Raw genomic sequence first — 72089 nt, 5'->3', positions numbered from 1 at the left:
ACCTCCTGCCTTCTATTCTGCTCAATTCACTACATCATAGTTGCGGTGCCCTGCGGCGCCCCCTAGGCTTGGCACCCAGTGTGGAGGAACCGGTTACATTGCACTAAATCCACCTCTGCTTTGGGGGAGGTTTGGATTCTTTCATCAAGGTGGGACATGTTTCAGGTGGGGTTAGTTATATTCATCACCAAGCAGATGTAATAGAAAAGAAAGAAGTTCGTTTAAACTAACTTGCATTCAACTCCTAACGCTGTCTCCATACTGAGTCACTTCCTAGTAGCTGCTTCCCTTAATTCTGTCTGTAAAAACTTCTGTCCCTGACTGCAGTCCTAACTCTCTTATTTGCAGTGCACAACTTGGTCTGATAAGGTGAGAAGCGGAGCAGCAGGGAGAAAAGAAAAAGGAAGCAAGAGGAAAAGGTCTCATTCCAGTCCATGTATACTATCTGATGAGTACAAGAAGTTAGGGTCTTCTTGGTAGTAATGCCACAATTGTAGAACTCCCTTCTGATGCAGATTTAGCAGGCTCCCTCTGTTTCCATATTTCATTACATGATAATTATTTCCCTAAAAATCAGGCTCCACTGGTCACACCAGGATCCTGATAAAGTAACAATGCACTAAGGGTAGAAGAATCCATTGCTTTCAGTTTCTCGAAAGTTTTAGGTTCCATTTGCCATATTACCAAATCAGTATGTGATTTGCGGCCACACAGAGAAATAAAGAGGCAAGACACAAAGGGTTGGGTGAACTGGGCCACATTGATTTATTCAAATAGCTATATCCCAAACAGATCAGAATAGGGGGTGCTCCAAATGAATTACTTCCTGATCAGCACCAACCACCAGCACTAACGCAGTATGATATTTACAAACACACCCACCAATTATCTGTACTTTAATTTCACAAATACATATGTAGAGGGAAGGAGGAGAACCCCCTCCCCTCCTCCAAGCCCTGTGTCCTGTGTACAAATGGGCTTGGGGCAGATGTCAACCAATTCTCTCACTTTCTGCTGGACTTTGCAGACATGAGAATGAGGTAAGAGTCCTCCTCCCAGCTTTCAGATGCCTTTTAAATTTCAGTGCATAGTTTAACCACTCACTTCACACTGTGCTTGGGGGGCAGAGAATGGGGTCCTGATTGCTCTGCAGATCTCACTGCAAAGTGAGAGAAAGGGATGGAGAAATATGCAAATCTCAGTTTCTCATTTTTCCAATTTTAAGTTCAGTTCTCTATGTTTCCACATCGTTTTGCAGTTTCGATTTTTTTTTATTCCTCATGAAAATTTATCAACATTTTAGTGTGTATTTGTTTTAATACACACATTTTACATGCATTTTTGTGTGCTGTTGTTGTCATGAATATATGCACACTTTACTCTAATGCATGCATTTTTGTACATATATTGCAAAATGCAGAGAAGCATGAATTGTGAAGAATGGCTGTGTTTCAGTTTGCACGTCGCATCAGAAAGTGTGAATTAGAAGGCTTTGCCTTTCAATGGAAACTGAATCAAATTTCTTTGCCGTCTCTAGTGAAAGAATAACCTGAGATTGACAAAGTGTTCACTCACTTTCAAAGAAGGAAGGAAGCCAGGCATTTGAAAGGAGCAATTATATGACTGGTGACCATCTTCAGGAGCAAAGGACTTTCATGTGTTTTACTCTGGGGCATCGTGAAAACAACTTTCTCGGAGGGATGCAGTTTCAAAAAAGCATTTTGTCTCACATTTTGTCAGGGAGACGAGAGGTCAAGTGCGACCACAAATAAGGCCGGTTTGAATATGTGGATCCCTGAGGTTAACCCAAAGTCTTGATAGAAATCACAGGTTTACTTTTGATGAGGCAATTAAGAGAGAGAGAGAGGTGCTACCCTGTAACATTCTGGTACAAGGTTTCTAGTACTGAGGACAGTAAGGGTAAATGAGCAAGCAAGAAACTACTTCCTCATAATAAATTTGTCCTTCTCACAGACAAAACTACGCACAATATATGTTCACCTTCTTCATCTTCATCATAATTGCAATTAATCTCACACTTCCTTTACAGACACATAACTCACTGCAATCTGAATTGGGGCATGTCAGCACTTAATATTTTCCATGAACATCGCATCTGGAGATGTTCAGAAGTTAACCACATAACTGAGGGCAACCCTTAATCATTCTGCAACTGCTTGAAGGAAGTGGTAATACATCATAACATCTTTTTTCTTCTTTTTTGCCTCTATAGCACTCTTTCATACACATTGCAGCAATGTCACTGTTTAATAGCTAGTTGTAATTCTTTGAGCCTGTGATAGGGAAAGGGAGGAGATGATTTCCATCAGCCATCTGAAGCAGAACCTCCAAGTGGAGCTGGCCCTGTCATGGCTTGCTGCAAATAATTCTCGGGGCTGCAGTTTGTTAAGGGTGCTGAGATTTGTTGGGAGGTCTCTATTCGCCTCACAGAGCTACAATTCTCAAGAGTTCCCTGTGAAGAGGCATTGACTGTTAAACCATGCTGGAAACTAGCTCTGGGAGGGGAAAAGGGGCCCTCTATCAACTCTGAGCAAACACCCTACATGAACCACTGCTCCCAGAATTATTTGGGGAAACCATGAATGTTTAAAGTGGTATCATAGTGCTTTAAATGTGTAGCACGAAGTGGGTAGCGCTGTGGTCTAAACCACTGAGCCTTTTGGACTTGCCGATCATAAGGTTGGCAGTTCAAATCTGTGCGATGGGGTGAGCTCCCGTTGCCCTGTCCCAGCTCCTGCCAAGTCATGATGTCATTAAGAGGAAATTTGTGATTTCCTTTCCAACATAGTATGCTAGTGAGTATGTGGTCAATCTACAGTACCGTATATCATAGCTTACTGAAAGAAGAGGTCTCAATTTACTGGCTGAGAGGCGTTGTAGGTGCTTTCAAGCCACCTTTCTGCTTCTAAATATTTTCCCATGGCAAATATCTGCAATCATAGCATGACATTATGGTCTGCAGCACTGTCTAATTACGGCAATAGGTATGGCCAATCATAAGCTGATGCTGCAAAATCTACTTTCAGGACCAATCCAAATGTATCGACTGACAACCAGAGGCCAATGGAATTGTTTCACTATGAAGGTTGTTTTATACGTAGACCAGAGGGACCTGGGTGGCTCTGTGGTCTAAACCACTGAGCCTCTTGGGCTAGCTGATCAGAAGTTTGGCAGTTTGAATCCACATGACGGGGTGAGCTCCCGTTGGTCTGTCCCACCTCCTGCTAATCTAGCAGTTTGAAAGCACACCAGTGCAAGTAGATAAATAGGTACCATTGCAGTGGGAATGTAAACAGAGTTTCTGTGTGCTCTGGCACTCATCACAGTGTTCTGTGCACCAGAAGTGGTTATATCATGCCGGCCCCATGACTTGGAAAACTGTCTGCAGACAAATGCCTGCTCCCTTGGCCTGAAAGCGGAGATGAGCATCGCACCCCATAGTCAAATTTGACTGGATTTAACCATCAGTTCTCCATCTCATATTTAGAGTGTCTGAATTGATTCATCTTATGTGGGTGTTTGTGGGTTTGGTTTTTTTTACTTTTACTTTTAAAACTTTTTTCTTAAGTTCCTTAATGCCATCTTCATTTATATACTGTATGCTTATTTTCATTGAAACAGAGGAAGCTGCCCTACACTGTATCAGTCCACTCATTCATCTAGTGCAGCAGCAGTTCCCCAGGGTTCAAAACCTACCTGCAGATGATGGGGATTGAACCTTGGACCTATTGCATGCCAAGTAGGTACCCTTCCAAAGAGCCCTAAAAAATTAGTTGTCTCTTTCCATGCTCCTTCCTCTATCTCCTTCTGATCCTTGATATCTGCTCTGGAACACAATCCTTGTCTATTATAGACCAGGCATCTTCCTCTGGCCTATTGGCATGGATAGTCAGCATCCTAGATCCTGGTACCCAATCTTCTTGTGGTGTTCATCGACCTGTGCGCCTAATTAAGCTCAGCACAGGACTCAGATTGACCTGGAAGGGTTTTGCCCAAAAAGTACACCCACATGGCCTATACTTGATGTCACATGTGACATCAGCTGTGGAGCAGGTATGAAGACAGCTATGAAGGAACAATTGGAAGCCGAAGGTGACTTTCCAATTATTCCTTTGCAAACAGGGCTTTTTGTCAGCACCAATCAGATGACCAGTCTAGGAAGGAAGCCTAACAACAACAACAACAACAACAACAACAACAACAACAACAACAACAACAATTTATTTATTTATACATACATACATACATACATACATACATACATACACACATACATACACACATACCAACATACCTACCTACATACATACCCTGCCCATCTGGCTGGGTTTCCACAGCCACTCTGGGCGGCTCCCAGCAGAATATTAAAAACACAATAAAACAACAAACATTAGAAACTTCCCTAAACAGGGCTGCCTTCAGATGTCTTCTAAAAGTCAGATAGTTGTTTATTTCCTTAACATCTGATGGGAGGGCGTTCCACAGGGCCACCACCAAGAAAGCCCTCTGCCTAGTTCCCTGTAACCTCACTTCTCGCAGTGAGGGAACTGCCAGAAGGCCTCGGAGCTGGACCTCAGTGTCCGGGCTGAACGATAGGGGTGGAGACGCTCCTTCAGGTATGCTGCTCGGTGCAGTATTCTGCTGGGTGAAGAACTTCAAAGACGCTTGATGTAACCACCGAACAGCTGATTCCAATACCGGTAGATTGTATGTAGGATCTAACCATGGGCGTAGGCAGGGGGGGCAGGAGGGGGCAGCTGCCCCCCCCTAGAAGCAAAAAATTATTGTATTTTACAGACCATAACCAGCACTTTCCCCCTCCAAAAACTGAAGTGGAAAGGGCTTTGCTTTAGCGAGAGCAGCTCTCCACTTGCTGGGGGGGGGGGAACACAGCTGTAACAAAAACACATCAAATAAATAAAGCAAAGTGGCTACCGGTACTTAAGCAGTTAAGACAATGGAGCAGAAAATCCCTAATCCCTTCAGGCAAGGTTTGATAGCTGACCAATTCACCCTATTGTTCTTCAGTGGTAGTTGTTAATGAGCATTCAGGGATCGCATTAAGAGTTCTATTGGCGATTTAATGAGGGTGCATTGACTAAGGTGGCTCTGCAAGGCTAAAAGGAAATGAATAAGAAAAGGGGGGGGGCTGTAGCTTTTGATAGACACAGTGATGTTTATAAAAAGCAGAGGTGTTCCAGTCTGCCCCTCCTCCTGCATCTGTATACTGTAAATCAGGGGTGGCCACCTCCCAAGAGACTCTGATCTACTCACAGAGTTAAAAACTGGGAGTGATCTACCCCCTTTTGGGGGGTTCAGGTCAAAGCTGTTGAGTTTTTTTAAGGAAGGGAAGCCCTGTTTTTTTGAGTTTAGGTCAAACTTGTTGAGCTTCTTTTAGGAGGAAGGGAGGCCCATTTTTGTTTAGGGCTTCAGGTCATAGTTCAGCTTTTTTTAGGGAGGAGGAAAATTTTGGGTGAGCTTTTTTTAGGGGTGCCAGTGATCTAGCAGTGATCTACCACAGACATCCAGTGATCTACTGGTAGATCACAATCTACCTGTTGGACGTGCCTGCTGTAAATCAAGCAGAGAGAAAGCTGCTTGCAAGGCTCCTGTACAGGCGTACCAGTATCTTCCTCTTGCTGCAGAGTTCCAGCATCACAGCGTCACCCAGAGGCACCCACAAATGTGAGTTATCCCTCTCTCTATTTCTTCCTTCCTTCCCTCCCTCTTCCGTCCTTAATAAAATACGGGGGGGGGGGCAGATAAGCCCCACATAGAAAGCCCATCAACATGGGGGGGTGACTCTTTAAAATACAGTATTTACCAGTAATTGGGGGGGGGGCGGCACCTAGGCCTCTAGGAGTTGGCTGCTATGCCTAGGACAATTCAAGAAAGCAGATTGATGCATATGCTATGGTAATATATCAATAGAATCATGGAATTGTAGTCGGAAGGGACCACAAGGGTCATCTAGTCCAACCCCCTGCAATGCAGGATCTTTTTCCCAAGGTGGAGCTTGAACCCACGACATGGTTGAAATATTATGCTGATATGCAGCAACACCTCGGAGCTGTTGTGACTGCGGCCGTGCCTTCCCTCGCCCTCGTCCGCCCTGCCACCCCCTCTCACCTGCCCGACCCTCCCGTCCTCTTACTGCAGAGTTCCAGCATCACAGCATCACCCAGAGGCACCCACAAATATGAGTTATCCCTCTCTCTATTTCTTCCTTCCTTCCCTCTTCCATCCTTAATAAAATACGGGGGGGGGGCAGAAAAGCCCCACATAGAAAGCCCATCAACATGGGGGGGGGTGACTCTTTAAAATACAGTACAGTCGTACCTCGGGTTGCGAACACCTCGGGTTACGAACAACCCGGGTTACGAACTTCACAAACCCGGAAGTATTTTCACCGTGCGCGCGTGCGCAGAAGCGCCACACGCCTTTGCGCATGCGCAAAGCACAAAAATAGCGGAAATAGCGCTTTGCGCATGCGCAAAGCGGCGGTTCGGGCCCTTTTCGGGTTACGAACTTTTCGGGTTACGAACTGCGACCCGGAACGGATCGCGTTCGTAACCCGAGGTACCACTGTATTTACCAGTAATTGGGGGGGGGGAGATGCACCTAGGCCTCTAGGAGTTGGCTGCTATGCCTAGGAGTAGGACAATTCAAGAAAGCAGAATGATGCATATGCTATGGCTATATATCAATAGAATCATAGAATTGTAGTCGGAAGGGACCACAAGGGTCATCTAGTCCAACCCCCTGCAATGCAGGAATTTTTTCCTAAGGTGGGGCTTGAACCCACAACATGGTTGAAATATTATGCTGATATGCAGCAACGCCTTGGAGCCGTCGTGTCTGCGGCCGTGCCTTGCCTCGCCCTCGCCCGCCCTGTCACCCCCTCTCGCCTGCCCGACCCTCCCGTCCTCTCCAGCCAAGCAGGGTAGCCGCCGATGCTGCCAGCCCCAGAAGCACAAGGTGGCCGCTGCCGCCGCCACGATGTCATCAGGCCAGCTGCCCCTGTAGCCCCGCCCACATTCCCACTTCGGGGCCCCGCCCCTGAACGACCATGGCTTGCCCCCCCCCTAGTTTTGATCCTGGCTACGCCCCTGGATCTAACAGGTATTGAAGGACTTGCCCTGGAATGGATTCTGTGTCTCCTGACCAATGTGCTGATGAGGCATGGAGGATATGCCTCCACCTTTACTGAGAGTTTTGTGCAATCATAAAACATCTATACGAAGCTTCTGGGTGTGTCATGAATATACTAATGCCACCTGACCCAACACTACTATTTTCTTTCAGCTCACCCAGCAGCTGTTGCAAAGGGAACATGCTGGGAAGCAACTTGCAAAAATGGGCGCACTTTCAATTATCCTGATTTTGACATTACTTTGTTTAAATGCATGGAAATTAACGTTCCGCAGCAACGTAGTTTCATGTGACCCTTGCGGCTCATATATATTTTTTAAAAGTTCCCAGCAAAATAATATCTTTGGATGCCGAAAGAATTCAGGGCAAATTAATTGTTTTGCCGCTTTTCACTGCCCTAGAATAAACAGTAGGTGAAATATTTCAAGGACGGTTTGTCATGGGAGTATTTATGTAGGTGTGCAGTTGGCTCTTGCATTGTTCCTTTCCTTTCACTCTGAAAGCATGACTGGCTTTTGCCGAAACCGTCTGTTTCCAGTCTTCACTTCTTTAATCACGGCAAATTCTAAAAATAACAACAAAAAGGTCCCATTGAGTGATTTGTCTAAAACAAACCTCAACAATTATTTATTGAAATTGGCTTGATTACAGCAGAGGCAATAGATGTGTGCCAATATGCCCATTACAAGTTTTCCCTCTCTCAGATCTCTCCTAGGCTAAGAACGGAGTTCACTAAATAAGACTTCTTTGAAAATTAGCTATTATTTGGGGAAACAGAATGGCTCATATATTTAGCCTTTGTGGTGGGATTGATGGTTTGCATCCGGCTCAGGTTGGTAACAACTGCAGGGACACTCTAGAACAGGGGTGTCCAACCGCTTGACCGCGATCGACAGGCCGATCCCCGGATGATCATGGTTGATCACGGGTTCCTTATTGCTCGCATTGTTTACAATCATGTCTCTGCCCCCTCCCGCATTGGTCTTTCCCTGCGTTGCATTTTGTGTGTGTTCCTTTGTTGTCTGCTGTAGCGCTGCGCTCATCTGTTAGCACAGCTGCTGATGAGCGATTAAAATTAATTCTGCACACTTACTGTATAAAAAAGTCAACAACTTTGGGAAGCCCCCCCCCCAAAAAAAAGTTCAACAAGTTTGACCTGCCCCCCCAATAGCTCAACAACTTTGACCTGCACCCCCCCCAATGGGTAGATCACTGCCAGTATTTTTCCCCAGGAGTGGATCACAGTCTCCTGGGAGTTGGCTGTCCCTGTACTAGATGATTACATTGCGTAGGGAATGTGTAGTCATTTCACAGTTGTTGTGTGGTATCACTTCCAGTAGTTCCGGTTCTCTCTCTCTCTCTCTCTCCCCCCCCCCCACACACACCATTTTGGTAGGCGGAAGAGTGTCCATGGAAGCTTCAGTTGTCCTCCTAGGCCAGGCATCCCCAAACTGTGGCCCTCCAGATGTTTTGGCCTACAACTCCCATGATCCCTAGCTAACAGGACCAGTGGTCGGGGAAGATGGGAATTATAGTCCAAAACATCTGGAGGGCCGACATTTGGGATGCCTGTCCTAGGCACTTGAGACTCCCAATCCTGAATGCATCCCCTGACTCGGAATAAAGTTTCCCCCAATGGCTGAAGGTTGCGCTATGCCTTTGTCCCCATGATGGCAGCTTTCCCCAACCATCCCAAGCTGAAGTGGCTCCAATAATCAGGGATCTAGAAGATGATGGTGGATCATGTCTTGTAACACCCACTGCATAGAGACAAGACGGTCAGAGGGGATAAGTTCTGTGTCGAGTATGTTGGTGTTGCGGTCCAAGGGATGAGACCATGAACTCTGAGGAGGTGCTGGAATGGGAGAGGGGTCCCCTTAGATGCAACATTGGGAAATCCCACATCCCCAGAAGCACCAGTGCATGAGAATCCCATTTCCCTGACCTGAGGAGGTTGAATTGCTGTACTCAGAATGTGACATTTAGAAAGCTGGTTTTTGCTTTTGGACTACTGTTATGTTAACTTTTCAAAAGTCTTAAATTATTGTTGTTAATTTTAATGAGTTTTTTAAAAAAAAATAAACTGCATTGAGGTTGTTTTTTAAAACAACAACAACAGCACAATCAAGTGGTGTATAAATATTATGAAACAAACAAGCAAGCAAGCAAACAAACAAACAAACAAAAAACAAACAAACAAACAGTACAATAATGCTTCTTGTTAGTACCACAAAGTACTCAGCAAGATTTTAAGGGTAAGAGGAAAATGCTGTTCATGGGACATGGTGCAAAGTCTGCCCTTTTAAAGAGTGGCCAGAGAATGAGAATTGTTAGTAAAAAGCCTTGGGCATGCCACTCTTCCTCAGTCTTTCTGCTGCAATATGAGGAGAACAATACTGATCTGCCTTACAGGAAGTTGCAAACAATTGCAACATCATTCATAGGATGCACTTTCAATGTTCTGAAGTGTTTCCAAATAATAATAATAATTTGTTGTTGTTGTTGTTGTTGTTGTTATTTATAGCCTACCCATCTGGCTGGGTTTCCCCAGCCACTCTGGGCGGCTTCCAACAGAAATATTAGAATACACTAATTTCTTAAAGATTAAAAGCTTCCCTAAACAGGGCTGTGTGCAGTATTCTGTTATAGCATCTGCTTTTATTGCTCCAGAATCCAGACCATGGTGGCAAATTTATACTTGTGATCCTTTAACATTAGGGCCACATTAATTTTCTGATCTTTTCCTCCTAGAAATTGGGTTTTCTTGTGTGGCAATTCTGGAACCAAGTCTGTTTGCATTGCAGCTTCTGAGCCCTCGATTGATACCAAAGTTTTTCTATTCTCAGAATTTCTTCTGTTTTTGCAGATACGCTGACGGGTAGAAAAATATACCCAGGAACCTGACAAGAGAGTAGGATTGAAATGTGAGCCGTACCCTTCCCTCAGAGCTTCAGCATGCAAAAATAAACAGTGGAATGTATGCATTCATTACAGATTCATGTCAAGCCTCCCCCATTCTCTCTCCCCCCTCCCTACTCTGTGCTTCAAAAACCAACACGATTTGTCAGTAAGGCAGCCAAAGGCTCATCTCCACATGTTGATGCCATCAACAATGCAAGTAAGCCATGTTCCAATAACCATTGAACTCAATGGGGCTTATTTCTGAGTAGACATATGTGACTGCACTGTAGATTTCTTGGTAGAAATTGTTGGGTGAAATTCTTGAGCACAGAGTTCTTTTCAGCTGTCCCATCAAAGTTTTGTATTTGATTTAGAATCTACAGCTGACCTCTGGGGCAGTTGAAAGAGCCTCAAGGGATGCTCGCAGGTGCAAGGATGCTATAGGGGAGGGATAAGATGCAGGGAGACTGAGTCGTTTATCTTGTTTTCAAAGCTAGATTCCTTCATATAACCTGGACTAGAAAAAGAAAGATGCATCTCTTCAGATACCCTACTTAGACACCATTCTTTACAGTGATGCTCAATTGAATCTTTTCTGTATTTCTGTAAAGTACTGGCATATTTATTTATAAGAACTTCCATGTTATTGCTGCTTATTACTTACATGTATTTAAAAAGAAGAAACTCAACCAAGGACATCTATTTACAAGCATGGTGTTAATGGTTTGGTTATGGTCATTTCACACTTTTCTGCTGTCACAAAGAAAGCTTAATTCAGTTTTGGGGAAATGGCAATAAATTCCCCTGGCAGTTTCACTTGGAAATGCAGCAGCAAGGTTTGGAAGAAACCTGCCAGAATCCTCCCTCATAACTAGAAGAAAATGGTTTGACTATTACAGAAATGGTACATGGTAGAAGATGCAAAGTTTGAGAGGGACAAAAATTAAAACATCATATGTAAGTGTTCTTCAACATAAGTTAATTGTAATAGACAGAACTTCACAAATACATGCAGGATAATTGTTCCGCCTGTTAACAAAAAGTGAGGTAATTAAAATGGACTCCCTTCTTTGATGAAAAAGTTCAGAACAAAGTGATCTTTCTGATTTATTTATTTTTGTCTGTGTGTAACTTTATGCCTAATCTCCCTTTGTACCTTTTCTATTAACTGTGCCAAATTAACACTATCACAAATTCACACTTCATTTCCACCCTTTTATCTATCACTACCATCAAGCTTGTATTATAATTCGGGGTGGGGGAATCACAGTTACATGAAAAGTTCAGCGTAGTTAGGCTCTAAGCTATCTTTTATGGATAAAGCCTATCTCTGCAATCTATGAGAGAAGACAAGTGTCTATGGCAATTCTAGGCAGACGACCACTAGTGGAACTATGCTGTTATTCCAGCCATCTCCCCCTATATTTCATTGACTTGGTTCTCACATAATACTAATAAACCATGGCTTGTTTGATCACCCGAACCCTGCCCAGTGGCATAACTATGGCTTATTTACTGACAATAAACTATGATTTGAAGCCATGGCTTATGATTTGCTTACAAACCATGGTTGTTGTTTTTTTTAAAAAAAACTATGCCTTGGTGTAATGTGCGAACCTGGCACTCATCTTTAGCCATGATTTTGTTTCTTCAACCACCCTCTTCACAAATGCATGAGGCAAGAGCAGCTGCAAGACAAGCCAAACTTTGAAGAAACAAACCATGCTTTTGTTTGATCACCTGTGGGAAAACTCATGATTTGTAAAAAAAAAAAAAAAAAACCAACCATGGCTGTGCAAACAAAACCACTGAATGCCCATAACATCAGAAGCACTCTTTGCAAGGTACGTTGAAAATGACAGTTGTAAGAAGAGAGAGTAAAAAAAAATCCCATTCAAATAACCTCCCCTTCTGTGGTATGTGAGGACCATTTTTCAAATGACAGGCATGTGACAAAGGTAGTGGGAAGAAAGAGATACTTAAACTCCAGAGCTTGTGTTCAGAGTTAAATATTTCTTTCCCAATTATTCCAGATAAGGCCCGCCTGTCTCTGTGTGGTCATTTGGTCTCATCAGCTGTTCTTATTGGTATTTCTTACCATTAGAGCTCAGCCATAAGCTTGAACAGCATGCTAGCAATTTGCTAAATTTTTCTAAGCATGGCTTTAAGGCGTGCATTCACGTCTTAAAAATTCCACGAGTTGCGAATTTTGTAGAGTGTTTTAAAGAAGAAAACCCAACCCATACAATGAATCATGTTTGGTGTTTTTCTATATATATATATATATATATAAAAGGTCTAAGGCAACCTTTGTTTTTACTTCATTGCTAGTCGGTGGGAAACTTCAGATTTTGAGTTATTTGAATGAGTCAGCATGTGCAAATGAGAAATGGACCTATTTCCCCCTCTCAAAGTCTTGACGTCCTTACTGAGCCACCCTGGTCCCATTCCTTTGCAAGTTTCCATAGTGTACAATGACCTTTCCCTGCAATGTCCGGAGAAAGCCAACGTCCCCTCTGCAAGCCAATCAGAGGGGCATGATCCTGCCTGTGTTTATATTTCATAAACTGGAGAGGGAACAATACCTCTGTTCAACACCAGCTGTGTAATTTTAGATAGCACTCAATATCCAATTGAGCGAGATTAATTCCAATCTGTCAGTGTTGTATGCTCTGCTCCGCAGCAGAAAGTGTTGTTTTTGGAACCATATTGAGCAGCCATTGCCATTTTACTGTCTACTGACAGAAATTAATAGTGAAGGCCTTATAGAGCAATTTATCAACAGTCATTTGAATTCACACTTTCCCAAGTCTCATATCTCCAGACTAGGGAGCGCTTGCCTGCCTATTTATGTCAAAATGTCAGTGGATGGTAGAAATTGACCAGGGAAGACTCCTGGGAGTAACTGATCTTAGCGATGCAGAGTTTGGTTAAACTCCTGGAGGACTAGCTTTGAAAGGAGCTGAAAGGCCCCAGAGCAGGCCTCTGACTGATCACAGAAGATATGTAAACACAGATGCAGCCGGCAAAAGGAGTACCAAAGACATTGTAATTAGCACGTTGTGAGAAAAGTGCCAGGACAGGCTTTTGGAAGTAAACAGTCTCTCTTAAAAACTAAACTATACAATACAAGGGGCAAAATGAGGGGAAAACAAGAGGGGAAGTTCACTTTAACTCTTGCAAAAAAATGTGCATTCCAGCGTGGAGAAGAAAGGGACCATTGGTCATCAAATTCATTTTCTACCGCATTCTCTATAAATTATTATTTACGTCAAGATTTCCATCCCATTCTTGAGCCAGAAAAGCTCCCAGAGCGGCTTACAAAAAGCAGGAGGATAGTCAATGCACTAAAAGGCATGGCACACAAGGAAAAAAGGATGTGAAAGGAGAAGGGAAAGGCAAGCTCAGGCAACAGTTCTTCAAGTTACAGCTGATAAAAGGGCCAGCTGGAACAGAAACAACTCAGGCAGTCTGATGGAATGGTTGCCACTCACTGAGAGAGGGCAGCTCTGTTAAGTGCAACCTGATGGAACGGCGATTGCTAAGTGAAAGGAAGAAAGCTGGAGTGAACCCCTATGAAGATACTACAAATGACCCTTGTAGTGAATCAATTTATCTCCCGGAGTCAGAAATGGATCCCATCGCCCATGATGACTCACCAGTCCCTGCCTTCAAGTATCAAGCCCAAATAATAACATAGCACAAGACACATATGCCAGGCATCCCCAAACTGGTGGCCCTCCAGATGTTTTGGCCTACAACTCCCATGATCCCTAGCTAACAGGACCAGTGGTTAGGGAAGATAGGATTTGTAGTCCAAAACATCTGGAGGGTCAAAGTTTGGGGATGCCTGGTCTACATCAATGCAAGGCCCTGGGTCAATGATTTATGCAGTGCTTTATTTTCTTTAAAAAATGTTGAGGAATACTCTCGTTTTCCTACTCATACTGAAATACTGCCCCTCAATGAAGCCAAACTTAGATTCACAAAATGTTTAGGGGTGTGTACCCCTGCACCCCCCCCGAAAAAGCACTGGGTTTATGTAACTGTCAATGTAATGAACTGGTATTACACTAAAGTTCACTTTAAAAAAGACTTGGTTTTGATGTCTATTTGGAATTAAGATATTCCTTTTGGTACAAAAATTTAAAAAGCAGAGGTAGTGGCAATACTGTGTTCACATGACACGTATAGAAAAGAGAGCAATGGGTTAGATCACCTAATGCACTAATTCTCACAATGTGTTTCAAGGCCACTAATGGACTGAAATGACTCTGTTAGGGCCCTGGAGGGCCGAAGTTTGGGGATGCCTGACATATGCCATGTGTGTGGTTTCATAAAGAGTGAAGAGGTTGGTGGGGCTGTTTACAGATGGTGGAATTATCCTGAAGACAGAAGAGAGACCATTGCTTGAACCAATCCCTGATTATTCTGTTCAGTACAAAAGTTGGGCTGATGTAAGTGATCATTTCAGAACAATGAGATGAGCTATGTAACATTTGTTTGGCCTTTTATTTTTACAGTCTTGGCCTGGCAACCCTCTTCCCCTTTCCTCCGCACTTTACAGCACAATCCAATGCATGGGCAACCTACATGTGATGTTATTCACATGGTGTGACTTGACATGCATGATTTTTAAACAAAAATCACTGCAGCAGCAAGGGAAACAGGATCTGAACTGTGATAAGGGGCAAAGGGTTAAATCTACCCAGCCACCCCACCCCACAGCCCCAATTCACCATGTGTAGGACGTTTAGGTAAACAAACAAACAAACTCAAGCATTCCCAGGCAAAACTAGTATTAGAATTAACTAGTCCAGTTGAAAGGGGTGGGGTGAATTGCTGAACTACACCTGAAAGGAGTTCCTATAGTTGCTGAGTGAACTAAAGGTGAATTAAGTTCACTTTGGGGTAGAGATGTGAATGATTTCTGATTCATCTTCACATTCATTACTTCCCCCAAAGCAGGACTGAACTCTAAGCTTTCATGATTATTATTTTTAAGTAAATCAATGGGGCACCTTTAAAGTTAGAAAGCAAAAGGTGGAGGCAATGTTACAAAATGGAATACAAATTTAATAATACCCCCCAATGGTCTACCTGCTTGTTTTCTAAGAATACAGCACTTACCATTTATGCAACAGGTCTAGATATTGTACAAAAGTTGACATTTAAAAGAATAATGAAAATAAAAGTACTCCTTCCCAAAGCTGAACACTGCTCAGTAAAATATAATAAAAACTGCAGTGGGTTTTATAGGCACATATGGGGTGGTGAATTAAATAAAAATAATACACCGATGCAAAAGCCATATAAGTTTTATCTTGAGACAAACGTATTCATATTGCTTATTTCATGATCAAGTGCCCCCTTTTTTTTCCAGGAGAAAGATTTTTACAGCCATGTGGAAACTTTTAAAGTACATTTTCCAGTAGCAAGCTTTATTTTCAGACATTTATCTTGTGCTACTTCCTTTCTTTGAATGTAACTTTTGATGCTGTTTGTGTGAGGGATAATAGCAAACTGACTGGATGGAACTCAGATAGAAGCCAGGGGAGCGGGGAGAGGCTGGAAAGGACCTGCTGCTTTGTGTGACAGATATATTTCTAGTTCCTTCTTGCAAAACATTGAAGTTGATAAGCTAAAATTAGTGGGGTCCTCACTTCCTGGCAATTCCTAGCCCAAACTGCATTTTCGGATCTCCACCATAGCACCCCTCCAAAAAAGAGGGGGGGACGTACAGTATAATATATACAGTGGTACCTCACTAGACAAATGCCTCACAAGACGAAAAACTCGCAAAGCGAAAGCGTTTTGCGATTTCAGTGGAGACTCGCAAGACGAAGTTTCCTATGGCGCGCTTCGCAAGACAATTTTTTTCGTCCCATAGGGTGCCTCGCAAGATGAAATCCCCCCCCCCGTCTTGCAAGGCACCCTATGGGTGTCAGTGACAACAGAATTCTGGATCAAATAGACCCATGGTCTGATCCACCAAGTTCTTCTTGTTCAGGGATTGGGCCAGTGGACACAACTGGAATGTTGACAAAGTGCTGTGTGCATCTGTCACAAAATAGCTGCGGTGGGGATGCAACATAGCACAAAATAGCTGCTGTGGCAGCATGTAGGAGAGGAGGGTCAAAGCAAATACAATACCTTGTTATGCAGATGCAGTAGTTACTAGTTACAAGACACTGAGCCAGCCTGCCTGTGTCTGCTACCTATGCTAGCCAACCTCATCTGCTGTATTGTCCGTGACATTCCGAGGGGCCTTTCCTTAACCACATTTGAGGACTGTGTTGTATATGAACTCAAAAAAGGAAGTATTAAGAAAGGAAGAAATGTATCTGCATTGGATTTAATGAAATAGGTTATATACCTTGTTTAAGGATTGTATATGGTGTACATCCTGGACTTGATTCGTATGTTAGGAAGTAACTACCGGTAGTACTGGAAAGAAATTTGTTACAAACATTACAATTCAGCCCGTTGCTCTCTATATGTTGTAACTGTAGGAGAGGAGGAGCTAATGTAAACAGACTGAGCAGGAACAGTCACTCACGCCATGTGGATTTTTGAGGGAATCTTTTACTGAGATTTTCACGTCCCACAGGAAATACCAGCAGGCACCCTAATACCCACGGGCACTGTTGGCAACCCCAATAATCTTGCGTTTTAGGTCAAAACTAGGCTATCCCTTATGAAAGGACAGGGATGGGTTTGATATTTTGTTATGGCGGTTGTATTTTGACTGCCAGACAAGGGGAGAGGCATTTGACAGATTTTCTACCTGGCGTGCCAAAATAACCTGGACACTCAACTTGGATGGGAACTTTGTCTCAGGCAGCAAAAAGTCTTGGTCCAGCCCTGGATGAAAGGAATGTGTGTGTGTGTGTGTGTGTGTGTGTGTGTGTGTGTGTGTGTGTGTAATCTCCAAGTAAATAAATACTTCCAGAATTAAACTTTTGCTTAAGGACAGACTGCAATCCTAAGCATTAAGCTTCCTTTGAAATCATAGATGCTGCCATAACTAAAAACCACGAGATCCCAGATCGCCTGCTTTGTTGTTCATTTGAGTCTCCTTTTCTCCGCTGAATGCGGAAAATAGCCAAATGTAATGTCTGGAATATATCCTTTACTTGGACATATTCACCCTTAAAATCAGTGGAACTATTTCTACGAACAAGGACTGAAGTGCAAACGGATTAATTTACTGGAAGAACTGTGCAGATTGTACAGGTGAATGCCGTAATGTTTACTTAAATCTCTTGGTAGACCTAAAAATAATATGCTCAAAATGGAGACTGGGAGTTCAAGCCTTTGTAATCACTTAAGCATGCAAGTCATATTGTTACGCAAATCCTAGGTAAGAACCCTCATTGAAAAATACAAAATGTAACAGCTCTGTGACACTTTCTCACCTTTTAATGCTGCTTTCGTACTCCTTGTAATTTACTATGGAGCGATGAGTTTAAAATTAAAGCCAGCCATTTTTGCATTGTGCCTAGAGGGCAATGGAAATAGTTCAGCACCAGAATTGTTTGCTTTTGGTAGTTCACGCTTGTCACAAGGTGAGCTTCTTGCTACATCTAGTGATAAAAAGGGTATTCCCCAATGTTTTCCTTATGCACGAAGAACAGGACTGCTGTTGCTTTTCATCATGTAGAGTTGCACTTGCTGAAAAATGCTTATAGGCACAGCTCTACACCACCAACTCATGCTAAAGAAAGATCTAATAAGATCAGTATGTTATACTTATCCCATCCTCCTCCCTTTCTTATATTGAAAACTATCTTCCACTGCCTCCCGCAGTTTGGTCAGACTCATGTTAGTAGCTTTGAGAACATTGTCCAACCATCTCGTCCTCTGTCGTCCCCTTCTCCTTGTGCCCTCCATCTTTCCCAACATCAGGGTCTTTTCCAGGGAGTCTTCTCTACTACACCCAGCAATTTTCTGAAGACAGACTATGGCTTTTACAGAATTTCTGTTCCACTATCATCTTTGATGACACTCATTTTCGTAGTCCCCTCTCTGCAAAATATCTTTCACCAGACAGAAGAATTAGACAAGGGGAATTGGATATGATGACTCTATCTTGCTTTCAGCTCTCTTAAAAACTATTGCCTGTTTCCAGCTTTGGTCAGCATTGATCCAACTCACAATGGACAAAATGATTTAGCTAGCTAGCACAAGACTCTATCATTTGGTATTCAAGAATTAAAAGAAATGTCTAAGAAAGATAGTTATTTTATTACCCACTTATGCTTCCATCTTGTAGAGAACTATGAAAATCTGGATGATCTCTATTAACTGTTTTTGAGCAATTGATAGCCTTCCAACAACCACAGGTCAATGAGTTCCATAATGGTAAATGACACACACACCCCTCCAAAAATATATATTTTTTCATTCATTTGTTTTCAACATGCTGGTTTACTATAGACACTCTGCAGTGAACCTATGATGTATCAGGAAGTGCCTTTTTCGTTTCACTTTTTCAAAGTTGACTTGAAGCAGCACACTTAGGGTTATGTTTGCTTTAACTCACAACTAAAGTGATTTCTCCCTGAAAATTTTCTCCTGCATAAAAATTCTCTGCTTGGTGAACTTTTCACCCTAACTAGGAATGAAAATAAATCTCAAAACACTTTATAGACGAGAGTTTCCATTTTGCAACCCGCTCTGCTCAGTATTGATTTGGCATCCGATGGTTGCTACTGGTTTCGAGAAGTAGAAAGAGAATGATGGGCTCATTAAATCAAACTTTATTAACACACCAGAGGAATCTCCTTTTTGGGTGGAGTTCCAAAGAATTGTGTGACAACCATTATACTATAACTTTACATCCCATTCCTGACTAAGAAGGGTATTGTATAATTTGCTTCTGTGTTCTGCATTATTTGACCAAGGGAGCAATAAATAATCCATTTAATACTAGCCTACCCCATCTGAAGCCAATAGGCAAAGTTCTTCACACTATACATCCAAAATGGTAAAAAGATCCATATTCTGTCCCCCCAAAGAAATGTTTTGTGCTCAAAATCAACTATGTAAACCCACAGAAGATGTGCAGATTTTACATAGATGTATCAGTTGGTACTCTCTGCTTTGAGGCTTTACTTTGGAAAGGAATAGTGTGGTGACACAAGGAGAGAGCATTATTAACTTCCGGTGCAATCCTAGACATGACTCTAATCAGAAGCAAGCCCCACTGAGTTCAATGGGACTTTCCTCCAGAGAAGTGTGCATAGGATTGCAGCCCTGCAGCCTATATGTCTGTAGGCCAAAATGAGTAACATGTGGTGCTCAAGTCAATTCCACATTTTTCTGCAGTCAGAACTGCCCCTGCCATTGGACAGAGTGAGGTAACTGCCTCAGATGTTGAAGGAGATGCCTATGTTTGCCAAACACCCTGCCCTGTGCCACCTAAACTAGTCTCTTCCCCTCTGATACAATAGAGGACACCACAAGAGTTCAAGTAACATTCGTCTGTCATTCCAATAGGTGTACATAAAGTGGAGTAGAGGCACCATCATGTCCTTTGCTTCAGGCAGCAAAATGTATTGGGCCAGCCCTGTTGGCACTGATATGAGGATAATTCTTTCCCTCTCTGCTACTCTTTCTATCACAGACAATTTTTGTCTTGATAACCATCCGGATGATATAGGTGCAGCTATGAACTGTGCGTGAATATTTTGTTGGAAGCCACCCAGAGTGGCTGGAGCAACCCAGTCAGATGGGCAGTATATTATTATTATTATTATTATTATTATTATTATTATTATTATTATTATTATTATTATGGCCCTATACTGATTTCTAGAATAATAACTGTGTTAGTTTGTTGCAACAACAAGAACAAAAAGTCTTATAGCACCTTCAAGACGATCTATTTATTGCGGCATATGCCTTCCTGGGTCTGCCAGAGTGGACTGTGGTCCTTTAAAGATTACGCTTACACATGTTTGTGTTTAAAGTGGCACGTGGCTCATGGCTCTTAGATTCTCTTACCCACACAATGAGTTAGACTGTCGGTCCATCTAAGGTAGCAATGACTATTTCAACCTGTGGTGGCTTTTCAGGCCTTCTGGAACCTTTCCAGATATACCAATGGTCTTCTAGCTGAAGCTGATCAGGACGGAAGTTGGACCGTTCCGCAGAGCATACAAGACAAGTGCTCTATCACTGAGCTATGGCTGTTGCATGACAGAAAGAAAGAAAAATGGCCTCTTACTGTGCCACACTTGCAGCATTCCCTAATGTTGTCAGTGGAGATAATGCAGTGTGGATTCTCATTGCAGTGCTGATAGAACAGATCAGATCCAGATTGTCAATCCTGACAGTAATCTCAGAGTTGGTGATATAGCCACTGCTTTTTTTTCTGGGGGTACGTGGGGGTATGCATACCCCTAAACATTTTGTGAATCTAAGTTTGGCCTCATTGAGGGGCAGTATTTCAATATGAGAAGGAAAATGAGAGTACCCCTAAACATTTTTAAGGGAAAAAAGCACTGGATATAGCAAATTGGCAAATGGTATTGGCCATGTTTGAGCATGCGTGTGTGTGTGAGAGAGAGAGACTGCTTGGAATATGTAGCAGTGTAGCATATGTCAGAAGATTTGTCTGCCTTTGATTGAGGAAAGGAAATTGCCTTCTGATATCTTTTAAATAATATTTAGCCTGCATGAAAGGATTTAGTGCAGACGATTGACATTGCAAAGCACTAAATGGCTAACAGCACTGACCTGGTCCATATTTGCTCAGAAGCGAGTTCCAATAATTTCTATGGGACACTCCCAAGTAACTATGAATAGAATTGGAGCTTTGGTTAGTGAGTACTGCCGATCCACTGCAGTTCACCTATATAGTAGCAGCTGCTATCAATACACATTAAGGACTTGCGGTTATGAATGAATTTATGAATGAAAGAAAAGACACCTGTTCCATTGGAAACAGTGAATGCCGCTTGAAAGCTGGCATGCTAAACATAAATATTAGCAACTTTTCTTTAAACAACCATACACACATTCAGCGGGTGTGGTTAAATTACCAAGAGCTCCCATTACAGTTTGCGGATACTGGCCATATTATTCAGCAGTGACTGAACAGAGTAGAGCAGCTAGTAAAATCAGGTTAATGAACAGAACTGTATAGATTAAAAAAATAAAAAATTGTCCAGTAGAAACTAAGATTGTTCTGGGTACTGTATAAGCTTTCATGTGCATGCACACTTCTTCAGATACACTGAAACAAAAGTCAACAGACCCTTATGTATAGTGGGAGGGTGGGGTGGGGTTTTTCTCAGAAGGGTAGTGGGAGATGGGTGATTTATTCAATGGGTATGGTAAACCTGTTGATGACTGTTAACGACTCCAATTAGTCCTACAGGAAAAAGCAAGGGATAGTATGCAGATGACCAGATAGTATGTGCTATGTATTTGAATTCTTAACCTGGATTGTATATAGTTTCCATTCAGGTCCGCATCAGTTATTTTAGGCGGGAGACCCTGGGTTGTGTTGTTTCAATGTTGTCAGCTGGCTGCCTAGAAAAGCAGGCCAGCTGTGCGGTTGTTTTAGTTCTGTTCCAGCTTCCAAATAAAGAGCTTCTGGAAGAAATCACTGTGTTGTCTGCGATGTCTACCCACAACTTAACAGTATGCAAGTGTTCTCCTACTGACATCAGGAATCACATCTGACATCAGGAATCTCCATCTGACATCAGAAATCACAAGACAGAGAAGCCAATAGGAGAACACTTCAATCTCCCAGGACATTCAATACAGGATCTCAAAGCAGCTGCCTTATTGAAAAAGAATTTCAGAGATAGACTTGAAAGAGAAGTTGCTGAATTACAACTTATTACTAAACTGAAAACTATGGAGAGACCTGGTCTGAACAGAGATATTGGATTCTTGTCTCGTTACATATGCTAAAGCTATTTTTGGTCATCTGCATACTATCCCTTGCCCCCCCCCCCGGTAGAGCTAATTGCAGTCATTAACAGTCATCAACAGGTTTACCATACCCATTGAGTCAACCTTCCACCAACCCACACAAGGATGATACAATTTCTTCCCATTATATTTTGAACATTCCTTATCTGGGATGTGCTTGCCAAGATTAGCCCTGAGGCATTATGGACGGGCAAGAAAGGAATAATGCCCATGGCTGCATCTTCCATTTACCCTGCTTAAGTTTGTGTGAAATCCTTTGACGACATGGCACTGGGATTTGGATGTTTCCATGTGTGCGTCTGTTTCTTTCCCCCCCGAAGGATCAAATAAAAGAAATAAATAAGCATGCAGTATCTGCTTCCCAGGTTATTCTGGTTTCAAAACCCTGCTATCTCCTGCTGCCCTGGCTTTTCCTTTTCCTTTGGTGTAACTTCAGAGTGTACCGGCGGCTGACCTCTGTGCACTTGCTTCAAATGAGTGTAAATAGAAGATGATATTACTTGTCTGAATGAAGTGGACTATCCCATGGAGGAGAATAATAGCTGTCGCCTAGCACCAGGCCTCTTTCCCCCCTCCGAAAAAGCGAGGGAGAACTTAAAAGTCAAGGAGACCCAAAGACGAGGGTGAAAGTTGATTACTTTAAGGATTAAACTGTTACCCTGGTGAAGTCAGCAAATACTGTTTCTAAGCAGTGATTTCAGTGTCTCTTGAGCGCTATGAATCTCGGCTTGGTGATTAGGAATGCAATGTTTTAAAGATATAAATATCATTTTATGAGACCTTAAAAATGTTATTTGGTGTTTTGACTAAAAAAGAAAAAAAATTACACTCAACAGCGACGTATGACACAAGGGAATTTCACGGTCATGTGTGTTTGAAGGCTATGTTAATGCAACATAAAATAATCCTTTTGAAATATTGTAAAACTCTCAATTTGCGGTGCAATATGAAGAGTGGCAGCACTTTTAATAAATATATTGGCACCATGCACTGATTTCTTCCCACTTCTGGTTAATTGAATTTCCATAAGCAGCGGTGACTGCGGAATATCAAGCCCTGCCATTCTCGTTGGAATTTAGCTGCTTCTCGGTAAAGTTTGGATTGTTATTTCATTAAGAAACGGGGTAGGTATTAAAGCTCAACCCGATGGTTTATATATTATAATAATCTTCTTCATAGAAATTCTCACAAAGAAAATAATTAAGCATAAACAGACTCTGATCCTCAAAAAAGCACAGTGTATTTTAACTTGAAATCCCGTAATGGTTATGACCTTTAACCCCAATGTAACCATTTCTATCCGGGCTACTCATGGAAGGACACCAAATAATACAAGTGAATGCAAAGGTTAACAAAGTTAGTGGACCAAACAAACTTGATACTGAGAATGAACTTTCACATGCAGCAAGTAAACAAACATATCTATCCCGGGCCGATCTACACAGGAGGAGGTTGAGATACCAAAATATTAAATGTTATTAACTGCATAATCTCTATTTTTACAGATCAGTGTTTACTCAAAGAGCTAGTATCCTTTCAAACTGATAACACGTCATTTCTATAAGGAGTTCATGCAGCAGGGGTGTTCGAAATGAGGTTGTTTTAGAGTTGTTTCCCCCCAAAGGCATTCCTAATGATGAGAGAAGCTGTTGTATTCTATTAGACGAATAATATTTTTTAAAAAGGGAGAAGAAAAAACACACACATTCGCAAATCGCAAAGCAGAATAGCAAGCTATATTCAAAACCAGCTCATTTTATTTAATTTTTAGAAAGCTGTGCAAGAAACCTGAGCTCCCCCAACATGCTCAGGAGCTTGATTTCTTAAAAGGGAGTTATATTTTTGTTTTAATGTTTTCCATTTCTTCCAAGTAGCTTTACTACACCACTGCTGCTCTTTTAGCATTAGGTAATGCTTTGGTAACTGAGTTCAGCAGTGCAAACCATTCCTATTTCTAAGTGCTATGCTTATTCCTCCGTGATGAAGCCAGCCACAGGCAGAAGAAAAGAAACTCCGGTTCTATTCGGACCAGATGAACTGTATTGAGCATCCATCCTGATTTGCTTGCACAAAGCTTGCAGGAAGGTTAGACAACATCAGTTATTTATTCTGATTAGTTTGCGGAGAGATTAGATGAGTTTGTCTTAAGTAATTGTTATTCCACACTTTCTGGTGCAATTTGACATCACTTTATCTTTGGGGCTGGGCAGTTAGGGGAAGGGGGTTACTGGAAAAAAGCATTAATCGGTTGTCATTACACAATTGAATGTGCGGATGTGTGTTTGACTATCATGTGGTCCTCTAGATGCTGTTGGGCTCCAACTCCCATCAGCCCCTGCCAGTCACAGTTAAGAGATGTGGATTTACAAAAGCTGGAAGCCACCAGGTTGGCTAACTGATCCTAACTGAATTGCACTCTGCGTACGAATATTGGCATAACCTAGTCACACTAACAATACAGATCACAAGAGTTTAGATTTCTCAAAGTTTTTATATTTACAGGGAGACAAAATTCATCTCCACCCCTATATAAGCTAAACTTTGACAGCTGTGGAGGTCATTTCCTTAGCCCACAAGCTATTAAGGTAGACCAAAAAGAGTTCCTTATTCTACATGTTTCCTGATTTTAAACAGCATAAGATCTCTTTTCTTAAGCTCAGGATTCTTCTTTGAAGATCCAGAAGCTGTTACTCCTATTTGGGAGAAGGTTATTGAATAATTCCTGCCTGTTATGAAACTCAATATTCTCCAGATGGCTCTTTTATATACTATTTTAAAACAGGTTTAAAAATATCCTGTATTGTGATAGACTCAACAAGTCACAGCTGCTGTGTACAGTTTTCAAACGACTTTCATTTGGTATCCATTTTAAGATTAAAGCAATGAGGCAGGAATAAAGACACAGCTTTTTGAAATTCCAGTCCTGTGGTACTGTTCTGCTATTCATGCTAGAAGAATGGACAGAAAGGAAGAGTAACATGGATTATACCTGCTGCTGTTTATTCCAGCCAGCCACAGTCAGGGGAAACCGAGGCCCTCCAAATGTTGTTGGAGTATGACTCCCATCGGCCCCAGCTAGCATGCCCAGTGGTCAGGGAGGATGGAACATCTAGAGCGTGACAAGTTCATCTTCTTGTCTATAAAATTCTATACAGTGTGGACCCAGCATATACTGAAGAACATCACTGCAATGTGCTCTACATGGGACTACCTTTGAAGGTGAACCAGAAACAACAATAAATCCAGAATGCGACAGCTAGACTGCTGACTGGGAGTGGCCACTGAGACCATATACCGGTCCTGAAAAACCTACATTGGCTCCCAGTACGTTTCCAGGCACAATTGAAAGTGTTGGTGCTGACCCTTAAAGCCCTAAACACCTCGGTCCTGTATATCTGAAGGAGTGTCTCCACCCCCATCCTTCAGCCCGGACACTGAGGTCCAGCTCCGAGGGTATTCTGGCAGTTCCCTCACTGTGAGAAGTGAAGTTACAGGGAACCAGGCAGAGGGCCTTCTCTGTAGTGGCACCCGCCCTGTAGAATGTCCTCCCATCAGATGTCAAGGAAATAAACAACTATCTGACTTTTAGAAGACACCTGAAGGCAGCCCTGTTTAGGGAAGTTTCTAATGTTTGATGCTTTATCGCTTTATTATTATTATTATTATTATTATTATTATTATTATTATCCCTAGGTGCTCCAAGTGCTATCTATCTGCCTTCTCCGTGACATGGATAATTTTATAAATGACTATCGAGTCACCTCTTACTCCTCTTTTTTTCTGAACTAAAAAGTTCCCATTGCTGCAACCTTTATTCGCAGGGGAGTTGCTACACACACACACACACACACACACACACACACACACACACACCGATCATTGTGGTTGTACATTTCTGAACCTTTTCCAGCTCTCCAAATCTATGGAGATGAGTGGTGTGGAAAACTGTAATACTAATGTAATTAGTGACACATTTAAATATGTAAAATTCTGCCGCAGCAGACAGAGATGTGAATGATGCTGATTTTGTTGGAAGCCGAACTGCAGCAGAACAAACACAGCACTGTGTGTGATGAATAATAAGATATGGAGATAACCTTTCTCTGTAGTCAGATTGTCACAATACCACTTGCTACCTGTGGGAAGTCATCATGCCCTGGAAAAGGAGGAAATGGGATGGGAGATCTGGAAAAAGAAAAATCGCATCTGACATCCAGTGCGCCCCTTTGGTTTTAGATAGTACATGGGTAGACGAGTCTAAAAAGGCCGGGACACAATTTTTAATGGCCCTCTAGTGGCTATGGTAGGTGGGACGCAGGTGGCGCTGTGGGTTAAACCACAGAGCCTAGAGCTTGCCGATCAGAAGGTCGGCGGTTCGGATCCCTGCAATGACAGCAGGAAGGTAAACAGCATTTCCATGTGCTGCTCTAGTTCGCCAGAAGTGGCTTTGTCATGCTGGCCACATGACCTGGAAGCTGTACGCCGGCTCCCTCGGCCAATAACGCGAGATGAGCAGCTCAACCCCAGAGTCGGTCACAACTGGACCTAATGGTCAGGGGTCCCTTTACCTTTAGTGGCTATGGTGGCTCATTGACCAGAAGTAATGTATTTAGTGTTAACTCTGGAAGTGTATTCTCAATTATGACCAAACTAAGCATCCTAGAGCAAAATATACATCGGGAGGCTTAGTTTGGTCAGAATCAATAAATGAGCCACCATAGCTGCTAGAGGGCCATGAAATTTTGTGTCCTGGGCTTTTTAGACTCATTTACCCATGTACTATCTAAATCAAATGGGCACATTGGTTGCCAGATGTGAGATATATTGACATTCTTTTCAGCTCCCCTCTCCCACTGAGGGAAATGCTAGCACATCCAGTCATACTTGCTTTTTTAGGTTTGGTTAGAGCAAGGCAGGCTTGGGCTGGGTATATGGCACCACAAATCCACTTCCTTGGTTTGGTGCAGAGTAACCGCAACCCCAGAGTCGATCACAACTGGACCAAACAGTTAGGGGGTCCATTTAAGAAACATTTACATTCATCACGGCATTGACCTTTTACTCTGATGGGCTAAATAAAGTTATGGGGTCATTTTCCTCCCCTTTTTTCCTCCCCTTAAACAAAGGAGCACTGTTCCTCACCCCCACCCCAATGCAACTGTTTTTAACCTGCATTATAGTAATATTAAAATGGTCACTCTACTGTGCTTGAAAAGGGGCGAAAGCAGGACCACCTTAAAAGGTCTTGAATTATTGTATCAGTCATCAAGAGACATTATTTATTGCTGTACTTCTCCCTCCAACCAAATAGTTTGCCTGTGTTCCATAGTTTCAATTTAATATTGCTAATAGTTTTCTGAAAAACCTCCAGGATTAACAACGTATTTGAACACCTGCAAACTTCATTTGATGATGGGAATTGCAAATGCTGCAAATTTTAAAATATATTTAGCATATTTGCCGTTTAAATACTAACTCGCAGCTGCTTTAATGCTGTGGCTTAAGCACCTCGCCGTGTACATATTTTATACATCCCAAGGAATAGGTCTGATTGATTGCTCCTTCATGTCAACCGTTTTGATTTGCTGGAAGACACGACCAGAGTTATGGCGTCGCTCGGTGAATTTTGGGATCGCCACCTAGCCAGCAAATGTTTTAGTAAGGAAGGGGGCCTACATGTTTGACAGATTTCTCTGCCTTAATTGAAGTCCCCCAAGAATGGGTGAGGGAATAAATTAATTAAGTTAGAGAAAGGAAGGGATAAATGGTTCATTAGCGTACAGCGTTTATCCCTATGGTTTGCCCTATGCTTGACCTCAGGGGTCAATAAGGCATGGCTCATATACACAGCTGCGCACATGTGACACGCAGATATTTCAGTCTCCGCTGCCAAATCTTTTTGTGGATCATTCACAAATCTTGCAGAGGGACAGAAATCTCTCCAGTCACTGGCATCAATAACATTTTTCCACAGTGCTCAGCCATTGGCCCAGAGCCACTGCACACACCTCTTGGAAAAATTCTATGGACCTCATTCTTCTCTCTCAGCCAGTGATACATCCGCAGTTCTCCAGTGGCTTCAGCAATGTTACAGTCCAGCAGGCATAGCCTTTGAGGCCTTGAAAAACAATTTGACTTTGTCCTCTTAATGGTCTTTCCCACCCAGCTGAGCTCAGCCCTCTCTTGTCATCGATCTCCACCTTGGTTTCCTCCTCGCTCTCTCTAAGCAGTTCTACTTCCCGAGTATTTATAGTGACTCCACATGGTTCTCAGAACCCAAATCCCTAGGAATGACCATCAAGTTGAGTCATGCACCTGAGCTGCAACTAAAGTCCAAACATAGCTTAGTTTTATAAGCAAAACATGCACAACAACTGCTGCCTTAGGAACACAACGTAAGCTGCCCTGAATGGTCTACAAAATGTAGTGGTGGACTGCTAACTGGAGCAGCCTGGCATGATCACATAACATCCACTGTTGAAACATCCACTGTTGAAAGTCCAGCCTGTTTGCTACCAGGCCAAATTTAAGGTTATGCTGTTGACTTATAAGGCTCTGAACAACATGGGATCTGGTTCACTGAAGGAAAGCTTTCACCTACATGATGAGGCCAGCTATCAAGATCTCAGGATGAGGGCCCTGTTTTGTATTGCAAACCACTGAAGGACATCTGGTGTAAAAAGGGGAGGGATTTCTGTGTGTCTGCAGAGCCATCTCTCCCTGAATGAAGGTTGAGTTCGCAGTAACTCCTGAAAATATATTTATTGCTCTAGACTTTGTGGGTTATTGATACCAAGCCTTGAGAGATGGCCTGGCTGTTATGGTTATCGTTGCCTCTGTGGTTGTTTATGCGTTTGAATACAAATTGCTGGGAATCACAAGAGGGGAGAGTGTTATAGTGCTCATGTTCTGGTCAAGGACATCTTGTCCGCCACTGTGAGGATGTTGGGCCTGTGGCCTGATCCAGCAGCCCTCTTCTTCTGTTGTATCTTAGTCTGCTTATTTAATGTCTTTTTAAAAAGTTATCATTGACAGTTCTAAACTGCCTTAAGATTTGCCTGGAGGCTGGTGTAATATTTAAATTTAAAAAAAAACTCATGCATTTACGATGGAAGGAAGTCTCATTGATTTCAATGGGCCCACTCTTACTAACCTGCCATTGTTTCTCATTCAGTTTTAGGGATAGAAGGGTCTATCAGTTTTGGTTCTCTCACCGTATTATTTTTTTCCTATCTTAAATTCAGTTCTCCATATTTCTGCAACAATCTGCAACAATATGAAAATTATGCAGCATGAAAATTCTACAGCATTTAATAAACACATTTTGTATGCAGTTATTAGCACTGTACACCTTTTCGCTAGCAATGTCATCTAACACGATGCATTTTTATTTATTTTTACCACCAATATATCCATTTTTATGCACAATTTTTCCTAATACATGCATAATTTTTTTGTTAATATTGTTGGGTTGGCTAATCCATTGCAAAATTCAGAAACCAGTAACTGCGAATTTGGAAGGATGGCTGTGCTTCATTTCTCATGTTGTTTTGGAAAATGCAAATATGAAAGATTTGGCTTTAAATGTGAACGGACTCAAATTTCTCCCCTATTCACTTAATCTCAAATTTTAAAGAAAGGCTTGAAGCTGAACACTGAAGGACATTAAGTATCTTGCTAGCTCATGATGGCCATACTTGTTTGCCTAGTCACTCATCTGTCCTATAATATTTTATGGAGAAAGAGGCAGGGATCAGACCCCTGGTTGGGCCAGATTAGAGAGCTTGATAATAGTAAAGGTAAAGGTACCCCTGACCATTAGGTCCAGTTGCAGATGACTCTGGGGTTGCGGCGCTCGTCTCCCATCTACATTGGCTCCCAGTACGTTTCCGAGCACCATTCAAAGTGTTGGTGCTGACCTTTAAAGCCCTAAACAGCCTCGGTCCTGTATACCTGAAGGAGCGTCTACACCCCCATCGTTCAGCCCGGACACTGAGATCCAGCCCCGAGGTTCCCTCACTGTGAGAAGCAAAGCTACAGGGAACCAGGCAGAAGGCCTTCTCGGTAGTGGCACCCACCCTGTGGAACACCCTCCAATCAGAGGTCAGAGAGATAAACAACTACCTGACATTTAGAAAATACCTAAAGGCAGCCCTGTTTAGGGAAGTTTTTAATCTGTGATATTTTAATGTATTTCAATGTGTGTTCGAAGCCGCCCAGAGTATTATTATTATTATTATTATTATTATTATTATTATTATTATTATTACTATTACTATTACTATTATTACTATTATTTCGCTCTATAGGCCGAGGGAGCCGGCGTTTGTCCGTAGACAGCTTCCAGGTCATGTGGCCAGCATGACTAAGCCGCTTCTGGCGAACCAGAGCAGTGCACGGAAACGCCGTTTACCTTCCCACTGGAGCGGTACCTATTTATCTACTTGCACTTGATGTGCTTTCGACCTGCTAGGTGGGCAGGACTTGATAATAGTACTCTCCTATATACATAAGAATAGCCCTGCTGGATCAAGTCAATGAGCCATCTAGTCAAGCATCCTGTTTTCACAGTGGCCAACCAGATACTTATCGGAAGCCCGGAAGCCCTCTTCCCACTTGTGGCCTTCAGAAGTATTTTGCCTCCAACAGTGGCAGTTGGGGCTAGTAGTCATTGAAAAGCCTTGTGCTTCTTATCTCTCATGATCTCCACAATGTCCTCCTCCCTGCTCTCAGGAAATCGTTTGGCTCTCTGAAATGCCTCGGGCTTCAAAGCCAGAGAGAGCACAGAGATGGTTGTGATGGTTGTGATGGTTGATTATTTTATTAAAGCAGCACATCTCAGTTGAGAGCACTTACTTGTTGGTTACAAAAACAAATTCGACAAACTAGGAAAACACAGAACAAACAAGCATCCGTAGGCAGCTGAACCCACAGGCCAAGGAGAAAAGATGCATTCTTGTATTGCTCTCTTGGTTCTCACTAGGATAACAAAAAAGGGCCTCTTGTGGACGAAAAACAGAAAACAAAACAAAGAAAGGGCACTTGAAATTGTACATAAGTAATAGATAATTGGAAAGCTCACAAATAATGATGAAAAAGTAATAGTGCATAGTAACATATTGTTCAATGTTCTGAAAATAATAATCAAATAACCTATGCACAATAACGCTGATCATTTATACTCACTTTACAAAATGCTTATAAATTCACGTTGGTTATAATTGTTTTATGGATAGCATGATGCATTACAATTAGGTCTTCATCACTAACCATTCAGGTATTGTGAAAGCAACGGAAACCCAAATCTCATATGAAAGGAAACCTCACCAAGTCACCGTGCCGTTCCATGAAATCGTATGCGAAAATCATTCATGCAGTTTTTAAAAAAAAACTGTGCAGAAAGCTCTCAGATCAAGCTTTCAATAGACCGGTTGTTTCGAATTAGTTCAACAACGGGGGCTCAAAAGGTAAGCACTTCTAATTTCAGACTCCACATGCACTCTAGAACAGCTCAGAGTATCTTTTTTATTCTGAAGTGAGTTGGGTGGAGGACAGAGCAGCATGGATTTTTCAGTTGTGGCCCCTCAAATCTAGAATGATCTTCCACCATCAATTCATCAGGTTCCTTCTCTGCCAAATTTCTGAAAGACTTTGAAGATGCTGCTGTGTCTCGCTTCTTCCCCTTAAAGTAGTCTGCTGCTGAGTCTTAATCTCCCCACCCCCACCTCCAATTGGTTTCTCTTCTTGATTTTTAAGTTTTATAGGAATTTTATTTTTGGCAGATGCTGTGTGTGCTCTTGAGATTAAGGAATGGGGTATAAAAAAATTTCCTAAGTAAATGAAATCAACACACACCAGAGTTTGCAGCTCCACATTCTACACATCAATCCTACATGTGGAAGGCAAAATGTGGCGCTTCAGCTGACACAGAAAAAACAACAACCCACACATACAGTTGATTATAACCAAATGATTATAGCCAAATGATAATTTATGTTATGAACAATTATTGTCTGAGCATTAGGTCTCTTTGATTTTTTCAGGCCAAGGTGATTACTTGTAATTTTTGTCACTAGTATAAAGGATTATATGCAAAGTGTTGTAGCTAAGTGGCATTGGTAGAACATTTGATTTGGATGCCGAAAGATAAAAACATGAGATCCCCATCTCTGAAACCCTGAGGAGCTGCTGCCAGTCAGTGTAGACAACATTGAGCTAGATACACCAATGATCTGGGTCAGTATTACATGGGTACCTATGTTGTTCCTAGTCAAGATTGTGTACTGAAGAATGTACTGATAGCATTCATCCTATTTGCCAGATCCTAGGTCCCTGAACATTTATATACAGTGGTACCTTGGGTTATGAACTTAATTCGTTCCAGAAGTCTGTTCTTAACCCGAAGCATTCTTAACCCGAGGCGCACATTCCCTACATATGCCTTCCATGGCCCAGGAAGTGGATTACATTCGTATCCTGGGGCAAAGTTCGCAACCAGGAGCACCTACTTCCAGGTTTGCAGGGTTCGTAACCCAAAGTGTTCGTAACCCAAGGCACCACTGTATGCTATATATATACTGGCATTCAATGAGATACATACCGTAGCTTAGAGAAGATATAGACAGGATTTGTCCATGTGCATTTAGATGAATGAAGCTCCAGTCTTAATCTCCCCACTCTTTGTTTCATGTGATGCATGTTTGACATTGGACGGCATTAGGTACAAGTCGTTGCAATCCAAATGCTTTGTGCCAGAGGCTCGGATATGATTTAACCCAGGCAACGATAGGATCAACTCTCAATCTCTAGCTGGAAAGAGTTCTGCAGGATAGGTAAGCAATGCAGCCTGCTGAATGGGAGAGCGCTGCGCTCCAATTTTACATTCGAATCCCAGCAGAACTAATTAAAAGTTGCCAAGACTTTGAGGAAAGCCATTCCAACTGAAAATTGCTCGCTCTGTTTTGTTTCATTAAGGGGGCGAAACCTCAGAGAAGGGCCTTGCTCGTTATGGCGCAAACATTCATTATTTTTGCAGCCTATCGGGCACGCATCTTCATCCCACTCAAACTTATTTTTTAGTCTTAGCATTTCCATTTTGACATTAGAAAAATATACACCCCAAATCTATAAGACTTTGATTAAATGTTGATACAGCTGATTTCGACACAGCCAAAGCCAGTGACCATACATGGAATCTAAACAACAGCTAGTAATTACAATGTCAAAGGCATGTATACACTGTGTGTTATGTTTCATTGTCTGGCATGCAAATATAGCTTTGGTTTCCTTTGCACTATTTCCAAAGTATAAAGAAAGCTAACCAGAGAGTTCTGTTTCATTTACACAAAAGAACAAGGTTCAATCATGTTTGATAAGTTGCAAATTACTGGTAATACCGCAAGTGTTGTTACAGCTGCTCGGAGTGGTCAGGAGGATGTGCAAAATACAGCAACGGCATGAATCAAAAGAAAAAGTCTAAACAATTTTGAATGATAGTATATAGTATGTGCTAACTTTAGCCTGGTCTTGGGGCCTATCTCCATCATCTCTAAGGCAGTGTGAGATATGCAGAATAAGTTCCAACGCTCATTAGGTTTTAGGAAAATAACCATATTTTATTTGCTCTCATCGTTGTTGAAATACACAAAAGGAAGCAGAATTGTACCCTGTGAAGTGGAATTTATGGAGGAAAGGGGTGTGTGGATTGTGAATTCTCTGTACAGGCATACAGAACTTAAAAAATAATAAAAATCCTTGAGTTTAAATCGGCCAACGGTGAGCCACTGGTAGCCTGAAATGTAGCTGATAACCATATGTGCATGAAATATATTCAATCCATGGCTTATTTGTAGCTGTCAGATTTGAATCTCCTGCAAGGAGTCCATGGTGGCTTTGCATGGGTTGTCTAATTTTATCCTCACAGCATGCATGGTTAGATGAAAAAAACAATGGTGGGAAGAGGGTGATGAGTTCAAGGCTGTCCACAGCTGAGTAGTGAGTTTTTTTCTTTAAAAAAAAGATGCATTATTTATTTATTTACCACTTAATGTCAAAATAGGCTTCTAAGCAGTTTACAAGTATAAAAGCCAATTCCGCAAGCCTTAAAATATAAACATCCACAATAGAATAAGGCATTCCCATTAAAATAAAATTGTCCAAAAAGAAAATAGGGAATAAAGCAATCCTAATAAAACATTAAAATGGAATCAGCCAAAATTAAAATATGCAATAAAACATTCCAATTAAAGTGTCTCCTTGATCTCAGTCCAACTCTCTACCTATTCTGGCTCTCTCAAAAAAGGGTCAATTATTTAGATACAAACAGAGGAAGCTACCTTATATTGAATCAGACCATTGGTCCATCTAGCTCAGTATTGTCTGAGCTGATTGGTTATCTAGGCTTTTGGTTGGGGACCTCTCCCAGTCCAAGCTGGAGAGGTCAAGGATTGAGCCTGGGACCCTCTGCATGGAAAGCAAGTGCTTTGCCACTGAGCTGAAGTCCTTCCATATCACACTGAAGCTCAGAGCAGCTTAAATGGAGCTCCAATCCCAGTGGCAGAGGAAGCCGCTGTGTCACCCGGGGCGGCAAATTGCTGTGCCCTATGTAATGACGCATGTGTCGCTACGTAATGAAGCTGAACATGCGTACAACGTACAGGGGAATCACGCCCCCCCCCCGACTTCAAAATGGAGCCTAAACGGAGCCTCCATCCTCCAGGTAGAAAACCTCACCCGACGCGGTGGGCTGGTGCCACCCTGGAGCTGGAGGGGGGTGACAGTCAGCGCCCCCGACTCCTGAGCCTCCAGCCTCCAGGTAAAAAGTCCACTCGGTGTAGTGTGCCGCGCCGAGCGGGCTTTTTACCGGAAGGCTGGAGGGGCTCGGCTTGGGAGTTGCGGGGTGGGGCGCCGACTGTCACCCCCCCGAGTGGAACCCGGGGCAAACCACCCCTATCTCCCCCCCTTGCTACGCCACTGCCCAATCCAGCACTGACCGAGCAGAGATCAGGTGAGATTTAGCCACAGAAACGTTTCACATCTTAGATCATTCCCTGCGGCCAGGAGATATAATTTCAGAACACCAATTGACTCCCCTCAAAAAGGTTGGCTGAGTTATCTCATTGTGTCTTGTTGCCAAATAGCTTTACACAGGACAGTAGTAAGTAGATATATGACACACCCCTCACTGTCATCCCGCACTGTTAAAATTAGTCCCACAAACTATGCGTGGGTGAAAAAGTTGTACAGGCACCTCCTCACTTACGTGGGGGTTATGTTTCCAGGTACCGCACGCATACATGAAATCATGTATGATAGGGAGCAAACACCATCTAAAAAGACGATAAACACCCTCTAAACCTCGGGAAAACCCTTGGAAACCCCTTCAAAAACCAGCACCACTCACCAGAATGGCATGAATGGTGGCAATAGTGGCTCTTAGTTTTCTTCTTCACTGGAGGATGATGTGGAAACAACGACAAGACGGGTGGACCAATTCCCTGAAGTGTAAACCACACCAAAAATTGGTCAAACTCCACCACAATTGCTTCCTGCAAACCTCCTTTCTCAAATTCAAAGTCTCCACAAGCCTCAAAAGTCATTAACAAAGGCTCCTGGGATTGCAGTCGTAAAGGCTCCTGGGACTACTAGCTGTTTTCTAACTCTTTTTGTGCGGTTTTTGCAGTTTCCCCCACTCTTTTCGGTCCTTTTTGCAGTTTCAATCAATTTATTAAATTATTTTCTGGCACCGTTCACATCCACAGTTGCATGCGAATCGAGCACACACAAGTGGGGAGCCACCAGTATATAAATGAGAAGCAGCAGCAACTGAGGCTCACCCTAATCCTGTGGACATGTGAAGCTGGAACAGAACACAGATTAGTGTAGTAGCCATGATAGCGTCCATGGTTACGTGAGACAACCAAGCCCAATTTGCCCAACTATGCTGCACGCTACAGATATGTAGCTTTCCATTGATACAACTGGGTTGTTGACATCGAGAAAACCTTTGGGTTGGTGCAGAGATGCAGCTTCCCTCATCTTGTTTTTGCCATCGCCTATCTGCACAAACTCCATGGCAAATCTGTTTGTGATGTTTGGTATCAACATCTGGTGACGATGACAGTGCCGGATGCAACTGCCTACAGATACTGTGGTTTTGGTTTGATGTCCTAAGTCAGGCTTCCTCAAACTCAGTCCTCCAGATGTTTGAGACTACAATTCCCATCATCCCTGACCACTGGGGTCCTGCTAGTTAGGGAGCATGGGAGTTGTAGGCCAAAAACATCTGGAGGGCCGAGGTTGAGGAAGCCTGCCCTAAGTCATGAATCCAGAGCAACGTCACAACTGGCTGGTGTAATGCCGCTCATGCAAGTTATTTCCCACGTAATCAGTTTACTTGTGCATTTCGGAGCCAACTTACAACAGACAAACAACAACTTGTTGCATAAATCACAATGTGAAAATGTGAATCTGTTAAGCAACCCATTTTTATCATTCTTACTTGGATTTTCACTAGCTTTGGGATGACCCTGAGAGGCAGACTAGGCAGAGAGAGAGAGAGAGAGAGAGAGAGAGAGAGAGAGAGAGAGAGAGAGAACTTCTCAAGGCCACCCAGTGAGCTTCATGGCTGAGAGACATTTGAACTTGTCCAAGTCGAGTACCATCTCGGCCCCAGCCCTTAAACTCTGATCCGTTCCTGCTCCCCTGTAGCCTTTTCGTTCCGGCTGCAGTCCAAGTAGAACAGCTTGCACCGGGTTAGCCCCTTGGGAAAGTTCTAATTTACAAAACCCTGTTTAGAAAAATCAGATATATTTAAAGGCATTACAGTATAAACATAAACTCCCTAATGAGCTGTAGTGAAATGGCTCAGGGCTATAACTTGTGAAGTTCAAATGATTTTGCCTTTCTCTCTCTCTGCCATGTATTATTTTCATTTAATCTGCATCACAAGGACTGTAAAGAGGCCAGCTGTTCACAGTGAGTCTTAGCAATCCCAGCCAAGGGCTGAGGCCTCTCTGATGGTCCCCTACTTTACAGTGTTTGGCTAAAGTCTTATTAATTGATAGATCAAATGGCTCAGATGTATAAAATGCCAAGGCAGGCGTTTGACTTCACCAGAAAGGAATACAGACATGTTTGGGCGGGAAATGGGAAGATTTCGATGTGAATTTTGTAGGCGGGACGAAAACTATTACTCTAGCAGGAGACATACTCACACAGAGCATATAACTCTAGATTGTCTTCACTATCAATGGGATTCCCCTATCATCACAAAACAATAACAATTTGTCTTATGATTAAGTTTTGCCTTGTCCTTAAGGGTTGAAGGGACAAAAGTCAAAACAGAACCAGCAGGCTCATAGAATAAATGGAGAACTTCCACAAATCTGGCTCTCCAGGCAATGCATGGGGAGTGTGACCCTCTTATTCTTACTTGGTGTCTCAGCAAGTTTGATACCGCTGACCATGGCATCCTTCTGAATTGACTCTGAACATCGGTGGGGAAGTACACAGTTCTTCCGTGGTTCCGGACCCATCCCCAGAGAATAGCACCAGGTGATTGTCTCTCAACCCTCTAGCAGCTACAGTATGCTGTGGGGTGCCGCAGGGTATCACATCTACATGAAGCTGTTGGGAGCAGATATTTGGAGATTTGGTATATGGTGTCACCAGTACACTGATGGTATCCATCTCTATTTCACTTTAATATCTGGATCAAGAGGCCATGCAAGTCCTGGACTTCCTGGTCGGCTTGGATGAGGACCAAAACACTGAGTCTGAATCCGGGCATTATGGAGGTGATGTGGATGAGCAGTTCCTGAGTTCAGATAATTGGTGACTTGCAGGCTTTGGATGGGGTCATATTCTCCCAGAAGGAGCTGGTACATAGTCTGGAGTGGTCCTGTATCCATCTCTGTTGCTAGAGGTCCATGTGATCTCAGTGCACAAGAGACCTAAAAGACCTGAACACACACACAGCCAATCACTGCACTCTTCAGGAGAGGGCAACAGTGACCTCACATTGTCAGAATCAGGCTTTTAGTGTGGCAGCACCTACCTTCTGGAAATCCCTCCTGTTGGATATCAGACAGACACCAGCTCTATTGCTTTTTCAGCACTGTGGCGATCACACAGGGTCCCCGGACGTTTCATGGTCTATTGATCCCTGTGCCACTACTTTATTTCCCGCTGCCACCAACCAGGCTCTACCTGGTAAAATACTGAGTCCAGTCAGGGTTAAATTGGAACATAAAACTTCTGTTTATTTATTGCAGTTTAACAAGCGTGTGGTTTCAAAAACAGTCTTCATTCAATTATAAACACTTGGTGCCTATACCGGCCTATACCTTCCTATACCTGCTAACACTCCCTAAACCAACCTCCTTCCGGCATCCAGTTCCACCCTTCAGTCATCTACTGAACTTCCTAGCAACTAACTGTTACTGACCCAGCTTATATTCCACTGCACTAATTCAACCTACCCACAGACTCCCCCACAATTTAACTCCCCCTCCAATCCCAACTGAACTCCTCTACTCACTGAATTAACTGAACTCCCCCTCAGGGCTGGTTTTATAGTCCCTCTGACTCCACCCCCTTGGGTTCTTATTGGGTAACCCGATTAACTATTTCACCTCCAGCACTATCATAGGCCAACATCACAAGCACCTGTGGAAGACTTTCCTTGTTTCAACAACAGACTTTTAAGTGGAGATTTTTTAAAAAATCTGTGTTGGATTTGAAATTGATTTCAAACATGCTATAATATATGCATTTTATTGTATTGTGAAATTGCCTCGAGATGCTTCAAAGGAAGCAATCCATACATGAAAATTAACAGCAGCAGCAACAACAACAAGAACAAATATAGTCCAGTGATCTGAGAGGCTTGAAAGAAAGGATAACAGAAACGGTGAAGAGATAACATGAGAAACAGCATGAGAAAGTGAGCCACGATTCTCTCTGCAGCTCCCTTCTTTTAGGTGAGTGTTCTCTGCTTATACAGGGATGAGAAACCTTTGGCTCTCCAGATGTTGTTGAACTACATTTCCCCTCAGCCCCAGTCAGCATAGCCAATGGCCAAGGATGATGGAAGTTGTAGTCTAGCAACGCCTGGAGGGTGGCATGTTCCCCAGACCTCCCTAATGGTGAATGTCTTGTCTGTTGTGGTCACCATGACTTAAAACCATCTTTGTCAATGGCTGTGCTGGCTAGGAGTTGTAGTTCAAATCATCTGAAGGCACTAGGTTGATGGTTGCTGAAAGCTGAGCTAAAGACACACTACTAAAATCCTTTACTATGTAGATTGAATTGTAATGGGTACCCATTTTTATAAATTACTACCCCGAAGGATAGATGGAGATCCTCTGGTCATTCAGATATTGTTGGACTACAACTCTCACAGATAGCTGTGTTGGTCCTATTCTCAGGAACACACTCACACACACGGTCAAGCTGAACAGGCTTGAACCCTCCATTCACCAGCTAGTGAGCAGAAGGTGCAATCCTGATAGCTGCAAAGGGTCTGCTTCACAAGCATGTTGTCTGCAGGTAACAGGATTGAAAAGAGGGTGGCCAACCAGTGGTTTCAAAGCAAGAAGAGGAGACCTAACCCCGAAAACAGTGGGGTGGGGTGGAGAGAAGAACCAGCTATGATCGGGTTGAAACATATGCCAGCATGTCAATGTTCTTTAATTCACAATGATCATTTTCTATAAAGTCTCCACTGAGACAACCTCTTTGTGCAGTTCACAAGTCCCTTGCATTTCATTGGGACTTCCATAGATGCCATTCCTGGTTCACCATGTTCATTCCAGCCTCATTGTGCCCACCAGTGAGCAGCTCACCTAATTAGGAAATGAAATGAATCTTCAGCTAATGGTGAAACAAAGCATCACAATAATAATGTATTAACTATATTAATAGTTCAGTCATTTATATGAGTAAATGCACATGCAGATAAGGGTGCTGCCTGCTGGTCCCAAGGGTCTTGGGTCTTCCAGATTGCCAAGGGTCCTATCTGAACCATGCCTGAATGCACAGCACACATCCACGACCCATGCCCTGCAAGCATTTCTGCATGCACTAGATGTGCATAGAAGAACCTACCGTGTTTCTCCGAAAATAAGACACCATCTTATATTTATCCACCCCCCTTTCAAGAAAATAAGCCCATGGCTTATTTTCGGGGGATGCCTTTTTAAATTATTATTACACGTTCAGCCTCGCCTCTTCCTTGGCACCCTCCAGAACTGCGCTTATCCAGGGCCGTCTCTAGGCCTGGGCTCGGTGGCGCAATGCGCCAGGGCACCTGGCCACCAGGGAGCACCCCAGCATTGGCAGGATGCAACAGGCCATTAAGCCCTATGGCTCCTCCTCCTCTGCCGCCTCCTCTCCCTCGGTCACGGGGATCCCCTCAGCTGCCGCCTGCCAAGCCGCTGTCACCCTGCTGCGTTTTGCTTCCCCCCGCGGAGGGATGCTGCGCGATGCTAGCTGTGCGCGTGCATGCAGTGTGACTCCATCTGAGGGAGCCATGCAGTGTGCCCGGCTAGCCCGCCATCCCAAGAACGAGAGCACGCTCCTGTCCTGCTGTGGTGCCAGAGCAGCAGCTGCGAGAGCAGGGCTGAAGCCGCTACTGCGCAGCCGGGCAAAGGCTGAGCAGGACCGGGCTCCGGCGCTGTGCGCGTCAGACAAAGGCCACGCATCGCCCCAGGGGTGCGTCCAAGCGGCCGGCTGCTTGCCCCTCAGGCCACGCCGCCTCGCATCTCCCACGTCTCGGCCGCCTTCTTCCTCGCAGCAGAAGACTTGTGAGGCGCCTTCAGCAGAAAGTGCGGAGGGAGTGTGCATCTGGCAACACTTTCAGGTGCGGCTCTCTTTTAGGAGCAAACTGTAAGCGGAGTTGAGGCATCCAACAGCAGCCGGCCGAGCGCCTTCTGCCAAAGCCGAGCTGCCGCTTTCGGAGCCCCCCCCCATCGCCCTCCCCAGCAGAAGCTTCCCGCTCCGCAGCCTGACACCTCTCTCCCGTTTCTCCCGTGCAGGGAGGGGGCGGCAGAGGCACTTTGGCCCCATGGCACTGGATGGGCTTAAGAAGGCCCTGACTATGTCTTATTTTGGGGGTATGGCTTATATTGCGCAAATGCTTGGAATTCCTGCAATGGCTTATTTTATGGGTATGTCTTATTAGGGACCCAGGTGGCGCTGTGGTTAAACCACTGAGCCTAGGGCTTGCTGATCAGAAGGTCGGCGGTTCGAATCCCTGTGACGGGGTGAGCTCCCGTTGCTTGGTCCCAGCTCCTGCCAACCTAGCAGTTTGAAAGCACGTCAAAATGCAAGTAAATAAATAGGAACCGCTACAGCGGGAAGGTAAACAGCGTTTCCATGTGCTGCTCTGGTTCGCCAGAAGCGGCTTTGTCACGCTGGCCACATGACCTGGAAGCTATACGCCGGCTCCCTCGGCCAATAATGCGAGATGAGCGCGCAACCCCAGAGTTGGTCACGACTGGACCTAATGGTCAGGGGTCCCTTTACCTTTACCTTATTCTAGGGGAAACAGGTTATGTGCATTCAGGTGAATGCATGGAGGGAGGCTGTGTACCAATGGCACCCCAGGACACATGGAAGTCAGGAATGGGATTCCTCCCTTTCAACACATATGGATATCTGGGCAGGGCTAAGGATTTCTCAACTGAAAACTAATGCAAAGGGATCCTTTGGCAGAAAGGGGACATGGAAGTACCTTCTCCCCCCACCCCCAAACTGTTCACAACAACATCACCAATGAAATAGAAGTTGCATTTAAAAAAAAGAAAGTCTTGAATAGTCACATTCTCTTTGGGCAGTGCAAGAGAGCAGTAACAATAAGCCCCTGAGGTTTTGAAATACGGACAGCTGAAAGGTCTCAGAAACAGCAATTACAAGACTAGAGGGTGGGGACAAACATCTCTTCCCCTGCATAATGAACTGTTTTGACACAGTCCACCAGCAAACTCTCCTGTGGGGGCCTGATTTAAATGAATGGGAACACCACTTTTCGGTGTAATGGGGCATGCACAGGAAAACATCCCAGTGGATCTCTCTCTGTGGGGTCTAGTTCTCACACGACTGAACGTGCCTCCACACAAAGTGTATGTCAGCATGTCAAGCAGAAGGCTAGGCACTCCTCTCTAATACCAATACAGCTGCGCTGGTTGGGGCTGATGTGAGTGGCAGTCCCAAACATCAGGAGGGCAGCAGGTTGGGGAAGGCTTATCTAGTGCCTCATGCAGAGGGACTTTTGAGGGATATGGAAGCGTATTCCATCGTGTGATTCCTGCCAGCCCGCCCCGCAGTCTGAAGTGGTACAGTCCACCTCAGTGAGTAGCAGACCTCGGATTAGCCTGCACCCTGTGTTTGGCATCATTACGTCTTGCTGCTTTCAGCAAGGGAAGAGATTATACCACTGCAGATTTCATTCTTTAATCTATTTCTCCCCCTAATGACTTAACTCAATTGAAAGATGTATGAGGTAAATGAAGATTATGGTTAACCAAGGCAGTATTCATTACAGTACTACTGTATAAATTAGCAATGGTAGAATCAGAAGGGGTTCTGGTCCTGATTAAGCTTTGGTCTTGGCCAAAAGCTTTCAGTGTGCATTTCTGTTTGAATGAAAGCCAGCACCTGTTAGAAGATAATAGAGCAGAGTAAAACCACATTTTAAAAACTCTTTAATCAGGAAACAAACTAGCAAAAAAAGAAGAAGAAAAGCACATTGATTTCCCCACCCCCAACAATCCTGTAAGAATATTTACTACTAGAAAAGCAGAACTGGAATCTGTACATTGTTGCTTTGAAAGGAAGGAAAAACCTGCCTATTGTAACCTGCTTCTACTTAAAAGATATGGCACAAGTGTCTTGCCAGAGTGGTGCAAGCTCTGGTTATCTCCCGCTTGGACTACTGCAATGCGCTCTACTGCAATGCGCTCTACCTTTGAAGGTGACCCGGAAACTGCAATTAATCCAGAATGCGGCAGCTAGACTAATGACTGGGAGTGGCCGCCGGGACCACATAACACATAACACCTACATTGAAAGACCTACATTGGCTCCCAGTACATTTCCGAGCACAATTCTGACCTTTAAAGCCCAAAATGGCCTCGGTTCAGTATACCTGAAGGAGCATCTCCATCCCCACCATTCAGCACCGATCCAGCACCGAGGGCCTTCTGGCAGTTCCCTCACTGCGAGAAGTGAGGTTACAGGGAACCAGACAGAGGGCCTTCTCGGTAGTGGCACCCACCCTGTGGAACGCCCTCCCAGCAGATGTCAAGGCAATAAGCAACTACAGTGGTACCTCGGTTTATGAACACAATTGGTTCCAGAAGTCTGTTCATAAACTGAAGCGTTCATAAACTGAAGCGAACTTTCCCATTGAAAGTAATGGAAAGTGGATTAATCTGTTCCAGATGGGTCCGTGGCGTTCGTAAACCGAAAATTCATAAACCGAGGTGTTCATAAACCGAGGTTCCACTGTATTTTACTTTTAGAAGACAACTGAAGGCGGCCCTGTTTAGGGAAGTTTTTAATGTTTGATGTTGAACTGTTTTTAATATTCGGTTGGAAGGTGCCCAGAGTGGCTGGGGAAACCCAGCCAGATGGGTGGGGTATAAATGATAAATTGTTATTGTTGTTATTATTATTATATATTGCAGCAGTTTCCTGATATTAGAATTATGCCGGCAGTATTGTTATATCAGCCTTCTCTCCTCCCCACCCACCCCAAACCTGTTGTGATGCAAACATTTTTGACTACTACTCTCATCATCTGTGACCATCAGCTATGGTGCCTGGTGCTTATGGGAGTTGTAGTTCAGAAAACCCAGAGGGCTCCAGGCCGATGAAATCTGTGTTACATTACAACAGGGTAAATATAGGTCATTTTCATCATATGGTTCCCAAGAAAGTGGAACGGTCTTCAATTCTGCCACTGGGAAATTAAACCCCTTCTTAATTACGATATAAATAAGTGACATTCATCTTTCAGTCTCATGAGTATAGCAATAGTTGGCCGAGGACACTGGACAGGGAACAGAACTGCTAATTAATTTGATCTGGGCTTATAAACATCCACTTGGCCTCATTTGTTTGGTTTTAGTTCAAGTGACACAAAAGAAAGCAGATTGCCTACCAATATTAAGTAGTGTAAATATGATTCCCCCCTCCCCCCATCCTCGGTCACATTAATTTTGGAAAGAGAAAGTAAAATTAAAAAAAACTACTTCAGGCTTGATTTTAATTATTTTCTTACATGTCGTTTTTCAAATGTGGCTTTCTAGATGGGTGACATAAATGAACTGCATTTGGCTCCCAGTTGCAATATACATATATTTAGGGTTTAATTGATGCTCCCAACATGTTGCTGCAGTAAAGCGCTACAAAATTCAGAGCGATAGTTTGCACGCTGAAGGAATCAATGGAAACCGACTGCATGGGGCAGAATTTCAATAATTTAGAGCCATTTTCAACTCCACGGTCACATTCCCTTATGGACAACCTTCCATAGGCCATATACCTGTGGTGGGTGGGGTGCCAGAGGCAAAAAAAGGCAGAACATCAAATGCCTGCATCTACCCAGTGGACTACTTTATACACATCCTCTCTATATTCCATTCGTACAATGAAGACACACCATCAGAGTTCAAGGCCACATTCAAACCAGGCAGAAACATTTGGGATTCGAAGCAGGGCAAGTGAGGGGTGTGGCCTGGGGAGAGGGGGCGTGGCCTGGGAAAGTTCCAATAGAGAACCCTAGTGTGCTAGCAGCAGGGGTACCAGCTTGAATAAACTATTGGGAGGGGCCCAAGTAAACCCCGCCCTGCATAATCGATCACATGTGCATGCACAACAATTGAATGGCAATGCCCATCAATTGGGGGGGGGCTTGAATATTTTATTGGGGAGCGGAGCCCCCTTGGCCCCTAGGAATTGGCTCCTATGGCCAGCAACCTCTGCTTTATCCTTTGCCTGGGTAAGGTAAACCGCTCACCTTCCTGGGAGGGCGGAGTTGCAGGCTGGCCACTAGCACTCCCCAGGTACAGCAGAGGGCGTGACGATGCCGCCCAAATCATCGGGAGTCCCGGCTGCATCACACCCTACGGCCGACCAATCGGGTCAACCATGGGGCGTGGCTTACCAGATTTAAACTTCCGCACAGCCAGGGCCCATTCTCCTTTTTCTCCTCCTGCACCGGATCTCCCACCCTCCCACCCTATCTTCATGCATTCGTCATCCTGGCCTTGCTATGGACTACGGTTGGTCACCTGTTGAGGGGGCCAGGTAGGAATTTCCCCACCTGGCATATTGGCACCAGCCATGTGGTTTTCACCTGCCTTATAGCAATCGTCACAACTTTGTAAGGCTTGGCGGTTAGGCATTGGTAAACCTGGTTTATGGGAGGGGAAATTGTGGCCTTCATCTGCCCCTCCTCTTTAAGGGTATTCCATTAAAGGGATCCGGGGCTGTGGATCCTGTCCGAACCCCGGGTATGGGCTAGGACCAAGTCACGACCCCTTCGGGGACCCTGGGGGAGCTCGCAGTTGATGTACATCAACAGGGCTCCCCCTACTGGTGGTTGACCCTCATGAGACTACATGCATGACGGGCAGGAGTCAGGATAGTCGGTTCAGTTCCATTGCCTAAGTCAATACCACTCACATCTGTAATCAATAAAGTTGTGGCCTTATTTATCCCATTAACCCAAAATATTGGTGTCCGTGTGTTTCATTATCTAAGAAATGTGGTGGTGCTTGGGGCTTCACCATACAACACCTGGAGGCTTCCCCAGTCCCATAATCCTGCCTCTCCATTTCTGGCCCATCTTGTTCACTTTCAGATTTGTCCAAGCACAGAGACATTCTCCCAACAAGGGGTTTTGCTCTATATTCCAAGGCTGAACTCAATTCACATTGGGAGACGTTACTGTAAGTTTTAGAATTGTGAAAATGGAAAGATCTTCTATAACCATACTGGCAGAATTCTGCACCACTCGCCTGATATTCTTGACATTATTTCACAATTTCCACATCATCTTCCAATGGCCCCGATATAACCAAAGGGTATCAAAATATCCCGATTGGAACACTTTGAGGAATGAAATAGGATGCGTGCATCAAATTTGGAGAACTCCCCATTTGTTAGTATTTCCAATTACAAGATCAGAGCATGCCAGAAACAAATGGAAAATTAATGTAATGAGATCTTGCATGATTGTACTAGAACCTCCACAAATAGCATAATGAGATATGAAATTTCCTTAAGTCTGCAAAGTGTTGAGAGCTAAATGGAAAGAGTGGGATCACACAAGTTCAAGCAGGAGCTGATGAAATATGAAATCTTTCTCTGCTGCACTGAACTAATGAGAAGGCGACAATTATATTTAAATTGATGTAAAAGGAAACACCACCAAACTAATTTTTAAAAGTGAAAACTTGTTAATTGCTATGAGACCTGTTACTCCAAAGGTAATTGGTAAGGGTGAGCCTCTGTTTGGGGTTTTAGGGGATATACAATGGAGAGCTTACCATTGGCTTGCAAAGGGGAAGACAGCATTGGGAAATTTATTTTTTTAGAAAAATATATATAAACTGCTTCACCACCACCACCCCAAATTCTAAGTGTTAATATATACAACAATATAAAATATATAAATAATATATGGATAAAATCAGCGAAATTTAGAAGCAAATACTAACTTATATAACTGGAGAGTTTTGTTTAAATAAAAAGAGTGGGCATCTTTTAAAAATGTGGGTGCCTGCCTAATGTCAACAGCATGCCTCTAATCCTTAGGGTGAGATTTTAAAAAGTAGCCAAAACAAATGTTCTTTAAAATATATTAATTTATTACCTGCAATTTGAATTTATCTGGAAACAGGTCTCTACAGTCTTTATTGAGAACCCTGCTCTTGGCTCATCCCGAAAATCTGAAATAATACTCCTAGTATGTGACTATGAACTCCCTCCCTGCCCCCCCCCCCAGGTTGAGAGATTATTTTCAAATTTACTGATTAGGTTTATATGCTACCTAGTTTCCCTGGTGGTGGAGGAGGGTTTGAGGACTGTGGGTTATGGCCCAAAATATCATGGTTTTGGCTTTACTTACCCCAACAAAGAGAAGAACCTTATTTTTCACTACTTAAATGCTCCAAGTAAAAAGAGAAAGCTGCATATCCTTCTTGCAATCAAGAAAAATAAAATAATTCAAATCAGAGACATCAGAGGGCTTTAGAAGCCATGCTGCTTCTCCCAATTTTATGTTCAAGACAACATTCCTTTGCAGGATCTCTACAGTTAGCTCTAAATGATGTATGAAATGAATAATCCTTGCCTAGAGAATACAGCTAGTTCATGCCATCACAAACTGGCTGTGAAATGTAGTATAATATTATGTTTTTAAAAGCCTATTCAGATGTTTTCCAGGTGAGCTCTGGTCTTTTTCCAAATCCCCATATACTTTCATTTCTTAAACCCAAGTTTCAAGATCCTATCCATTGCATGCATACTGAAAGGTATCGCACAATGCATTAATACTTATGGCAAATGCAATGGGCTAAACTGGGAAGGAAGAAATGCTTAAGAAGTCCTAAGCTTAAGAACATAAGAAGCTCCAACTCCCATTAACACCAGCCAGTATGGCTAATGGTCTCAGGAATGGTTGGAGTTGTAGTCTAGCAACATCTAGAAGTCTGCAGGTTCATCACCACCTCTGTTACAAGTTATTAGGAGCCCCCTTTAAATTGTAAAAATGGTGGGTCTCTACCTATCCATTCTGAAGGAAATCAGCCCCGAGTGCTCCCTGGAAGGACAGATCCTGAAGCTGAGGCTCCAATACTTTGGTCACCTCATGAGAAGAGAAGACTCCCTGGAAAAGACCCTGATGCTGGGAAAGATGGAGGGCACTAGGAGAAGGGGATGACAGAGGACGAGATGGTTGGACAGTGTTCTCGAAGCTACGAACATGAGTCTGACCAAACTGCGGGAGGCAGTGCAAGACAGGAGTGCCTGGCATGCTGTGGTCCATGGGGTCACGAAGAGTTGGACACGACTAAACAACTAAACAACAACAGCATTTTTACCTGTTCCTATTCTGCAGCAGTTTCATAATATAAGAAATGCTCTCCTGGTCACTAACGTTAGGAATTGTCCAGATGTTTTCAGGGTTTACCGAACGAATTCTTAAAATAATACCTTGACAGTGTAATCATGAACAGCCACTGTTCCAAGAGAAGTATTTTTATGAAGGTTACTCTATAGTGTTTCCTTGAAAATTAATTTTTAAAAGACTTTCCAAGCCATTGATAATGTTCTCCCTTTTCACATAATTGGGTCCTTGGGCCGAAACTTACACACATTATATATACAACAGAGCACACACCAGGTTAATGGCTTCCATTCTTTGCCTATGGAAAATACTGTCGTTCCATGCATGCTAAAAAGCTGGCTGCAGTTTTCCTCTACAATTGGGAGAACTTTATAAACACCTTTGAAATAAGGGATAATATGTAGAAGGGGCAAGTAATCAAGTGTCCAATAGCCTCCTTGACTAGTGTCCCTATAGTGGGCTGCTTTGTCCTGGATCTTAGACAAGTCAATCAGAATATCGTGTCCTTTTGTAAAAAGAAAAGAAAAAGCTGAACAACTTTGAGGGTGTCCTGGTTTTTCCTTTTTTAAATATGGCAACCCTAGAGGCCAATAGTTGAAAATTCATTTAGGCGTAGTCAAAACCAGGAACAATATGATTTTAGAATTAAATCATAAATCATAATTAAATCTTCTTTGGGGTGGTAGGTGGGAGGGATTTTTAGTTGGGTGTGGGAATCTGTTAAATTTTAGTGTATTTGTAATTTTTATTGTTTTTGGTTTTATTGTTTTATTGTGTTTGGGGTGGTAGGTGGGAGGGATTTTTAGTTGGGGGTGGGAATCTGTTAAATTTTAGTGTATTTGTAATTTTTATTGTTTTTGGTTTTATTGTTTTATTGTCTTTTTTGTGTTCTTCTTTTGTTGAGTTCTTTGCTGTTTTTTACAGAGGTTTTATTTTGTTTTTAAGGGGAGGGGTCAGGGCTGCCCGGGAGGGGGTCCCAGCAAGCAAAATGGCTGGGGCAGATTCCACAGGGGGGTGTGCACTGGAACAACCGATCTCAGTGGTCACGGGTAGGAGGAGGAGTTACGCTAAGACCAGACCATGTCATTACCGAGGAGGCAGACTTAGTCGTTGTCTGAGGACTATCCCTGCCTCCAGGTCTGGTCCTGACCGGACGGATATTGGAATCAGCAAGGGATACCCACATGACCTGAAGGTGCTGCTGTGCAATGCCAGGTCGATGATGAATAAGACCACCGCCATTCACGACCTGATTGTGGATGGAGGATTTGACCTGGCATGTGTGACAGAGACCTGGTTGGAGGAAGCCGATGGGCCCGTTCTTGGCGCTGCTTGCCCACCAGGTTTCTCTTATGCACAGCAACCCAGGCCATCTGGGCGGGGAGGGGGGGTTGCAGTGATTTTTAGGAAGTCATTAGTTTGCACCAGGCGTCCTATTGGAAAGACCCAGTTCTCTGAGTGCATGTTCTGGAAGTTGGGCAATAGAGGCAGTACAGGATTCCTTTTGGTGTACCGACCTCCCCGCTGCACCAAGGATTCCCTGCCCGAGCTGCTTCAGGTCGTGTCGGATGTGCTCCTGGAGACACCTAGCTTGGTTGTCTTAGGGGATTTTAACATCCATGCCGACACGACCTTACAAGGAGCCGCTCGGGACTTCATGGAAAGCATGGCCACCATGGGGCTGTCCCTGAATAAGTCTGGCCCAACTCATAGCCGCGGACATGCCTTGGACTTGGTGTTTACCTCTATGGATGTTGGTGATCTGACATTAAGTAAAAGCGAAACAAAAGAAGTGCCATGGTCAGATCACTTTCTGGTGCAACTGGACTTCTCCGCAACCCTTTCCCTCTGCAGGGAGGTGGGACCGATTCGGATGGTCCGCCCCCGCTACTTAATGGATCCAATTGGCTTCCAAAGAGTGGTAGGGGATGTTTTATCCCATGTCGATGGCCTTTCAGCTGATTCCCTGGTGGCCCGCTGGAATGCGGAGTTAACCAGCGCTATTGACTGTCTGGCTCCGAAGCGCCCTCTCAGATTGCATGGAGCCCGGACAGCCCCGTGGTTTTCCCCGGCGCTGAGGGCAATGAAACAGTCGTTGAGACGGCTAGAGCGCCGGTGGCGGAAAACTCATTTTGAATCAGACCGGACACGGGCTAGAGCTCAACTTCGAGCCTACCAAGTGGCAATGGCGACGGCGAAGAGGACCTTCTTCACCGTCTCCATCGCATCTGCAGAAAACAGCAGCAGGAGACTCTTCCAGGTGGTTCGCAATTTAGCGGAACCACCTGCTCCATCCGGGCCCAGTACGGGCCACATGATCTCCTGCAATGATTTTGCAAAGTTTTTTGCAGATAAAGTCGCTCAGATTCGGGAAGAGGTAGACTCCACCGTGGGAGCAGGGCCGGGGCGGGGGAGTGCTAGAGTCCTGTCTAGTCAAGTTTTGTGGGATCAATTTCAATCTGTTACCTCCGAGGATGTGGACAGGCTGCTTAGACGAATGAAACCAACCACCTGTCTCCTTGATCCTTGCCCATCCTGGCTTATAAAAGCTAGCCAGGAAGGGCTGGGCGATGGGCTTCGCGGGTTGGTAAATGCTTCTCTCCATGAGGGAGCCTTCCCAGACCCGCTGAAAGAGGCGGTTATTAAACCGCTTCTTAAAAAACCATCTTTAGATCCGGCCAATATGGCCAACTATCGCCCAGTCTCAAATCTTCCATTCTTGGGCAAGGTGATTGAGCGAGTGGTTGCGGAACAACTCCAGGCACGCCTGGAAGAAGCGGACCATTTGGATCCCTTCCAGTCAGGATTCAGGCCTCATCATGGGACTGAAACTGCCTTGGTCGCACTGGTCGATGATCTCCGGCGGGCTAGGGACAAAGGTAAGAGCTGTTTCCTTGTTCTGCTGGATCTCTCAGCGGCTTTTGACACCATCGACCATAACATCCTTCTGGACCGTCTAGAGGGCTTGGGAGCTGGGGGCACTGTCATGCAGTGGTTCCGCTCCTTCCTCCTGGGCCGTGTTCAGAAAGTGGTGGTGGGGGATGAGTGTTCAGACCCCTGGGCGCTCACTTGTGGGGTGCCTCAGGGTTCTGTCCTCTCCCCCATGCTTTTTAACATCTATATGCAGCCACTGGGAGAGATCATCAGGGGGTTTGGGCTGGGTGTCCATCAGTATGCTGATGATACCCAGCTCTACCTCTCTTTTAAATCAGAACCAGTGAAGGCGGTGAAGGTCCTGTGTGAGTGCTTGGAGGCGGTTGGAGGATGGATGGCGGCTAACAGATTGAGATTGAATCCTGACAAGACAGAAGTACTGTTTGTGGGGGACAGGAGGCGAGCGGGTGTGGAGGACTCCCTGGTCCTGAATGGGGTAACTGTGCCCCTGAAAGACCAGGTGCGCAGCCTGGGAGTCATTTTAGACTCACAGCTGTCCATGGAGGCACAGGTCAACTCCGTGTCCAGGGCAGCTGTTTATCAGCTCCATCTGGTACGCAGGCTGAGTCCCTACCTGCCCACTGACTGTCTCTCCAGAGTGGTGCATGCTCTAGTTATCTCTCGCTTGGACTACTGCAATGCGCTCTACGTGGGGCTACCTTTGAAGGTGACCCGGAAACTACAACTAATCCAGAATGCGGCAGCTAGACTGGTGACTGGGAGCGGCCGCCGAGATCACATAACACCGGTCCTAAAAGACCTACATTGGCTCCCAGTACGTTTCCGAGCACAATTCAAAGTGTTGGTGTTGACCTTTAAAGCCCTAAACGGCCTCGGTCCGGTATACCTGAAGGAGCGTCTCCACCCCCATCGTTCTGCCCGGACACTGAGGTCCAGCTCCGAGGGCCTTCTGGCGGTTCCCTCATTACGAGAAGCCAAGTTACAGGGAACCAGGCAGAGGGCCTTCTCGGTAGTGGCACCCACCCTGTGGAATGCCCTCCCACTAGAGGTCAAAGAGAACAATTACCAGACCTTTAGAAGGCATCTCAAGGCAGCCCTGTTTAGGGAAGCTTTTAATGTTTGATGGATTTCTGTATTTTAGAATTTCTGGTTTTTTTTGGAAGCCGCCCAGAGTGGCTGGGGGAACCCGGCCAGATGGGCGGGGTATAAATAATAAATTATTATTATTATTATAATGTAGTCACTGAATTGGTCCATGTATTTGTTTCCTCCCACAAACCTCTAGTTTTTAGTCGATGTCTATATTAAACAGGCTGAGTCTTAAAATGGCTCCTATGGACCCCATTCCAGAAAAGGGTAGCAGTGCTGAATCCCCATTAAAGTGACTGAAGCTCAGGTAAGGAGACATTGATGAGATTAACATACTTGGTATCGTGTGCTCCAATCCAATATGGGGGTTCTGCATATGATTCCCATGCATGATGCTTCCTCTTTGTACGAAGTATGTGCTGATCGCTTAACCCAGCAGTTTACCCCTCAACCATTCCAATTTTCCAGGGACATCCTGGAATTACAGAAGCCATCTAGCTTGTGGTTGGATCCCAGAATGTCCTGTTATCCTTCCTCAGCGGTGCCGCCACTGAGTGTCATGAATGAGACAACTCCCAGTGAAGGTTTGCAGCCAACTGAAGGAAGCAGCCAGGAACAGAGAGAGTTGAATTGCCACGCAGGAGGAACATCGGCTAGTGCAAACTCCCCTGCCTCTAGCAATGCCGGTTGCCAAGGGAACAAAGGAGGGCGAGTGGGAACACTGCCAAAGCTCTCTGGAAGTTCCAACTGGTGGAAACAGAGACAAAGATAGTGTGTCAGAAAAGGAAGAGATTGGAGCTGATCCAATCTTTCCCCAGAGCCAGAAAATAGGGGGCTTGCTAGACAGGAAGCAAAACAAGAAACGTAGGCTTCATAAGTTCACTTTCTGTTTTAGAAACCGAAAGGTATCCTTAGAAGGGTCATCTTGAGTGATGATGACAAAGGCTGTGTTAAGCCCTCCGGAGCTATTTGTTGTCTTGACAATAAATCATCCTTTTTAATGAACTACGTTTACTGTGTGATTATGGTGCTGGAGGAGACTCTTGAGAGTCCCATGGACTGCAAGAAGATCAAATCTATCCATTCTGAAGGAAATCAGCCCTGAGTGCTCACTGGAAGGACAGATCCTGAAGCTGAGGCTCCAATACTTTGGCCACCTCATGAGAAGAGAAGACTCCCTGGGAAAAACACTGATGTTGGGAAAGATGGAGGGCACAAGGAGAAGGGGAAGACAGAGTACGAGATGGTTGGGCAGTGTTCTCGAAGCTACGAACATGAGTTTGACCAAACTGCGGGAGGCAGTGCAAGACAGGAGTGCCTGGCGTGCTCTGGTCCATAGGGTCATGAAGATTCAGACACGACTAAATGACTAAACAACAACAACAACAACCAACAACAACAACAACAACAACAACAACTGTGTGATCAAGCCTGACACTGAGCTTGGAGAGGAGGATACGCCAACACTTGCAGTGGTACCATGGTCTCATGAGAGTCACCTTGCCTCCTACAGAGCATGGCACTGAAAGATGCACATCTTCTGGTGCTGCGCGAGAATGCAAAAGACACAGTTGGCTTGCACGGGAGTGTGGCACCAAAATACATGCATCCTGATTTTCATCAGCAGAACACTGGAGAGTATGCAACATGTGGGCTGTCAACCTAGTTCAGTCCCCATTTGGCCTGACCCCCTCAATTGTTTATCTGCTGTCATCGTCCCTTTTATTGTTGTTTTAAATTTGTGTTTCTATGTTGTTGCTTTGTTTTTAAATGATGCAAGCCAGTCTGAGGCATTTTTGTTTTTACCGCGGAAAGGAAGGGGATGGCTCTTCTAGAATAAATATTATAAGATGACTCCCATCTCTCAAGCCTTGGTTTCCATCGATAAGATCATGACTAAGCAACCAGAATTTCATTTAGCAAAGCCATTATTAAAAGCTGCAATTGCTATTATTTAGTATGATGGGCTTGAGCATGACTGAATTTATTGACTTTGGTATTGGAAAGATATTCTAGAATAGCACCGGTTGGATATTATGGTAGGCATGTACATGCGTCCGACTTTACAGAGAACAGTCCTCTATTTGAAGGTGTCCTCTAGATTATTTATTAAATTTATACCCCACCATTCCTCCAAAGGAGCCGAAGGCAGCAAACAAATAATAAAACAGCAAAAATGTCTTAAGAGCAAGCGCTTGGGTTACTAGGTTCCCAATATGGTAAGGAATATTGGATTTATTTTAAATTACAGTGATTATTGTTAAATTTAAACCTTAAATATATGTTAGCATATGTCAATTTGGTTAAAAAAATGGGTGCATCTTCTCTTTTTTGATGCTGATGAAGCAGGTACCTTATGGGGTGGAAGTGGATATCTATGTGCTAACTCATTGCTCATATCTAACCATTACTTTTTTTCCTAGAATTGCATTGCATCCGGTGCCAGATTTACATATAAGCTAAACAAGCTATAGCTTAGGGCCCCACTCTTTTGAGGGCCCTCCAAAAAATTAAAGGAAAAAACCCCTGGATAAGATAAAACAAACAAACAAAATAAAATCTACACACAGCAACAGTGTTTTGTGTTTTTTAAAAAATAATTTTTATTACAGTTTATCCAAAACACCACAAAAAATACAGACAGAAAAGAAATACAAGAAACACTACAAACTCTACAATGAAACAAAAAACATAACAAAAAAGAAAAAAAATACTATACTTAATTTCCTCTCACATTTTGTATATATGGACCTCCTCGGGCCCCCATCCACTGTGGTTCTTTAACATACACTATTTTAGCAATTTCCCCTTCATGGATCAATGCCTTGTCGTGGCGAAGGGGCTTGAATAACTCAGAGAAGCTATGAGCTATGCCATGCAGGGCCACCCAAGATGGACAGGTCATAGTGGAGAGTTTTGACTAAACGTGATCCACCTGGAGAAGGAACTGGCAAGCCACTCCAGTATCCCTGCCAAGAAAACTCCATGGACAAAGACAACAGGCATATAAAAGTTATGACGCTGGAAGATGAGCCCCTCAGGTCGGAAGGCGTCCAACATGCTACTGAGGAAGAGCGGAGGACAAGTACAAGTAGATTCAGAGCTGATGAAGCGGCTGGGCCAAAGCCGAAAGGACGCTCAGTTGTGGATATGCCTGGAAGCGAAAGGAAAGTCCGATGCTGTAAAGAAAAATATTGCATAGGAACCTGGAATGTAAGAACCATGAGTGGAGGTAAGCTGGATGTGGTCAAAAATGAGATGACAAGAATAAATATCGACATCCTGGGCATCAGTGAACTAAAATGGAAGGGAATGGGCGAATTCAGTTCGGGTGACTATCATATCTACTACTGTGGGCAAGAATCCTGTAGCAGAAATGGAGTGGCCCTCATAGTCAACAAAAGAGTGGCAAAAGCTGTAATGGGATGCAATCTCAAAAATGACAGAATGATCTCGATACGAATCCAAGGCAGACCTTTTAACATCACAGTAATCCAAGTTTATGCACCAACTACCGGTGCTGAAGAAAGTGAAATTGACCAATTCTATGAAGACCTACAACAACTTCTAGAAATGACACCAAAGAAGGATGTTCTTCTCATTACAGGGGATTGGAATGCTAAAGTAGGGAATCAAGAGATAAAAGGAACAACTGGCAAGTTTGGCCTTGGAGTTCAAAATGAAGCAGGGCAAAGGCTAATAGAGTTCTGTCAAGAGAACAAGCTGGTCATCACAAACACTCTCTTCCAACAACACAAGAGACGACTCTACACATGGATATCACCAAATGGGCAGCATCGAAATCAGATTGATTATATTCTCTGCAGCCAAAGATGGAGAAGCTCTATACAGTCAGCAAAAACAAGACCTGGAGCTGACTGTAACTCAGATCATCAGCTTCTTATAGCAAAATTCCAGCTTAAACTGAAGAAAGTAGGAAAAACCACTGGGCCAGTAAGATACAATCTGAATCAAATCCCTTATGAATACACAGTGGAAGTGAGGAACAGGTTTAAGGATTTAGATTTGGTGGACAGAGTGCCTGAAGAACTATGGATGGAGGCTCGTAACATTATACAGGAGGCAGCAACGAAAACCATCCCAAGGAAAAGGAAATGCAAGAAAGCAAAATGGCTATCCAACAAGGCCTTACAAATAGCGGAGGAGAGGAGGCAAGCAAAATGCAAGGGAGATAGGGAAAGATACAGGAAACTGAATGCAGATTTCCAAAAAACAGCAAGGAGAGACAAGAGGGTCTTCTTAAACGAGCAATGCAAAGAAATAGAGGAAAACAATAGAATGGGGAAAACCAGAGATCTGTTCAAGAAAATTGGAGATATGAAAGGAACATTTCGTACAAAGATTACCATAATCAAGGACAAAAGTGGTAAGGACCTAACAGAAGCAGAAGACATCAAGAAGAGGTGGCAAGAATACACAGAGGAATTATACCAGAAAGATATGGAGGTCTCATACACCCCAGGTAGTGTGGTTGCTGACCTTGAGCCAGACATCTTGGAGAGTGAAGTCAAATGGGCCTTAGAAAGCATTGCTAATAACAAGGCCAGTGGAAGTGATGATATTCCAGCTGAACTATTTAAAATTTTAAAAGATGATGCTGTTAAGGTGCTACACCCAATATGCCAGCAAGTTTGGAAAACTCAGCAATGGCCAGAGGATTGGAAAAGATCAGTCTACATCCCAATTCCAAAGAAGGGCAGTGCCAAAGAATGCTCTAACTACCGCACAATTGCGCTCATTTCACACGCTAGCAAGGTTATGCTTAAAATTCTACAAGGCAGGCTTAGGCAGTATGTGGACCGAGAACTCCCAGAAGTGCAAGCTGGATTTCGAAAGGGCAGAGGAACCAGAGACCAAATAGCAAACATGCGCTGGATTATGGAGAAAGCTAGAGAGTTCCAGAAAAACGTCTACTTCTGCTTCATTGACTATGCAAAAGCCTTTGACTGTGTCGACCACAGCAAACTATGGCAAGTTCTTAAAGAAATGGGAGTGCCTGATCACCTCATCTGTCTCCTGAGAAATCTCTATGTGGGACAAGAAGCTACAGTTAGAACTGGATATGGAACAACTGATTGGTTCAAAATTGGGAAAGGAGTACGACAAGGTTGTATATTGTCTCCCTGCTTATTTAACTTATATGCAGAATTCATCATGCGAAAGGCTGGACTAGATGAATCCCAAGCCGGAATTAAGATTGCCGGAAGAAATATCAACAACCTCAGATATGCAGATGACACAACCTTGATGGCAGAAAGCGAGGAGGAATTAAAGAACCTTTTAATGAGGGTGAAAGAGGAGAGCGCAAAATATGGTCTGAAGCTCAACATCAAAAAAACCAAGATCATGGCCACTGGTCCCATCACCTCCTGGCAAATAGAGGGGAAGAAATGGAGGCAGTGAGAGATTTTACTTTCTTGGGCTCCTTGATCACTGCAGATGGTGACAGCAGTCACGAAATTAAAAGATGCCTGCTTCTTGGGAGAAAAGCAATGACAAACCTAGACAGCATCTTAAAAAGCAGAGACATCACCTTGCCTACAAAGGTCCGTATAGTTAAAGCTATGGTTTTCCCAGTAGTGATGTATGGAAGTGAGAGCTGGACCATAAAGAAGGCTGATCGTCGAAGAATTGATGCTTTTGAATTATGGTGCTGGAGGAGACTCTTGAGAGTCCCATGGACTGCTAGAAGATCAAACCTATCCATTCTTAAGGAAATCAGCCCTGAGTGCTCCCTGGAAGGACAGATCGTGAAGCTGAGGCTCCAATACTTTGGCCACCTCATGAGAAGAGAAGAATCCTTGGAAAAGACCCTGATGTTGGGAAAGATTGAGGGCACTAGGAGAAGGGGACGACAGAGGACAAGATGGTTGGACAGTGTTCTCGAAGCTACGAACATGAGTTTGACCAAACTGCGGGAGGCAGTGCAAGACAGGAGTGCCTGGCGTGCTATGGTCCATGGGGTCACGAAGAGTCGGACACGACTAAACGACTAAACAACAACAACAACAACATTTTAGCAATTTATATACCAATTTGTTCACCTTGTCATATCTTATTTTATAATTTACATCTTGCATATTCATCATCTCCACAGTTTAATTTCAGCCTACTTCTGATCTTAATATATAACTTTTACATATTTTTTAAATACAGTTTAAAATCTTTCCACTCTTCTTCTATCGCTTCTTCCCCCCGGTTACGGATTCTTTCGGTCATCTCAGCCAGTTCCATAAACTCCATCATCTTCATCTGCCAGTCATCGATAGTTGGTATTGCTTGGGATTTCCAGCTCTTTGCTAACAAAATTCTTGCTGCCGCTGTAGCATACATTAAAAAATTGACGTTTCTCTTAGGAATCTCTTTACCTAACAGTGTTTTGTGTTGCGTAGGCTCCTATGATGTACATATTTTGTTATGTGCTAATGCCTTTAGATACCCATTAGGTCCATAAATTACTATAGCATATATTCAACACATAAAAGAGTGACAATTTGTTGTTGACAAAGGACAGCTGGACATATAAAGGGCCCCATTACCTTCAGTAGCTTAGGGCCTCATCATATCTAAACCTGGCCCTGATTGCATCCCAAAGATTAAAAAAAAACCTTGTGTGGCATGGCTTGATTGCTAAATAAGAAGTATAGAAGCCTTTTTTCTGTTCATAGATAGCACAGAAAAATTTTGTTCCTTCCTTAGAGAACAGAGGAGCTGACGGCACTCTGCACATGTGCAATGGCGCACTTTCCTAAATAAGTGCTGCACAAGACCTATTGTGACGAAAACAGCATGGTTAAAAATTGCAGCCCTACCAAATCAAAATGTTACCACCGCCAGTGGCTGGACGACATCTTAGAGGCCCCTTTCTTCTGAGTGGAGCGGGCATGTTTGAACTTGTATCTTCTGAGTAGAGGGATACTGTACTTAACTGTATAATGTTTTCTTGGATCTTAGATCACTTCCTCTGGCTGCTGCTGTTTAAACTGCATTCGCTGTGTTTTCATCATTTTACGATTTCTCATATGACAAACGGCTTTTGGTCTTTTAAGAAAGAAGTGGCATATAAAAGTTTTAAATAAATAAGCAGGAGCTGTTCCTTTCCAACATAGTGTATGCCTATATTAAGCCATATTAAATGACTGAACTCAGAGGGAATCCAATAAACCTGCTTGAAGCAACATTTAGAAACCAATATGTAATTCAAAAGCAGGGCTAATTACTGACAGCTCTCGTAAAACAGCTTCTTGTTTTACTTTGCTCTAATATCAACACTTTGCCCAATGAAAACCCGCCATTTTGACCTCCGTTGTATTTTCTTTGGGAACATGTGTTGACTACTTGGTGAGAGAAAGGGAGTCAAGAGTCCTGGATTTTGGAAGGCAAGCTACCTGAGCCGTGGAAAAACAGCTGCAGTCTATAGTCCCCTTCCCCGGGTGTTTCTCGCAGGGGAAGCATCCCTAGGGGGCGAAGTGGGGCATAGCCCTGCCAAGATTCTGAACCCCCCCAAAACATCCAAATACCACGACCCAATATTTCCCCTGTAACAATAATATCATGGATGAGAGAAGTGGGATCCTCCAGACAAGCAAGTGCGACAGCAAGGGCCAAGCTTGGACACTTTCAGGGGCCAATAATTTGTTCATCTGTGCTGCCCTTGCAAAGGTATCTCACAAGGAGGCACCGCCCCACCCATGGGACCTCCTAGGTGCTCCACCAGGTCTGGGTGCCATCAGCCTCCACTGCATTTCTGGCAGTGATTTATGATTACCAATCTAGTGAGCTTGGAAATTTCCCCTGGTCAACAGTTCTCCAAGGTGACAATATTAAATGAATGGGCCTCAGGTGGTAAAGGAGAACCCTGACATCAACACTGCCACCTGTATCATTAAATCTTCATCAATATCCTGCAGGAATGCTGCAGAATAGGTATTCAGTGGCAGCGCTGATCCTGACTGCTGCTGCATGGCGCCCCCTGTAGGGAAGCTACTTGCAATTGACTAGGATTGTTGTCTCCACTGAACAGCTGGAGGTACCAATCCTGCCTGGTGCAGGTGCTCCATTGCAAGAGGTTTCTCAGAATTAATCCCCATGCTCTTGGCCAGGGGGAGAGCAAGATCTCCTGGGCTTCTGGGAAGGGTCCCTCCCAGCCCTATCAGAGATGCCTGAGGTTCAACGTGGACCTTCTGTATTCAAAGCTCTACCACCAAACGATAGATTGTGGGTCCTCATGGAGGACATTCACCCTAATGCAGGAGCTACTGAAGCTGGCGAATCAGAACGAGAGGACTGGAGTGAGGGGGGCCTCTCTTTGAAGTCCCGTCATTGCAGTAAGGCTTCCTCAACAAATCACAGCAAGTACATTCCCTGTCACAAAACGCAACTGTTTGCATTAGAGCAGGGGTCCCCAAACTAAGGCCCGGGGGCTGGATGCAGCCCAATTACCTTTTCAATCCGGCCCGCGGATGGTCCGGGAATCAGCATGTTTTTACATGGGTAGAATGTGTCCTTTTATTTAAAATGCATCTCTGGGTTATTTGTGGGGCATAGGAATTTGTTCATATATTTTTTTCCAAAATATAGTCCGCCCCCCCCACAAGGCCTGAGGGACAGTGGACCGGCCCCCTGCTGAAAAAGTTTGCTGACCCCTGCATTAGAGTTTCGAACGCTGATCCGCAAGGCTGGGAAAGTTTGACTGTTTCTGGTTTTTAACGTTGATGCTTATTTTGTGGTATCGTGGTGGTTTCATGTTTTATTTAAAAACAAAACTGTAAACTGTAAACCAGGGGACAGCAAACTTTTTCAGCAGGGGTCCAGTCCACTGTCCTTCAGACTTTGTGGGGGGCCGGACTATATTCTGAAAAAAAAATGAACAAATTCCTATGCCCCACAAATAACCCAGAGATGCATTTTAAATAAAAGGACATATTGTACTCATGTAAAAACATGCTGATTCCCGGACTGTCCGCGGGCCGGATTTAGAAGGTGATTGGGCCGCATCCGGCCCCCAGGCCTTAGTTTGGGGACCCTGCTGTAAACTATCTTTCTGGGCAGATAAAAAATTAAATAAAAATAGATGCATTAAATAATAAAAAATAAGTACCCCCAAATGTGCCAGTGGCATAGTGTAGCGGTTGCCCCGGGCGCAAAATTGTTAGGGGGGGATTTTCAACGCCCTTGGCAAGGGGCTGTTTCGGCACCCTTCTCCCTGAATAACTCACTTTACTGCAATAGCTACATTAGAAATTACTACATTTTATGTGAACCATGTACTTGAAGCATCCAAGTGAGCGCAAGGAGAGGAGAAAGGGGGGGTGGAGTGCACATCTTTCTGCCGTGGTGCTAGAAGGATGGGAAACTTCTCCCATGTTGGCTCTCACCATGGTAGTGGCAGCACATTGCCAGGCATATATATATGCACCATACAATCCATAGTCTCCAGCAGTCTTCCTTCATACTGCCATTTCTCCTGCTGCCCAGCTCCCAGCTCTTGTCGAAGCTCATGACCTTACAGAGATAACTGATTACAAATTAAATTTGGGGTAATTTTTGGGGGGGCTGGGCCTGCGCCCCTGGCGGCGTCTGGCTTCACCAACCCTTAGGTACGCTTCGAGTCAGGGAAGGGCTCCCCCCCCCCAGTGGAAATGTTTTGCACATGTGACTCTCTCCCTACTGGGGAACATTTGGCCTCATCTCTTCATAGCTTCAGGAGGTTGGTTAAGATGAAGCCTGTTTTTGGAAGAGCGTTTGGAGTAAGAGGGAACTTCTTGCTGCTGCAACAACCTTGTCATTTACTTAAACCCTTCAGTACACCTGAAGGTGCGTCTCCACCCCCGTCATTCTGCCCAGACACTGAGGTCCAGCTCCGAGGGCCTTCTGGCGGTTCCCTCCTTGAGAGATGTGAGGTTACAGGGAACCAGGCAGAGGGCCTTCTCGGTAACAGAACGCCCTCCCATCAGATGTCAAGGAAATGAGGAACTATCTGACTTTTAGAAGACATTTAAAGGCATCCCTGTTCAAGGAAGTTTGTAAAGTTTGATGTCGTATTGTGTTTTAATTTGCTGGAAACTGCCCAGAGTGGCAGGGGTAACCCAGTCAGATGGGTGGCATATAATAATAATTATTATTACTTCTACTACTACCACTACCTTGGTTTTGCATGAGATGCTTAATATCCTTGGAAAGGAAAGGAAAGGAAAGGAAAGGAAAGGAAAAAGAAATAAAGCAAAGGCTTAACAGTAAAGATGTTTTACTTAAGAGGGATAGTGGGGAAAACTTGTCAAAACCTCCAAGGCTGAAATACTGTAACTGCCAACCCTTTTTTAAAAAGTGACTTTAAGTATATTTCACAAAACCACAAATATGATCAAAGGGAGAACTTGGGTAGGGGGCTATTACTTTATGAAAAAGTAAAGCATAGGCATTCATTAGCACTTTGACTGAAAGCCATTTTATCTCCTGTTTTATCTTTTCTAATTATTATTATTTATTTATTGCTGTTTCCCCTGCAGTTGTGCTCGCTATCACACTTTGTCACATCATCCGTCATTTGGCTACTGAAGCCAACTCCTTGCAGGAGAGAGGGAGAGAGAGAGAGAGACGTTTGTGAGTTTATATTGCTGCCATAAATTTTTGGACAATAAAGTCCTTTGCAAACAACTCCATAACTCCTGGACACACTGCACAAACTTAGTTCATCAAATAAGCTCCGTGCTGGGATTTGTGGAATGTTCCATCTTCTGTCAGAGCTGAAGACTAAAAATGTATTTATTAAAAATCAATAAATCCAATAAAATATAGTGGAAGGATCACACAATGTCACTACTGGTCGAACAGGGAGAAGTCCACCTGCTAAAGGGAAGTGGGGAAACAGACTTTCCTTCTTCTTCAAAACCCTCCCAAGTTCACTGAGTGCGAGAGCCAAGGAAAACGTTAATTAGAGGCAATGAAGAAAACGACGTGTTTGCAAATGGTCTTTGGGGCTTTGCAACACTTGATGAAATCAAGCTTGGAAACAAGAGCTTATTCGAGGCACTTCCACTGTGTCTGCTTTGACCCCCTCGAGTCCTGCATTCCCTCTTCCCTTGCAGGTTCTTATTTTAAAGATTATGAAAAGGCTGAGAATCCTTTGCTTGGGGTTAGACTGTGTCACTCATTGCAAAAGTCACCCCCTATTCCAATCAGCCTGAATAGCTCACTTGGTTAGAACTTAGTGCTGATAATGCCAAGGTTGCAGGTTCTAATCCTCAGGCGGGATTGCTGCATATTTTTGAGGTTGGATAGATGATCCTACAATTCTATGTTTCCATGTGTTCCTAAACACACATTTTCAAAAAGGCAAGACTTTCAAAGGCAAACAGGTTTCAGGTTTTTGAAGCTGCATTCTGCACATAATTTCCAAATAAATGAGTTCTGAGGTTTCTTAGTTGTTGTTTTATTTAAATACAACTTTGGGTTATCAGGTGAGCTGAGCTCAATTTAAATCAGGAATTTGGGGGGGGGTGGAGTAGGAGCTCTATGGGATGAGTGTTACACCCTCAGCTGTTTACAGCTAAAAATTATATTTATTGGAACCAACCAGGGTCGTGCACAACGAAACATAAATAAGCCCCGGGAACTGGTTGCAGAGATGCAGATACATAGCAGAAACCCCTTTATAAATATCTGCTATTAAATGCAAGGAAGGGTATTTCAAAGCAAAAATGAAAGTGCTCTTTAAAAATATTTTTTATGAGGCAGGGATTAAGCTAATCAGTGCTGAGGACAGTTCGCAGAACCCACAAAAAGAGGCTCAGCTTGACAACAAAGGCCAGCTCCCCTTTCTACAAGTCAAATAATTTTTGTTTCAGCAGCACCGGTAACAGAATTATACTGTGTTCAAAAGGTCAGTGGGAATCTCAAGTGACCTCACCAAGCAGAGGTTGGAAAAGACGGGGAGGAATTTAGGGCACAATCCAGCCAGAGATAAGTATTTTTACAACCCAATCTTATGGGTGTTTACTTAGAAGAATGTCCCACTCTGTTCAGTGGGGCTCATCTCCAAGAAACTGTACGCATAGGATTGCAGCCTTAATGCCTGTTGATTTTAATGGGAGAGATTAAAGCATAGGCTTAAAAGTTGTTCAAGCTCTTCCATACCCTCCAACATTTATCCAGTGAAAACAGAGACATTATTATTATTATTATTATTATTATTATTATTATTATTCCCTGCCCATCTGACTGGGTTGCCCCAGCCACTCTGGGCAGCTTCCAACATATATAAAAACATGATAAAACATTAAATACTTTAAAAAAAAAAACCTTACTATACAGGGTTGCCTTCAGATGTCTTCTAAAGGTTGAACAGTTACTTATCTCCTTGCTTCGGGGGTCACATAACTCCATATCCCCCAACATTCCTCCAATGAAAATAGGGACATCCTAAGGAAGAGCAGGACATTGTGGGATCAAATCAGAAACTGTAAATCCAAGACTGCCCCTGGAAAATAGGGACACTTGGAGGGTCTGCCCTTCTGTTCATGAATCTAAAGAAAACATCCTGTGTCAAGAGTGAGCAGGTTCATCCCTGAGGGGCGAATGTGGGCCTCCAAGCCTCTCTGCCTGATCTCTCCCAAGACCCCATTCCTCTCCAGCCTTGCTTCACACGCTCCTCATGAGTTGTGAGTGTATGTAGAAACTTGCCTATTGGGTAAAATCTAAATCTATCGCTCCATCTATATTCACCTCTAATGCCACCCACCAATGTGGCCCCTGGAAGGCTGCCTCGAAGGCAATGTGGCCCTTAGGCAGAAAAAGGTTCTCTACCTCTGTTTTGTATATTTTTGGAGCCTGCAAATATATGCAAGTCCAAAATTGTTGACTTGTTGCTATCCATTGTTGGAAGGTTGCTGTGCATTCCACTGCACAGCATTACAGTTTGCTTATACAACCTTGGGGAATTCAGCTGTGCTAGTAAATTACACTTTAAGAATGCTTGCCATTTAATTTAAAAAGAAGTTAGTCATGCAACGGAGAACTTTGTGAAATGCAGCGTATTTGCTAAATAACATATTTTCCTCCATCTTGATGACTGAAAAATAAACCACTGATTCAGTTCTAACCCCTTAAAAAGTATTGGAATTTGTCCTTATAAGTAGTTTGGCTGCAATCAAGATCTGTTCACACATATATCATCTGACTTTCTCAGTACTTAAATAACACGGGTTGTCTGGTTCAATAACCCGCTTCTCTGTAAAACCAGTATTTGAGCCGGATTTAAATTTCCTAAATTTTATGATTCAGCACGACTTAAAATAATAGCTGTTGCAATTTAAAAGCGAATATGATTAATTGGCAGTGATGGGTAAGAGAACACACAGGCACAAGGAGAGTGGTGAGTGGTGGTGGCGGCTAACAAAATATTTTTTAAAAAACGATACCTGCGGAAGAAATGCAGCTCAAAGTCAGCAAAACTTTGCAATAAAGTAAATAAATTAATAGGCAATAAATCTGAGTGTCTTCCATGTCGCAAAATCAATTGCATCCTGGAAAAAAACAGTGGTCTCTTTAAATCGACAGTTTCACACACAACTCTTCTTTGGGGAATTGTGCTGTTGTCGTTGTGTAAAATGCATTTGCATTGAAATTCACGTCCTCCGGCAACGATCATGTTCTGCACGGCTTGAGATGCTAGAACCAGAGGGAGGAAACTGTGACCCTGCAGATGTTGCTAGACTCCCCCACCCCACCCCCAATCAACCTCAGCCAATAGTCAAAGACAATGGAAACTAGAGCACAGCAACATCTCGAGGGTGAAAGGTTGTCTATCCCTGTGCTTGGGAATCTATGGAAGTAATTCTTTTCAGAGATTATCAGAAGTCACTCCACTAAGAAAACTGGTCCACTAAGACTCTGCTCCATTGCTACTCCAACTTCTGGCCTACTGACATAGCAGCAGGAACATGGTTAGCTACCCCTCCCCCCCCCTAAGAACCAGGGCTCAATCCCCCATCACCAAAAATTAGTGTACGTATTGTCCTGCTTCATAAAGCAGTTGTAAACGGGGATTAAACAAAACAGAGGGCACAGTAGTGTTTTGAGAATACTGACTTAACTACCCAACATTACACTGCATTGACCACGTTCCTGGGACTGACGTCTTCCCTTTGTTGAGAGCATGTGAAAATATAAATGTCCCTGCCTTACATACCATCTGACTTAGTGTAAGACTGCATACAGACCATATATCTAAAACACCTGATCTCTCCCCTCCAAATCCTAGGAACTATAGTTTACCCCTCACTGAGCTAAATGTTCCAGCATCCTAACCAAACTAAAGGATTCCTAGGATTCTTGTGTGGAACTAAAGTGCTTTAAATGTGTTTGAAGTTAAGTCCGGTCAAATTCAATTATGGGGTGTGGCGCTCATCTCCGCTTTCAGGCCAAGGGAGCCAGCATTTGTCCATAGACAGCTTTCTGGGTCATGTGGCCAACATGACTAAACTGCTTCCGGCACACAGAACACTGTGACGAGTGCCAGAGTGCATGGAAACTTCCCACTGCAGTGGTACCTATTTATCTACTTGTGCTTTCAAAGTGCTAGGTTGGCAGGAGCTGGGACAAAGCAACGGGAGCTCACCTTGTCACACAGATTTGAACTGCCGGCCTTAAGATCGACAAGCCCAAGAAGCTCAGTGGTTTAGACCACAGCGGGACTTGCGTCCCCATTTAATGTGCTTTGAACGTATGGTGTGTTTGTAGCCCAAGGCAGCTTCCACCTTGAATGTAAGGTAATCACGACCAAAAGCACTGCACTCCACCCACAAGAATTTTGCCAAAAATTATCTTCCATTTCCTTTTCAAATGCAATCTCTTTTCTCCTAAATGAATGGAGAATGGTTGGGAGTGGGGAGCACAGTTCAACATTTTGGCACAGCCATATGGGGGAGCATTCCACAATTGGGGTGCCACCCATTGGTGCCCACTCATCTCACCTGCAGAAAACCTTCTGCTGAAGATTTTAACATACAGGTAAGCACCACGGTAAAACCACCCAGATAACTTTCTGTAGCCCAGAAACCAAGTAACGCAAAGAAGCAAATGAAATGAAGACAAGTTGTCCTCCAGGCTCAATGGAAACTTTTCTGCTCAATATGTCTCTGAGCTGAGAATCCAGGCTAAACCACTTTGGGGCATCTCCCTTTGGGGGAAGCCCCCTGCTGCCTGCAGATGACTCTTAACTTCAGTGTGGAGTGAGAGAATGCAGGAATATCACAGTCTATGTCATCTGAAAATCTAGATTCGTGAGGTTAAGTCTGCAAGCATAATTAACGACTTTTAAATATCTTTTTGATGTTTCTTTTACATTGAAATGAATGCCAGTTAAGTAAGCTATGCAAATAGTTTCATTGGTTAGGTAACTTGTATTAATTGTACACGGCAAGATGAATATTGAAGTATTTGGGGGAAAGTACACTGCAGCGGAATGGAAACTGTGCTGCTTGCGATGAATACAGAGAATCATAGAATTGTAGAGCCCACAGGGGTAGTCTAGTCCAACCCCCTGAAAAGCAGGGGAAGTTTTGCCCAACATGGGGCTCAAACCCATGCCGCTGAGATTAAGAGTCTTATGCTGTACTGACTGAGCTATCCTAGAAATAAATGTTGTAATAGAAATTGCTGCCTTCTTCCTCCTGCACAAGTTTCTAGATTATATATAGACCTGGTGTTCACTGGGGAGGGGGGGAATATGCCTTGGCATTGATGTTTGGAGGCAAGGCAGAGATACATGACATCTAAAACAATCCCCATGTCTTGTCTCAATTCTCAGTGAGCTTCCTTCTAAGAGATCATTTCAACTCTTGCCGCTCAAAAATGCAGCGCTTAGAGGAGCATCAAACATTTATTTATTTTTTAATTCCAATTCTGTTGTCATGAATTCCATTACCAATTGCCTGATCTGTGGAGCTCCTGGACTTATATATGTGGATCAGAACTTAGCTATCCACTAGCTTTGGAACTTCCTGAATGTTCTGACAGAGTTTGCAGCTCCAAAATATTATCAAAATGCATTTTTAAATGTGTTGAAAGAAAACATGTGGACAGAGCAGGGTAACCTCGCCAAATGCCTATACTTTAGGTTGCTCTGGAAAACTTTTCGAAACATGAATTTGGGGGAAATCCAGAAAATAGGCAGATACGAAGTCCTTTGTGGGGTCAAAACATCCCAGTGCAGATGAGCCACCCAGATGAGCCACAGAAAAATTGCAAGTGAGGCTACATATTCACGCATGGCTATTGTTGCATTATAAACATGCAAGCTTTGGGCCATTTTCTGGCAACTTCTCAACTGTGCAACGTCATCTTACAAGATATCCTCTGTTATCTTCCCTTTTTGTGTTTGATGTTCCCAGCAAAGAACCAACTTCCCTGAATTTCAAAGAGGAAATAGAGCGCCACCTAGCCACCACCTTTCAGAAGTGCCTTTTTCCTGATATTTGAGGGGTTTTCCCTTTGCAATGTAGACTTAAGTGTACGGAGCAGTAAACCTGCACTTGAAACCTCAGTAATAAGTTTGCTGCATAGTAATTGGGTTTTTAATTTTCCAGAACAAAGGGGGAAACAAATTGTCCAGGATACACAGTGTTACACAGACGCACACAGCGTATGGTGAGGGATCAACCTTTAATTGATTAATTGGTGTAGTTGATTAAATAAATTAAAGAATATTAACCAAATTATTTATTAGCCTGTTCAAATGAGATTATTAATCATGCAAAAGCTCTATAAATAGTGAGCAGCCTTGATGGAAGATGGAGATTTTAAAATGCACACACCGTAATATCAGGTTTTCCATTTTCCTTTCTGTGGTACTGTTTGAAGAATGGGTGGAGTGAAAAAAAAATGTTATTGTTTGTCTTCTATGTATTTTACAGCATTAACATGAGTTTTTATGTCATTTTTTAAAAGTCACCCTTCTTCATCTAATGTCTAATATCACTTTCATCCTGGTGACACATCTACTTTGAATGCTAGGCAACAAGTTAACACATTCCAAGTTATATAGAAACAATTCACCAATTTGTAGCTGTACTAACAGATGTGAAAACACAAGACTTGGTTGTTGAACGCTTCGGAAGCCAAACGTTTTGGTTTCCGAACGCCTTAAACCCAGAAGTGCATGCTTCCATTTTTGAACGCACCTCAGATGTTGAACAGTTTCCGAGGCACATTTCTCAATTTTCTCAATGGAATTTGCCGACCACCCATTGCACCTCGGTTGTCAAATGTTTTGTAAGTCTTCCGGAACGGATTACGTTTGACAACCGAGGTTCCACTGTACAGTATATGGATGATGGAGTCCCTGGGAGATCATAGCAAATCTGTGGTTGGTAGCCTATTTTGCCATTCTGCAATATATTTATTAATTCATTAATTCCCACCAGTGCAGGCTGATGCCAGTGATAAATCGTAGCATTTGGAAGCTGCCCACGAAAGAGTCTTTTTGCTACCCACAACCAGTGGAGTCAAGTGTCAGCCATTAAACCCAACAGACCAATGTTCAGTTACCAAGGGAAGCAAATAGAGCAGGCTATTTTCTTCCTGTCTTTGGTTGCTATAGCCTTATTTGCATTACTGATTGATAACACTGCCCTGTGTTGCATGACCTCTTTTACTCATATGTTTTATGTGTTACGCTGTGGTCTAAACCACTGAGCCTAGGGCTTGCCGATCGGAAGGTCGGCAGTTTGAATCCCCGTGACGGAGTGAGCGCCCATTGTTCGGTCCCAGCTCCTGCCAACCTAGCAGTTTGAAAGCACGTCAAAGTGCAAGTAGATAAATAGGTACCCCTCCGGCGGGAAGGTAAACAGCATTTCCGTGCACTGCTCTGGTTCTCCAGGAGCTGCTTAGTCGTGCTGGCCACATGAGCTGGAAGCTGTACGCTGGCTCTCGGCCAGTAAGGCGAGATGAGCGCTGCAACTCCAGAGTCGTTCATGACTGGACTTAACTGTCAGGGGTCCTTTACCTTTTACTTGCACCTGTGTTATTTAACCTGTGTTACTTCTACCCAGTACTTTTTTTCTTTATACTACCCCTCAATGACGCCAAACTTAGATTCACAAAATGTTTAAGGGTATGCATCCCCCCGTGTCCCCCACCAGAAAAGCACTGCTTCTACCCACCCTTTACATAGGATTTTGTGGGGGATTTGTTCAATAAACACAGACATTTTTTACTAATATATGCAACTATATACATACAGGTGAAACTCGGAAAATTAGAATATCGTTGAAAAGTGCATTTATTTCAGTAATGCAACTTTTTATTTTTATTTTTTCCTTTAATTTTTACAAATGCTTTCTTTTGGAAATTCCACAGTAATAAAACAAATAGTTACAATAATACAAAAATAAACAAAAATAAACATCGCTATTACATTTCATTAATTACATTCCATTTATAATTGACCCCCCTAACGATAAATAATTACAATTACAACAAATAAAGGCTTGACATATCTTGCTTTGCATGTCATGCATCTATCTCATATATTGGTTTCACCTTTTAAGTTGCATTACTGAAATAAATGCACTTTTTGACGATATTCTAATTTTCCGAGTTTCACCTGTAGTTTACACTAATTTATGCATTTTGGTGCACATTACTTGGCAGGGAAAATGCCTTGCAGAATTCAGAGAAGTAGGGAGGGAATTAATGGGTGGCTGAGTTTTGCTTTGCATCTTGTTTCAGAAAGTGTGAATTTGGTAAGTTTTGTGACACAAATTATGCAGCCAGGTTCCCCACATTTGGGGGAAATCTCAGGGTTCAGCACACTTCAGAATGCAGCGGACGGACCTCACCCTGGGAAAACCTCCTTCATGACCAAGGTATCTCCCTTGCCAATTGAAGCAAACTGAAGCAAATTTCTCCCCCATCCCTAGTAAGTCAAAGCTGAACCGGGAGCTCCAAACCTCAATGATAACAAGTCTTCCTGTTTTTTTTAATTAGGAATGTTCCAAAACAAAAACTTAAAGATGAATGGAGATATGTGGAAGAATATTTGCATAAAGAAGGTTTAAATATGAATCTGGTGATTTGCTTAGATTGAGAAAACAAATATAGAGTTAGAGAATTTAAATGGAAAAAAGAGAGAAGGATATCTAATTATATCTAACAAGGAAGAAGCAAAGTAAATGTAATATAATAAAAAAGGGAAGCGATATTAAATTGATTGGAAGTTGTTCTTTATTCTTTGGATTCCTTCGTTTTCTTGTTTTTTGTCACTTTATATTATTGTTTTTTGTTTTTGTATATTGTTTTATATTCCTTTAGATTTGGATGGAGTATGATATGATTTGATATGGTATGATTTGATATGATATGATTTGTTATGATTTGTGTTTGTTTGTTATGAGCTGCAAATGTTTTAACAAGAAATAAAGCTTTTTTTAAAAAAAAACAAGTCTTCCTGTTTTGCTACTGGCTTTTGTGGGGAAGGCGAACATCTGGATGCACAATTACAGTGCAGTCGCTTCAGGTATAAAAGCGAGGGTTGGTTAGAGGTTCCAGAGGATTATGGGAATTTTGCCTTAGGAAAATGCTGGCTTCATCACCTCTGCTCATAGTCAATCATCTGTTGAAGCTACACACACACACACACACACACACACACACACACACATACACACACACGCCCTGTCTCCAGTCCACAGCTTTCATATCCAGACTGCCAATTTTCTCCAGCTTGCCTTGTGCAGTAACCCTGACATATTTGAGTGTTGTGGGCTGATTGATGTGGATGAGTTTGCAGGTGCCTTTGCCCTCTCCTGGCAGAGAAGCCAAAGGAGAACCATTTAAAATAGCTACCAAGGAAATCTCGGCTCAGGGAGAAAACAGTCATGTCGCCATCAAAGTAACTGTGACCTCAGCGCAGCGTATTGAG

The 72089-nt window shown here is 43.4% G+C and overlaps 1 pseudogene; it reads right to left on the bottom strand.

Moving 5' to 3' along the window:
* Positions 1-70920: 70920 nt before the first annotated feature.
* LOC118092414 (U1 spliceosomal RNA) lies at positions 70921-71059 on the bottom strand (annotated as a pseudogene).
* Positions 71060-72089: the final 1030 nt, after the last annotated feature.

The sequence above is a fragment of the Zootoca vivipara genome, chromosome 11, assembly GCF_965207765.1.
Source record: "Zootoca vivipara chromosome 11, rZooViv2.hap1.1, whole genome shotgun sequence".
Classification (NCBI taxonomy): domain Eukaryota; kingdom Metazoa; phylum Chordata; class Lepidosauria; order Squamata; family Lacertidae; genus Zootoca; species Zootoca vivipara.
Note: the sequence above shows the minus strand (reverse complement) of the source record. Positions and strands in the feature narration are given on the sequence as shown.